Source organism: Lagopus muta (genome assembly GCF_023343835.1).
Source record: "Lagopus muta isolate bLagMut1 chromosome 35 unlocalized genomic scaffold, bLagMut1 primary SUPER_35_unloc_2, whole genome shotgun sequence".
NCBI classification, from domain to species: domain Eukaryota; kingdom Metazoa; phylum Chordata; class Aves; order Galliformes; family Phasianidae; genus Lagopus; species Lagopus muta.
The window spans coordinates 14,250-86,338 of NW_026040159.1; the positions used below are offsets into that span (position 1 = coordinate 14,250).

Below are 72,089 nucleotides of genomic sequence, written 5' to 3' on the forward strand. Positions count from 1 at the left end.
CTCTGGGGATGAAATTGAACCACAGTTGATGAAGATTTGGTTTCTGTGGATGAAATTGAAACAGGGTGGATGGAAATTTGGTCTCTGTGGATGAAATTAAAACTCAACTGATGGAAATTTGGTCTCTGGGGATGAAATTGAACCTCAGTTGATGGAAATTTGGTCTCTGGGTATGAAATTGAAACAGGGTTGATAAAGATTTGGTCTCTGTGGGTGAAATTGAAACAGGGTTGATGAAGATTTGATTTCTGTCAATGAAATTGAACCTCAGCTGATGCAAATTTGGCCTATGGGGATGAAATTGAACCACAGTTGATGAAGATTTGGTTTCTGTGGATGAAATTGAAACAGGGTTGATGCAAATTTGGCCTCTGTGGATGAAATTGAAACAGGGTTGATGAGGATTTGGTCTCTGTGGATGAAATTAAAACTCAACTGATGAAAACCCGGTCTCTGTGGGTGAAATTGAACCTCAGTTGATGTAAATTTGGCCTCTGGGGATGAAATTGAACCACAGCTGGTGAAAATTTGGTCTCTGGGGATGAAACTGAAACAGGGTTGATGAAGATGTGGCTTCTGTGGATGAAATTGAACCTTAGCTGATGAAAATTTGGTCTCTGGGGATGAAACTGAACCTCAGTTGATGAAGATTCAGTTTCTGTGGATGAAATTGAACCTCAGCTGATGCAAATTCGGTCTCTGTGGATGAAATTGAACCTCAGCTGATGAAGATTTGGTCTCTGGGGATGAAATTGAAACAGTTGATGAAGATTTGGTCTCTGTGGGTGAAATTGAAACAGGGTTGATGAAGATTTGATTTCTGTCGATGAAATTGAACCTCAGCTGATGGAAATTTGGTCTCTGTGGATGAAACTGAAACTCAGTTGATGAAGATTTGGTTTCTGAGGGTGAAATTGAACCACAGTTGATGAAGATTTGGTTTCTGAGGGTGAAATTGAACCTCAGTTGATGCAAATTTGGTCTCTGGGGATGAAATTGAACCAGAGTTGATAAAGATTTGGTCTCTGTGGATGGAATTGAACCTCAATTGATGCAAATTTGGCCTATGGGGATGAAATTGAACCACAGCTGATGGAAATTTGGTCTCTGTGGATGAAATTGAAACAGGGTTGATAAAGATTTGGTTTCTGAGGGTGAAATTGAACCTCAGTTGATGGAAATTTGGTCTCTGGGGATGAAATTGAAACAGGGGGGTTGATGAAGATTTGGTTTCTGAGGGTGAAACTGAAACAGGGTTGATAAATGTTTGGTTTCTGAGGGTGAAATTGAACCTCAACTGATGAAGATTTGGTCTCTGGGGATGAAACTGAACCTCAGTTGATAAAGATTTGGTCTCTGTGGATGGAATTCAACCTCAGTTGATGGAGATTTGGTTTCTGTGGATGAAATTGAAACAGGGTTGATAAAGGTTTGGTTTGTGTGGATGAAATTGAACCACAGCTGGTGAAGATTTGGTGTCTGGGGATGAAATTGAACCTCCGTTGATGGAAATTTGGTCTCTGGGGATGAAACTGAAACTCAGTTGATGAAGATTCAGTTTCTGTGGATGAAATCGAACCACAGTTGATGTAAATTCGGTCTCTGTGGATGAAATTGAACCACAGCTGGTGAAAATTTGGCCACGGTTGACAAAATTCACCCACAACAGACGAGGTTTCACTTCCCAGAGGTGAAATTTTTACCCGCAGTCGACAGCACTGAACCGCAGCTGACCAAAATTCGGTCATGGTCGACAAAATCCTCCCCAAATCTCATTGCTTCCAGGCACAAAAAGAGGGAGAATCACCCCCAAAACCCTTCAGATCGAAGCTGCCTCGATGGACCACGAAGCTGGGGGTTGTTTGGTGTTTCTCTGTTTATTTCCAAGCTCTCAGGTGCTGAATCCTCCCAAAACCCTTCAGATCGAAGCTGCCTTGATGAACCTCGAAGCTGGGGGTTGTTTGGTGTTTCTCTGTTGGTTTCCAAGCTCTCAGGTGCCGAATCACAAACCTTCACCCCTCCTCTCGGTCGCGTTTCACCACCCCGTGTTGAACCGTTGGGTTTTGTGCCAGCGGCGCCGTGGTTGGGAGTCACCGTGACCAGCAGCTTTCGCGCAGTAATAGGTGGCGGTGTCGTCGGTCGTCAGGGTGTTCAGCTGCAGGCTCACCGTGCTCTGATCGTTGTTCCTCGAGATGGTGGCACGGCCCTTCACCGCCGACCCGTATCCTGTGCTACCACCAGTGCTGCTAATACCTGCGAGCCATTCCGGCCCCTCGCCGGGCGCCTGTCGCACCCAATTCATGCCATAACTGCTGAAGGTGAATCCGGAGGCCTGGCAGTTGAGGGTCAGCGTCCCTCCGGGCGCGTAGAGGCCGCCTCCGGATTCGGTCAATGTCGCGTCCACCATCAGGCCTGTGGGGAAAGGACAGACGGCGTTGACGGAGGCGCCGACGCACGGACACGCGCAGGCGGGCCTTATTGACCCCCATAGACCCCTATTGACCCCCATAGACCCCCATAGACCCCTATTGACGCCCATAGACCCCCATTGACCCCCATTGACCCCCACTGACCCCTATTGATGCCCATAGACTCCCATTGACCCCCACAGACCCCCATTGACTTCCATAGACCCCCATAGACCCTCATAGACCTCCATTGGCCTCCATTGGCCTCCATAGACCCTCATTGACCCCTATAGACCCCTATAGACCCCCATTGACCCCCATTGACCCCCATAGACCCCTATTGACGCCCATAGACCCCCATTGACCCCCATAGACCCCTATTGACGCCCATAGACCCCCATTGACCCCCATTGGCCTCCATTGACGCCCATAGACCCCCATTGACCCCTATTGACCGTCATAGACCCCCATTGACGCCCATTGACCCCCATAGACCCCCATTGACCCTCACAGACCCCCATAGACCCCCATTGACCCCCATAGACCCCCATAGACCCCCATTGGCCTCCATTGACCTCCATTGACCCTCATTGACCTCCATTGACCCCCATTGACCCTCATTGGCCCCCATAGACCCCCATTGACCCCCATTGGCCTCCATTGACCCTCATTGACCCCTATAGACCCCTATAGACCCCCATTGGCCTCCATTGACCTCCATTGACCCTCATTGACCTCCATTGACCCCTATTGACCCTCATTGACCCCTATAGACCCCCATTGGCCTCCATTGACCTCCATTGACCCTCATTGACCTCCATTGACCCCTATTGACCCTCATTGACCCCTATAGACCCCTATTGGCCTCCATTGACCCCTATTGGCGCCCATGGACGCCAATAGAGGCCCCACAGCGCCCCACAGAGGCCCCACAGCGCCCTCACCTGGCAGGGCGGCCAGGAGCAGGAGGGAGGTGACGCTTGGGCTCATGGTTGCGGAGCCGACTGCTGCTCCTCCGTCGGCAAGCTGGCGTTTTTATGGCCGTCAGCAGGGCTAATTTGCATAATGGGGGGGGGGGAGGGGAGAGGCTCGGCTTCGTTAGCGCGCTAATTGCGGGCCGGTCGCTTTGCTTCGTTACGCCGGGCGTCGTCACAGCTTAATGAGTTTTGTTTGTTGTTTACGCCGACTCGCAGAACCATGGAGGCCATTTAATTGCGGTTTCTCGTCAGGCCTGGCTTAATTATTGAGTAATTTAATGACTAATTAGGCGCCTGTCTGTTCGATTAATGATTTAATTGCGATCTAGGCCCAAACTCGTGCTTCCTCGTTAATTATCTAATTAATTATCGTTACCTGCTCTGCACTGAATTCTTTGATCCCGATGTTGACATCCCACCTCCTCCCCCATCAGGCCTTAATGAAGCATGCCTAATTAACAATTTTACTTAATTAACGCCATGAAGTAACCTGACAAAATCATTTCTATGTGAGCCCTTCGTCTGCAATTAACTCCCAATCAGGAGTTAATTGATTGCAATTAATTATTTAATCTCCGCTCGGTGCTTCTTCCCAAAGTTCCGTCCCTGTGACCCCCAGCGTATGTTAATTAGCTGTGATTATTAATTATTATTGCCAATTAGCCATCAGCTCGCCATTCCTCATCGATTCACACCATTCTCAGCCCCGCCATCCGTTCGTTAGCCCTAATTAATCATTTAATATCAATTTAATCACGAGCTCATCGCGTCTCTTCGTTGAGTTACGCCACTGTCAGCCTCCCCATTTATTAATTAGCTCTAATTAATCATTTAATTTCAACTTAGCCACAAGCTCGTTACGTTTCTTCATTAAGTTATTCCCTTCTTACTCCCGTCATCCATTAATTAGCTGTAATTAATCACTTAATTTCAGTTCAGCCGTGGACACTCTGTGTGTCTTCCTTGACTTATTCCATTCTCGCCCCCCATCATCCACTAATTAGCTCTAATTAATCATTTAATTCCAACTTAGCCACAAGCTCGTTACGTTTCTTCATTAAGTTATTCCCTTCTTACTCCCGACATCCATTAATTAGCTGTAATTAATTACTTAATTGCGATTTAGATATGAACTCGTGCTTCCTCACTCAGTTGTCCCATTGTTACCCCCCCCCCACCGTGCATTAATTGGGTGCCACTAATTAGTTAATTAATTGACATCTGAAGCTGAGTTCTCATTGCTTATTGAATGATCCCATCACACTCCCAATTAAGCACTAATTAGGCACGTGGAATTAATTAATGTCAATCTCTTCAGTGCCTTACTTAGCATTTAATTAGTTGTGATCTTCGTGCAATTAAACCGTTAATTAGGGATTAAATGAAACATTTAATTGTGATTGTCTCATAATTAAGCCATTAATGAGGGACTGTTCATCAAATTGCTATCTTTCAATTAAATCATTAATTAGGGACTTCTAATTGCACCACACTCCACACAACCGTTAATTAGGGGTAATGAAGTATTCAATTAATAGCAATCTCCTCTCAATTAAACCACTAATTAGGGATAATGAAGCACTTAATCGCAGTCTTCTCTCAATCAAGCCATTAATTAGGGATAATGAAGCACTTAATCACAGTCTCCTCTTAATGAAACCTCTAATTAGGGATAATGAAGCACTTAATCGCAGTCTCCTCTCAATCAAGCCATTAATTAGGGATAATGAAGCACTTAATCGCAGTCTTCTCTCAATCAAGCCATTAATTAGGGATAATGAAGCACTTAATGGCAGTCTCCTCGCAATTAAATCCCTAATTAGGGATAATGACGCACTTAATCACAGTCTTCTCTCAATCAAGCCATTAATTAGGGATAATGAAGCACTTAATTGCAGTCTCCTCACAATGAATCCCCTAATTAGGGATAATGAAGCACTTAATCGCAGTCTCCTCGCAATTAAATCCATAATTAGGGATAATGAAGCACTTAATCGCAGTCTCCTCTTAATGAAACCTCTAATGAGGGATAATAAAGCACTTAATCACAGTTTTCTCTCAATCAAGCCATTAATTAGGGATAATGAAGCACTTAATCGCAGTCTCCTCTCAATCAAGCCATTAATTAGGGATAATGAAGCACTTAATCGCAGTCTTCTCTCAATCAAGCCATTAATTAGGGATAATGAAGCACTTAATGGCAGTCTCCTCGCAATTAAATCCCTAATTAGGGATAATGAAGCACTTAATTGCAGTCTCCTCACAATGAACCCCCTAATTAGGGATAATGAAGCACTTAATCGCAGTTTTCTCTCAATCAAGCCATTAATTAGGGATAATGAAGCACTTAATTGCAGTCTCCTCGCAATTAAATCCCTAATTAGGGATAATGAAGCACTTAATCGCAGTCTCCTCGCAATTAAATCCCTAATTAGGGATAATGAAGCACTTAATTGCAGTCTCCTCACAATGAACCCCCTAATTAGGGCTAATGAAGCACTTAATCTCAGTTTTCTCTCAATCAAACCATTAATTAGGCACTTAATTGCAATCTCCTCCCAATCAAACCCCTAATTAGCAATCATTACACACCCTTCCCCACAGCCATTAATGAAGATCCTTTAATCCCCCCCCACCGCAACCCTTTCCCTGCTCACCCCTTCATCAAACCAACCCCCCCGTTAATTAAACCACTAATTAATTACACTTTAATTAATCCACTAATTAACGACGGCTCCATTGCCGCCCCACGCAGCGCAGCCCCACCTGGGGAGGCCCCAAAATGGGCCGAAAAACCACAAAAAGGGCAAAAAAAAGCCACGAAAAAAAACAGCGTTTCCCGCCACCGCACCCAAAGCTTCCCGGTTTCGCCCCAAAAATGCCTTTTTTCACCCCAAAAATCGCTTTTTTCGACCCAAAAATATCCCCCCCCCCCCCCCCTTCCCCCCTTGGGAAGGGACACCTGGAGGCCGCAGCTGCGTAAAATTGATCGAATCGGGGCTTTCCGGCCCAAAAATAGGACGGCTTTTGGGGCTTGGATGGGGTGGAGGAGCCCACAGGACCCCATAGGACCCCATAGGACCCCATAGAACCAATAGGGTCGTGCTGAACCCCATAGGACCCCATAGGATCCCACAGGACCCCATAGGACCCCATAGAAACCTATAGGACCCCATAGGACCCCATTGGAACCTATAGGACCCCATAGGACCCCATAGGACCCCATAGGAACCTATAGGACCCCATAGGACCCCACAGGACCCCATTGGAACCTATAGGACCCCATAGGACCCCATAGGACCCCATTGGAACCTATAGGACCCCATAGAAATCCATATGACCCCATAGGATCCATAGGAACCTATAGGACCCCATAGGACCCATAGAAACCTATAGGACCCCACAAGACCCTATAGGACCCCACAGGACCCCATAGAAATCCATATGACCCCATAGGAACCTATAGGATCCCATAGGAACCCACAGGACCCCATAGGACCCCATAGAACCTATAGGACCCCATAGGACTCCATAGGACCCCATAGAATCTATAGGACCCCATAGGACCCCATAGAAACCTATAGGACCCCATAGGAACCCACAGGACCCCATAGGACCCCATAGAAACCTAAAGGACCTCATAGGAACCCATAGGAACCCATAGGACTCCATAGCACCCCATATGAGTCCATAGGACCCCACAGAACCCCATAGAACCCCATAAGAACCCCATAGGACCCCATAGGACCCCATAGGAACCTGTAGGACCCATAGGACCCCATAGGGTCTTATTGAACCCCATAGGACCCTGTAGAAACCTATAGGAACCCATAAGGACCCAATAGAACCCCATAGGAAACATAGGAACCCATAGGAACCCATAGGACCCCATAGGACCCCATAGGACCCCTTCCCCCCTTGGGAAGGGACACCTGGAGGCCGCAGCTGCGTAAAATTGATCGAATCGGGGCTTTCCGGCCCAAAAATAGGACGGCTTTTGGGGCTTGGATGCCGTGGAGGAACCCACAGGACCCCATAGGACCCCACAGGACCCCATAGAAATCCATATGACCCCATAGGACCCATAGGAACCTATAGGACCCCATAGGACCCCATAGGAACCTATAAGACCCCATAGGACCCCACAGGACCCCATTGGAACCTATAGGACCCCATAGAAATCCATATGACCCCATAGGATCCATAGGACCACATAGGACCCCATAGGACCCCATAGAAACCCATATGACCCCATAGGACCCCATAGAACCTATAGGGTCTTATTGAACCCCATAGAACCCCATAGGGCACCATAGGACCCCATATGACTCCATAGGGCCCCACAGGACCCCATAGGAACCTATAGGAACCCATAGGACCCCACAGGACCCCATAGAAACCTATAGGACCCCATAGGAACCCACAGAACCGCATAGGAACCTATAGGAACCCATAGAACCCCACAGGACCCCATAGAAACCTATAGGACCCCATAGGAACCCACAGGACCCCATAGGACCCCATAGAACCTATAGGACCCCATAGGACTCCATAGGACCCCATAGAACCTATAGGACCCCATAGGACCCCATAGAAACCTATAGGACCCCATAGGACCCCATAGGAACCCATAGGACCCCATAGCACCCCATATGACTCCATAGGACCCCACAGAACCCCATAGGACCCCATAGGACCCCATAGGAACCTATAGGACCCCATAGGACCCCATAGGAACCCATAAGAACCATAGGACCCATAGGGTCTTATTGAACCCCATAGGACCCTGTAGAAACCTATAGGAACCCATAAGGACCCAATAGAACCCAATAGGAAACATAGGAACCCATAGGACTCCATAGGACCCCATAGGACCCCATAGGACCCCCTTCCCCCCTTGGAAAGGGACACCTGGAGGCCGCAGCTGTGTAAAATTGATCGAATCGGGGCTTTCCGGCCCAAAAATAAGACGGCTTTTGGGGTTTGGATGGGGTGGAGGAACCCACAGGACCCCATAGGACCCCATAGGACCTATAGGGTCTTATTGAACCCCATAGGACCCCATAGAACCTATAGGGTCTTGCTGAACCCCATAGGACCCCATAGGATCCCATAGGACCCCATAGGACCCCATAGAAACCTATAGGACCCCATTGGACCCCATAGAAATCCATAGGACCCACTGGACTCCATAGGACCCCATAGGACCCCATAGAAATCCATAGGACCCCATAGGACCCCATAGAAACCCATAGGACCCCATAGGACTCCATAGGAACCCATAGAACCTATAGGGTCTTACTGAACCCCATAGGACCCCATAGGACCCCATAGAAATCCATAGGACCTCATAGGACCCCATAGAACCTATAGGACCCCATAGGACTCCATAGGACCCCATAGAAACCTATAGAACCCCATAGGACCCATAGAAACCTATAGGACCCTATAGGACCCCATAGAAATCCATATGACTCCATAGGAACCTATAGGACCCCATAGGACCCCACAGGACCCCATAGAAACCTATAGGACCCCATAGGAACCCACAGGACCCCATAGGACCCCATAGGACCCCATAGGACCCCTTCCCCCCTTGGGAAGGGACACCTGGAGGCCACAGCTGCGTAAAATTGATCGAATCGGGGCTTTCCGGCCCAAAAATAAGACGGCTTTTGGGGCTTGGATGCCGTGGAGGAACCCACAGGACCCCATAGGACCCCATAGGAACCTATAGGACCCCATAGGACCCCATAGGACCTATAGGACCCCATAGGACCCTATAGGAACCCTTAAGACTCCATAGGACCCCATTGGAACCTAGAAGACCCCATAGAAACCTATAGGACCCCATAGGACCCCATAGCAACCTATAGGACCCCATAGGACCCATAGAACCTATAGGGTCTTGCTGAACCCCATAGGACCCCATAGGATCCCATAGGACCCCATAGGACCCCATAGAAACCTATAGGACTCCATAGGACCCCATAGGACCCCATAGAACCTATAGGACCCCATAGGACCCCATAGGAACCTATAGGACCCCACAGGACCCCATAGAAACCTATAGGACCGCATAGGGCACCATAGGAACCTATAGGACCCCATAGGACCCCATAGGACCCCAAAGGACCCCACAGGAACCCGTAAGACCCATAGGAACCCATAGGATCCCATAGGAACCCATAGGAACCCCAATAGCTGTAACCATAACCATAACCATGACCATAATCATATCCATATTCATAACCGTTATCATCAGCATCACCATATTGATAACCATAACCATGACCATAATCATATCCATATTCATAACCGTTATCATCAGCATCACCATATTGATAACCATAACCATAACCATGACCATAACCATGACCATAATCATATCCATATTCATAACCATTATCATCAGCATCACCATATTGATAACCATAACCATGACCATAATCATATCCATATTCATAACCGTTATCATCAGCATCACCATATTGATAACCATAACCATGACCATGACCATAATCATATCCATATTCATAACCATCACCATCAGCATCACCATATTGATAACCATAACCATAACCATGACCATAATCCTATCCATATTCATAACCATCACCATCAGCATCACCATATTGATAACCATAACCATAACCATGACCATAATCATATCCATATTCATAACCATCACCATCAGCATCACCATATTGATAACCATAACCATAACCATAACCATAATCATATCCATATTCATAACCGTTATCATCAGCATCGCCATATTGATAACCATAACCATAACCATGACCATAATCATATCCATATTCATAACCATCATCATCAGCATCACCATATTGATAACCATAACCATAACCATGACCATAATCCTATCCATATTCATAACCATCATCATCAGCATCACCATATTGATAACCATAACCATAACCATGACCATAATCATATCCATATCCATAACCATCACCATCAGCATCACCATATTGATAACCATAACCATGACCATGACCATAATCATATCCATATTCATAACCATTATCATCAGCATCACCATATTGATAACCATAACCATGACCATAATCATATCCATATTCATAACCGTTATCATCAGCATCACCATATTGATAACCATAACCATGACCATGACCATAATCATATCCATATTCATAACCATCACCATCAGCATCACCATATTGATAACCATAACCATAACCATGACCATAATCCTATCCATATTCATAACCATCACCATCAGCATCACCATATTGATAACCATAACCATAACCATGACCATAATCATATCCATATTCATAACCATCATCATCAGCATCACCATATTGATAACCATAACCATAACCATGACCATAATCATATCCATATCCATAACCATCACCATCAGCATCACCATATTGATAACCATAACCATAACCATGACCATAATCATATCCATATTCATAACCATCATCATCAGCATCACCATATTGATAACCATAACCATAACCATGACCATAATCCTATCCATATTCATAACCATCATCATCAGCATCACCATATTGATAACCATAACCATAACCATGACCATAATCATATCCATATTCATAACCATCACCATCAGCATCACCATATTGATAACCATAACCATAACCATGACCATAATCATATCCATATTCATAACCGTTATCATCAGCATCACCATATTGATAACCATAACCATAACCATGACCATAATCATATCCATATCCATAACCATCATCATCAGCATCGCCATATTGATAACCATAACCATAACCATGACCATAATCATATCCATATTCATAACCATCATCATCAGCATCACCATATTGATAACCATAACCATAACCATGACCATAACGACATCCATATCCATGACCATCATCTGTATGGGGTCTCTATGGGGTCTGTATGGGATCTGTATGGAGTCTCTATGGGGTCTCTATAGGATATGTATGGAGTCTCTATGAGGTCTCTATGGGATCTGTATGGATTCTCTACGGGGTCTGTATGGGATCTCTATGGAGTCTCTATGGGGTCTCTATGGGATCTGTATGGAGTCTCTATGGGGTCTCTATGGGATCTGTATGGAGTCTCTATGGGGTCTCTATAGGATATGTATGGAGTCTCTATGAGGTCTCTATGGGATCTGTATGGAGTCTCTATGGGGTTTGTATGGGATCTCTATGGAGTCTCTATGGGGTCTCTATGGGATCTCTATGGAGTCTCTATGGGGTCTCTATAGGATCTGTATGGAGTCTCTACGGGGTCTCTATGGGATCTGTATGGAGTCTCTATGGGATCTGTATGGAGTCTCTATGGGGTCTCTATAGGATCTGTATGGAGTCTCTATGGGGTCTGTATGGGATCTCTATGGAGTCTCTATGGGGTCTCTATGGGATCTGTATGGAGTCTCTATGGGGTCTGTATGGGATCTGTATGGAGTCTCTATGGGGTTTGTATGGGATCTCTATGGAGTCTCTATGGGGTCTCTATAGGATCTGTATGGAGTCTCTATGGGGTCTCTATAGGATCTGTATGGAGTCTCTATGGGGTCTCTATAGGATCTCTATGGAGTCTCTATGGGGTCTCTATATGCCTGAGTGGGGTTTCAGTGGGTCTCAATATGACCTCATTGCAGCCCAGCTGCACCAGGCCGTGTGTCAGCAGCTCCGTCAGCGCCGTCTGTCCCTCCCCACAGGCCTGATGGCGGCCTCCAGACACCCAAAGGGGGGACTGAGCCTCGTCGGCAAGGCCTCAGGGTCCACCATCAGCAGTTATTCCATGTATTGGGTGCGACAGGCGCCCGGCGAGGGGCTGGGATACGTCGCCACTATTAGCTACACTGGTAGTACCACATACTACGGGTCGGCGGTGCAGGGCCGTGCCACCATCTCGAGGGACAACGATCAGAGCACGGTGACCCTGCAGCTGGAAGACCTGACGACCGACGACACCGCCACCTATTACTGCGCGAGATATTATAGCAGTGGCTGCGACGCTGCTGCTCAAGATATCGACGCCGACCTTGATTTGGTGCCCACTGAGGCATGGCGGTGTCCAGGCGCGGTGCTGTGATGCGGAGGCAAAAGTGGGGACGTCCTGGGTGCGGACGTGGGCTTCTGTCCCCTCTGCCACCACTGCTATTGTCACCATCACCACCAAATCCATTTCCACGTCTTCCTGTCCAGACCCATAACCATAACCATGACCATGACCATGACCATAACCATGACCATGACCATGACCATGACCATGACTATGACCATAACCATGTCCATGACCATAACCATGACCATGACCATGACCATAACCATGACCATGACCATGACCATGACCATGACCATGACCATGACCATAACCATGTCCATGACCATAACCATGACCATGACCATGACCATGACCATGACCATGACCATGACCATAACCATGTCCATGACCATGACCATGACCATGACCATGACCATAACCATGACCATGACCATGACCATAACAATGGCCATAACCATGACCATGACCATGACCATAACCATGTCCATGACCATAACCATGACCATGACAATGACCATGACAATGACCATGATCATGACCATCCACGTCACTGTGGGTCCTGGTTGCAGCAGGCCGTGTGTCGGCGGCTCCGTCAGCACCATCTGCCCTTTCCCATAGGCCTGATGGCAGCCATGACATTGGACGAGTCTGGGGGCGGCCTGTAGACACCCGGAGGGGGGCTGAGCCTCGTCTACAAGGCCTCCAGATTCACCCTCAGCAGTTATACCATGCAGTGGGTCCGACAGGCGCCCGGCGAGGGGCTGGAATACCTCGCAGGTATCAGCTACAGTGGTGGTAGTTACACATACTACGGGTCGGCGGTGAAGGACCGTGCCACCATCTCGAGGGACAACGATCAGAGCACGGTGACCCTGCAGCTGAACAGCCTGACGACCGACGACACCGCCACCTATTACTGCGCGAAAAGTGCTTACGGTTGTAGTTGGGCTGGTAGCGTTAATTACACCGGCGTCACTCCTGGATTTGGTGGCATCGCCCACGGCCCTGGTTGAGAGATCGGAGGCCAGGCGATGGAGCTGGGCTCAGAACGGGCAGAACTTGGCCCAAATCTGCAGCAGGGAGCAAACAGGGATGGAGCTGGGGAGAGAAATTTGCTTAGAAGGGGTGGGGATGGATGTGACGATCCCAATGAGACCCCATAGAGACCCCATAGACACCCCATAGACATCCCATAGAGACCCCATAGACACCCCATACCCACCTCATAGACATCCCATAGTGATCCCATACAGACCCCACTGAGACACCATAGAGACCCCATAGAGACCCCATAGACACCCCATACCCACCCATAGAAACCCCATAGAGATCCCATACAGAACCCACTGAGACCCCATAGAGAACCCATAAAGACACCATAGACATCCCACTGAGACCCCATACAGACCCCATAGAGATCCCATACAGACCCCACTGAGACCCCATACAGTCCCCATAGAGACCCCATAGATATCCCATAGGTACCACACTGAGACCCCATAGAGAACCCATAGAGACCCCATAGAGATGCCATTGAGACCCCATAGAGACCCCATAGACACCTCATACCCACCCCATAGAAACCCCATAGACACCCCATACCCACCCCACAGACACCCCATAGACACCCCATAAAGACCCCATAGAAATCCCACTGAGACCCCATAGAGTCCCCTTAGAGACCCCATAGTCATCCCATAGGTACCACACCGAGACCCCATAGAGAACCCATAGAGACCCCATAGACACCCCATAGACCCCCCACTGAGACCCCATAGACACCCCATAGAGAACCCATAGAGACCCCATAAAGACCCCATAGACATCCCACACAGACCCCATAGAGACCCCATAGACACCCCACTGAGACCCCATAGACACCCCATAGACACCCCACTGACACCCCATAGAGACCCCATAGAGACCCCATAGACGTCTCAAAGACACCCCATACCCACCCCATAGACACCCCATAGACACCCCATAGAGAACCCATAGAGATCCCACTGAGACCCCATACAGACCCCATAGAGACCCCATAAAGACCCCATAGAGACCCCATAGAGACCCCATAAAGACTCCATAGAGACCCCATAGACACCCCATAGTGAGAAATCTATGGGGCCTCTTTGGATCTGTGGCACCAGGGTGAGCACCGCAACCAGCACCCCAACCACTACCAGATTCTTTCTCACACCAGCAGGGGGCGCTGTGCTCAGCCCTGTGTGTTCAGCTGCAGGCTCACCGTGCTCTGCTCGTTGTCCCTCGAGATGGGGGCACGGCCCTGCACCGCTGCCCCATAGCTTGTGGGGCTGCTAATATAGGCGACCCATTCCAGCCCCTCGCCGGGCGCCTGTCAGACCCACAGCATCTCATAACTGCTGAGGGTGAATCTATGGGTCTCTATGGGGTTTCAATGGTATCTCTATGGGTCACAGTGCGGTTTCTCCCTATGGGGTCTCCATGGTGCCTCTATGGGGTGACTATGGGGTCTCTATGGGCCTCTATGGGTTTTAATGGCATCTCTATGGGTCTCTATGGGGGCTCAGTGGGGTCCCTATGCAATGTCTATGGGTCTCTATGGGGTCTCTATGGGATCTCTATGGGGTCTCTGTGGGATGTCTATGGGGTCTCAGTAGGATCTGTATATGATGTCTATGGGGTCTGTATGGGGTGTATATGGGGTGTCTATGGGGTCTCTATGGGTCTCTATGGGGTTTCAATGGCATCTCTATGGGTCTCTATGGGGTCTTCATGGGATCTCTATGGGGTCTCTATGAGATCTATATGGGATGACTATGAGATGTCTATGGGGTCTCTATGGGGTCTCTATGGGGTCTCTATGGGATGACTATGAGATGTCTATGGGGTCTCAGTGGGGGCTCAGTGGGGTCTCACTGGGATCTGTATATGATGTCTATGGGGTCTGTATGGGGTGTATATGGGGTATCTATGCGGTCTCTACGGGATATCTATGGGGTGTCTATGGGGTCTCTATGGGTCTCTAAGGGGTTTCAATGGCATCTCTATGGGTCTCTATGGGGTCTCTAATGGGATCTCTATGGGGTCTCTATGAGATCTATATGGGATGACTATGAGATGTGTATGGGGTCTCTATGGGGTCTCTATGGGATCTCTATGGGATGTCTATGGGGTCTCAGTGGGGACTCAGTGGGGTCTCAGTGGGATCTGTATATGATGTCTATGGGGTCTCTATGGGGTGTATATGGGGTGTCTATGGGGTCTCTATGGGGTCTCTATGCGGTCTCTACGGGATATCTATGGGGTGTCTATGGGGTCTCTATGGAATGTCTATGAGGTCTCTATGAGCTCTCTATGGGATGTCTATGGGTTCTCTATGGGGTCGCTATGGGGTCGTCGATCTCACCAGCGCGGTGACCACAACCACTACAAGCAGCACCACCACTACCACTAGTAGCACGTTTCGCGCACCAGCAGGGGGCGCTGTGCTCAGCCCTGTGTGTTCAGCTGCAGGCTCACCGTGCTCTGATCGTTGTCCCTCGAGATGGTGGCACGGCCCTGCACCGCTGCCCCATAGCCTGTGCTACCAGCAGCGTTAATACCTGCGACGAATTCCAGCCCCTTGCTGGGCGCCTGTCGCACCCAATCCATCCCATAATCGCTGAAGGTGAATCCGGAGGCCTTGCAGACGAGGCTCAGCCCCCCTCCGGGCGTCTGCAGGCCGCCCCCAGACTCGTCCAACGTCTCGGCCGCCATCCGGCCTGTGGGGAAGGACAGACGGCGCTGACGGAGCCGCCGACACACGGCCTGGTGCAGCCAGGACCCATTGAGACCCCATAGAGACCCCATAGAGACCCCATAGAGACCCCACAGACACCCCACTGAGACCCCATATGGACCCCATAGAGTCCCAATAGAGATCCCATACAGTCCCCATAAAGGCCCCATAGACACCATTCTGAGACCCCATAGAGACCCCATAGAAACCCTATGGAGGCACCATAGAGGTCCCATAGAGACCCCATAGACATTCCATAGAGGCCCCACTGAGACCCCATAGAGACCCCATGGGGACCCCACTGAGACCCCATAGAGACCCCATAGTCATCCCATACAGACACCGCATAGAGAGCTCGTAGAGACCCCAGTGAGACCTCATGGAGACCCCAGAGAGACCCCACAGACATCCCTTAGACACCCCATAGAGACCCCATTGAGACCCCATAGAGACCTCATAGAGAACCCATAGAGACCCCATAGGGACCCATAGAGACCCCACAGGGACCCATAGAGACCCCCATACAGACCCTATAGGGACCTCATAGAGACTACATAGAGAGCTCATGGAGACCCCAGAGAGACCCCATAGAGACCCCATAGATACCCCATATAGACTTCATAGACACCCCTCTGATATTCCTTAGGGACTCCATAGATACCCCATAGAGACCCCTTAGAGACCCCATAGAGATCCCACTGAGACTCCTTAGGGACCCCGTAGACATCCTGTAGAGACCCCATACTGACCTCATAGAGACCCCATGGAGACCCCATAGAGACCCCCAAAAGAACCACAGAAGCCCCATAGATTTCTCACTATGGGGTCTCAGTGGGGTCTCTATGGGGTGTCTATGAGCTCTCTATGGGGTCTCTATGGGGTCTCTATGTGTCTCTATGGGGTCCATATGAGGTTTCAGGGGGGTCTCTATGAGATGTCTATGGGGTCTTTATAGGGCCTCTATGGGGAGTCTATGGGGTGTCTATGAGGTCTCTATGGGGTCCGTATGGGATGTCTATGAGCTCTTTATGGGGTCTCTATGGGGTCTCTATGGGGACTCTATGGGGTCCATTGGGGTCTCAGTGGGATCTCTATGGGGTCTCTATGGGGTCCATTGGGGTCTCAGTGGGGTGTCTGTGGGGTCCATATGGGGTCTCTATGGGATTTCTATGGGGTCCATATGGGGTCTCAGTGGGATCTCTATGGGGTCTCTATGGCATCTCTATTGGGTCTCTATGGGGTCTCTATGGGGTCCATATGGGGTCTCAGTGGGCTGTCTGTGGGGTCCATATGGGGACTCTATGGGATCTCTATGGGGTCTCTATGGGGTCTCTATGGGGTCCGTTGGGGTCTCAGTGGGGTGTCTGTGGGGTCCATATGGGGACTCTATGGGATCTCTATGGGGTCCATATGGGGTCTTAGTGGGGTGTCTGTGGGGTCTCTATGGGGACTCTATGGGATCTCTATGGGGTCCATATGGGGTCTCAGTGGGATCTCTATTGGGTCTCTATGGGGTCTCTATGGGATCTCTATTGGGTCTCTATGGGGTCTCTATGGGGTCCATATGGGGTCTCAGTGGGATCTCTATTGGGTCTCTATGGGGTCTCTATGGGTTCCATATGGGGTCTCAGTGGGGTGTCTGTGGTGTCTCTATGGGGTCTCTATGGGATCTCTGTGGGATCTCTATGGGGTCTCAATGGGTCCTGGCTGCACCAGGCCGTGTGTCGGCGGCTCCATCAGCGCCGTCTGTCCTTCCCCACAGGCCTGATGGCGGCCGTGACGTTGGACGAGTCTGGGGGCGGCCTGCAGACGCCCGGAGGGGGGCTGAGCCTCGTCTGCAAGGCCTCCGGATTCACCATCAGCAGTTATGGCATGCTGTGGGTCCGACAGGCGCCCGGCGAGGGGCTGGAGTGGCTCGCAGGTATTGAGTATGATGGTAGTGACCCAGTCTATGGGGCAGCAGTGCAGGGCTGTGCCCCCATCTTGAGGGACAACGATCAGAGCACGGTGAGCCTGCAGCTGAACACACAGGGCTGAGCACAGCGCCCCCTGCTGGTGCGCGAAACATGCTGGTAGTGATGCTTGGTGTGGTGGTTGGGGTTGTGCTGGTGGTGACATGGCCGTCACCGGGCCACGTCTTCATCTGCAGCTGGGAAGCTTCCAGCTGGGGTGCAGAGCTGCATGCTGGGAGCGAAGAATTTCTGTCCCCAACAAGGCTGTGTGCATCACCATCCCCATAACCATGACCATAACCTTGACCATGACCATAACCATGACCATAATGATGACCATAACCATAACCATAACCATAACCATGACCATAACCATGACCACAACCACGACCATCCTCACCACCCTCCCCACCTCCACCTCCTTCTCCCTCACATTTTCTCCCATCCCTGCTCTCAGTTCCATCCCTGTTTGCTCCCTGCTGCAGATTTGAGCTGAGTTCTGTCTGTTCTCAGCTCAGCTCCGTCCCTTGGGCTCCGATCTCTCCATCCTGGCTGCCCACCGGCACAACGCCTCCAGCTGTCCCCACATCATCTCTATTTTGTGGCAGGAAACACTGAGTTATTTCGGTCGTGCCTGAACCCCGTGCTGAAGCAGCAGAAGGAGCAGCTGCGTGCCGTGTTCCCTTTTTTGGCTTTTTCAATCTATTTTTTTCCTTTCTTTCCCCCCCTGTTTCACCCTATTTTTGGTTTGTTTTCCCCCCACCAGCGCAGCTGTGTGCTGACATCACAAGAGGCCACCCGTCGTCGCACCAAGTTTGTTATGGGACTTTCAGACCCCCGTCTCGTAAACCTGTTTGGCATCAGGGATGTTTCCTTGCCCTGAGGATCTGAGTTTGTCTTTTGGGTGGTTTTTGGGGTTGAATTCAGGAAGGGACAAATGCAGGAAGGGGCAAAGGTGGTTGAAGGGGGGCGCATAGATGCACGCAAGGCCTCAGGCGGCACCTGCAAGCTGTTACCCCACGGTGTGGGTAAAGAGGGCGGCAAGGGGATCCCAGTTCATCATCACAATTAGCGCTGCCAACTGCCTCAAGAAATGAGCTTGCAGTGGTTGTGGTGATGAAGCTCACGGTGTCGACGTCGCTCCTGGGTTTGGTGGCGTCACCCAGAGCCCAGATTGAAAGATCGGAGCCCAGGTGATGGAGCTGAGCTGAGAACGGGCAGAACTCAGCTCAAATCTGCAGCAGGGAGCAAAAAGGGATGGAACTGAGAGCAGGGATGGGAGAAAATGTGATGGAGAAGGCGGTGGAGATGGGGAGGGTGGTGAGGATGGTTGTGGTCATGGTCATGGTTATGGTTATGGTCATACCCATGGTCATGGTTATGGGTATGGTCAACATTATGGTCATGGTTATGGTCATGGTTATCGTTATGCTCATGGTTATGGCCATGGTTATGGTCATGGTCATGGTTATGGTCATGGTCATGGTCATCATTATGGTCATGGTCATGGTTATGGTCATGGTTATCGTTATGGCCATGGTCATGGTCATGGTTATGGTCATGGTCATCATTATGGTCATGGTTATGGCCATGGTCATGGTTATGGTCACGGTTATGATCATGGTTATGGATATGGTCAGGGTTATGGTCATGGTTATGGATATGGATATGGCCGTGTTCACGACCATTGGACGAGTCTGGGGGTGGCCTGCAGACGCTTGAAGGGGGGCTGAGCCTCGTCTGCAAGGCCTCCGGATTCACCCTCAGCAGTTATGGCATGATGTGGGTCCGAGAGGCACCCGGCAAGGGGCTGGAATACGTCGCAGGTATTAGGAGTACTGGTGGTAGCACATACTACGGGTCGGCGGTGCAGGGCCGTGCCACCATCTCGAGGGACAATGATCAGAGCACAGCCAGCCTGCAGCTGAACACACAGGGCTGAGCACAGCGCCCCCTGCTGGTGCGCGAAATGTGCTACTAGTGGTAGTTGTGGTGCTTATTATGCTGGTGGTGACATGGCCGTCACAGGGCCACGTCTTCATCTGCAGCTGGGAAGCTTCCAGCTGGGGTGCAGAGCTGCATGCTGGGAGCGAAGAATTTCTGTCCCCAACAAGGCTGTGTCCATCACCATCCCCATTTCCATCCCCATTTCCATACCCATTTCCATACCCATGACCATAACCATGACCATAACCATGACCATAACCATAACCATGAGCATAATGATGACCATGACCATGACCATGACCATAATGATGACCATAACCTTGACCATGACCATAACCATGACCATAACCATGACCATATCCATAACCATATCCATGACCATAACCATGACCATATCCATATCCATAACCATGACCATAACCATGACCGCCTCCATCATCACATCCATCCCCACCCCTCCTAAGCAAAATTCTCTCCCCAGCTCCATCCCTGTTTGCTCCCTGCTGCAGATTTGGGCCGAGTTCTGCCCGTTCTGAGCCCAGCTCCATCGCCTGGCCTCCGATCTCTCAACCAGGGCCGTGGGCGATGCCATCAAATCCAGGAGTGACGCCGGTGTGATTATCGCTACCAGCCCAACTACAACTGTAAGCACTTTTCGCGCAGTAATAGGTGGCGGTGTCGTCGGTCGTCAGGTTGTCCAGCTGCAGGGTCACCGTGCTCTGATCGTTGTCCCTCGAGATGGTGGCACGGTCCTTCACCGCCGACCCGTAGTATGTGTAACTACCAGTGTAGCTAATAGTGGCGACGTATTCCAGCCCCTCGCCGGGCGCCTGTCGGACCCACAGCATGTTGTAACTGCTGATGGTGGACCCTGAGGCCTTGCAGACGAGGCTCAGTCCCCCCTCCGGGTGAATGGAGGCCGCCATCAGGCCTGTGGGGAAGGACAGACGGCGCTGATGGAGCCGCCAACACACGGCCTGGTGCAGCCAGGACCCATTGAGAGCCCATAGAGACCCCATAAACACCCCATAGAGACCTCATAGAGCCCCCACTGAGACCCCATAGAAACCCCATACAGACCCCATAAATACCCCATAGACACCCCATAGAGACCCTATAAATTCCCCATAGACATCTCATAGAGACCCCACTGAAACCCCATATGTACCACCACCACTGCTAATACTTGCGACCCATTCCAGCCCCTCGCCGGGCGCCTGTCGGACCCACATCATGTTGTAACTGCTGATGGTGAATCCAGAGGCCTTGCAGACGAGGCTCAGCCCCCCTCCGGGCGTCTGCAGGCCGCCCCCAGACTCGTCCAACGTCATGGCTGCCATCAGGCCTGTGGGGAAGGACAGACGGCGCTGACGGAGCCGCTGACACACGGCCTGGTGCAGCCAGAACCCATTGAGACCCCATAGAAACCCCATAAACACCCCATAGACATCCCATAGAGACCCCACTGAGACCCCATAGAAACCCCATACAGACCTCATAGAGTCCCCATAGAGACCCCACTGAGACCCTATAAAGACCCCATAGACATCTCATAGAGACCACACTGAAACCCCATATGGACCCCATAGAGACACATAGAGACCCCATAGAGACCCCATAGAGAGCTCATAGACACCCCATAGAGACCCCATAGAAACCCCATAGACACCCCATAGAGACCCCACTGAGACCCCATAGTGAGAAATATATGGGGCTTCTTTGATTCTTTTGGGGGTCTCTATGGGGTCTGTATGGGGTCTCTATGAGGTCTCTACGGGATGTCTATGGGGTCCCAAAGGAGTCTCAGTGGGGTATCTATGGGGTCTCTTTGGGGTCCCAAAGGAGCATCAATGGGGTCTCTATGGGGTCTCCCTAGGGTCTCTATAGAGTCACTAATGAGTATAAGTGGGGTCTCTATGAGGTCTCTATGGGGTCTCTATGGGGTCTCTACGGGGAGTCTATGGGGTCCCTAAGGAGTCTCAGTGGGGTCTCTATGAGGTCTCAATGGGGTCTCTATGGGGTCTCTACGGGGAGTCTATGGAGTCCCCAAGGAGTCTCAGTGGGGTCTCTATGGGGTCTCAGTGGGGTCTTATGGGGTCTCTATGCAGTCCCTAAGGAGTATCAATGGGGTCTCTATGGAGTCCCTAAGGAGTCTCAGTGGGGTCTCTATGGGGTCTCTATGAGGTCTCTATGGGGTCTCTACGGGGTCTCCATGGGGTCTCTATGGAGTCCCTAAGGAGTATCAGTGGGGTCTCTATGAGGTCTCTATGGGGTCTCTATGGGGTCTGAATGAGGCCTGGCTGCACCAGGCCGTGTGTCAGCGGCTCCATCAGCGCCGTCTGTCCTTCCCCACAGGCCTGATGGCGGCCGTGACGTTGGACGAGTCTGGGGGCGGCCTGCAGACGCCCGGAGGGGGGCTGAGCCTCGTCTGCAAGGCCTCTGGATTCACCTTCAGCAGTTACCCCATGTTTTGGGTGCGACAGGCGCCCGGCGAGGGGCTGGAATTCGTCGCAGCTATTAGTGGTACTGGTAGTGGCACAGGCTATGGGGCAGCGGTGCAGGACCGTGCCCCCATCTTGAGGGACAACGAGCAGAGCACAGCCAGCCTGCAGCTGAACACACAGGGCTGAGCACAGCGCCCCCTGCTGGTGCGTTAAAGATGGTGCTGGTTGTGCTGGTGCTCGTGCTGGTCGCATCGATGTCGCTCCTGGGTTTTTTGTTTTCACCCAGAGCCCAGGTTGGGAGATCAGAGACCACTGGATGGAGCTGAGCTGAGAACAGACAGAACTCAGCTCGAATCTGCAGCAGGGAGCAAACAAGGATGGAACTGAGCACAGGGATGGGAGAAAATGTGATGGAGAAGGTGGTGGAGATGGGGAGGGTGGTGAGGATGGCCGTGGTCATGGTTATGCTTATGGTTATGGTCATATCCATGGTCATGGTTATGGTCATGGTCATCGTTATGGTCATGGTTATGGTTATGGTTATGGTCATGGTTATGGTCATGGTCATGGTTATGGTCATGGTCATGGTTATGGTCATGGTTATGGCCATGGTTATGGATATGGATATGGTCAGGGTTATGGTCATGGTTATGGATATGGATATGGTCGTGTTCACGATCATTGGAGGAGTCTGGGGGCGGCCTGCAGACACCCGAAGGGGGGCTGAGCCTCGTCTGCAAGGCCTCCGGATTCACCCTCAGCGATTATGCCATGCATTGGGTCCGACAGGCGCCCGGCAAGGGGCTGGAATACGTTGCAGGTATTAGGAGTACTGGTGGTAGCACATACTATGGGTCGGCGGTGCAGGACCGTGCCCCCATCTCGAGGGACAACGATCAGAGCACGGTGAGCCTGCAGCTGAACACACAGGGCTGAGCACAGCGCCCCCTGGTGCCACGTGAAAAATGCTGGTAGTTGTGCTGGTTACTGTGGTTATGCTTATGGTGACACGGCCGTCACAGGGCCACGTCTTCATCTGCAGCTGGGAAGCTTCCAGCTGGGGTGCAGAGCTGCATGCTGGGAGCAAAGAATTTCTGTCCCCAACAAGGCTGTGTCCATCACCATCCCCATTTCCATCCCCATAACCATAACCATGATCATAACCATGACCATAACCATGACCATAACCGTAACCATGACCATAATGATGACCATGACCATGACCATGACCATAATGATGACCATAACCTTGACCACGACCATAACCATGACCATATCCATATCCATAACCATGACCATAACCATGACCATAACCATGACCATGACCATAACCATGACCATATCCATATCCATATCCATAACCATGACCATAACCATGACCGCCTCCATCATCACATCCATCCCCACCCCTCCTAAGCAAAATTCTCTCCCCAGCTCCATCCCTGTTTGCTCCCTGCTGCAGATTTGGGCCGAGTTCTGCCCGTTCTGAGCCCAGCTCCATCGCCTGGCCTCCGATCTCTCAACCAGGGCCGTGGGCGATGCCACCAAATCCAGGAGTGACGCCGGTGTGATTATCGCTACCAGCCCAACTACAACTGTAAGCACTTTTCGCGCAGTAATAGGTGGCGGTGTCGTCGGTCGTCAGGCTGTTCAGCTGCAGGGTCACCGTGCTCTGATCGTTGTCCCTCGAGATGGTGGCACGGTCCTTCACCGCCGACCCGTAGTATGTGTAACTACCAGCACTGTAGCTGATACCTGCGACGTATTCCAGCCCCTCGCCGGGCGCCTGTCGGACCCACTGCATGGTATAACTGCTGAGGGTGAATCTGGAGGCCTTGCAGACGAGGCTCAGCCCCCCTCCGGGCGTCTGCAGGCCGCCCCCAGACTCGTCCAACGTCACGGCCGCCATCAGGCCTGTGGGGAAGGACAGACGGCGCTGATGGAGCCGCCAACACACGGCCTGGTGCAGCCAGGACCCATTCAGACCCCATAGAGACCCCATAAACACCCCATAGACATCCCATAGAGACCTCACTGAGAGCCCATAGAGACCAGACTGAAACCCCATACAGACCCCATAAAAACCCCATAGACACCCCATAGAGACCCTATAAAGACCCCATAGACATCTCATAGACACCTCACTGAAACCCTATATGGACCCCATAGAGACACATAGAGACCCCATAGAGACCCCACAGAGAGCTCATAGACACCCCATAGAGACCCCACTGAGACCCCATAGTGAGAAATCTATGGGGCTTCTTAGGTTCTTTTGGGGGTCTCTATGGGGTCTCTATGAGGTCTCTACGGGATGTCTATTGGGTCCCAAAGGAGTCTCAGTGGGGTATCTATGGGGTCTCTTTGGGGTCCCAAAGGAGCATCAATGGGGTCTCTATGGGGTCTCCCTGGGGTCTCTATAGAGTCACTAACGAGTATAAGTGGGGTCTCTATGAGGTCTCTATGGGGTCTCTATGGGGTCTCTACGGGGAGTCTATTTGGTCCCCAAGGAGTCTCAGTGGGGTCTCTATGGGGTCTCTATGGGGTCTCTATGAGGTCACTATGGGGTCTCTACGGGATGTCTATAGGGTCCCTAAGGAGTCTCAGTGGGGTCTCTATGGGGTCTCTATGGGGTCTCTATGGGGTATCTATGGAGTCCCTAAGGAATATCAGAGGGGTCTCTATGATGTCTATATGGGATATCTATGGGGTCTCTATGGGGTCTCAATGGGTCCTGGCTGCACCAGGCCGTGTGTCAGCGGCTCCGTCAGCGCCGTCTGTCCTTCCCCACAGGCCTGATGGCGGCCGTGACGTTGGACGAGTCTGGGGGCGGCCTGCAGACGCCCGGAGGGGGGCTGAGCCTCGTCTGCAAGGCCTCTGGATTCACCCTCAGCAGTTACACCATGTTTTGGGTGCGACAGGCGCCCGGCGAGGGGCTGGAATCCATCTCAGCTATTAACAGTGCTGGTAGTAGCACAGCATACGCGTCGGCGGTGCAGGGCCGTGCCACCATCTCGAGGGACAACGATCAGAGCACGGTGAGCCTGCAGCTGAACACACAGGGCTGAGCACAGCGCCCCCTGCTGGTGCGCGAAATGTTATGGCAGTGCTGCTGGTTGTTGTGCTGCTTTTGAGATCGATGAGCGCAGATCAGGACATCAGCACCCAGGTGACATCAGTCGAGCTCTGATCTCTCAATCCGGGCTGTGGGTGACACAACTTAAATGCAGGGGCGACGTCGATCCAACCAGCACAACCATAACAACAACCACTAGTAGCACCTTTCACACACCAGCAGGGGGCGCTGTGCTCAGCCCTGTGTTCAGCTGCAGGCTGGCTGTGCTCTGATCGTTGTCCCTCGAGATGGGGGCACGGCCCTGCACCGCTGCCCCATAGCTTGTGCTACTACCAGTACTGTAAATACCTGCGAGCCACTCCAGCCCCTCGCTGGGCGCCTGTCGGACCCACATCATGCAATAACTGCTGAAGGTGAATCCGGAGGCCTTGCAGACGAGGCTCAGCCCCCCTCCGGGCGTCTGCAGGCCGCCCCCAGACTCGTCCAACGTCTCGGCCGCCATCAGCCCTGTGGGGAAGGACAGACGGCGCTGACGGAGCCGCCGACACACGGCCTGGTGCAGCCAGGACCCATTGAGACCCCATAGAGACCCCATAGAGACCTCATAGAGACTCCATAGACATCGCATAGACGCCCCTTAGAGACCCCATAGACATCCCATAGGGACCCCATAGAGACCCCACTGAGACCCCACTGAGACCCCACTGAGCACCCATAAAGACCCATAGAGACCCCACAGACATCCCATAGATACCCCATGGAGACCCATAAAGACCCCATACAGACCCCATAGACAGCCCATGGAAAGCCGAATGAGACCCCAATGAGACCCCAATGAGACCCTGTAGAGACCCCATAGACACCCCACTGAGACCCCATAGAAACCCCATAGAGACCCATAGAGATGCCATTGAAACCCCATAGAGACCCTTAGAGACCTCATAGGGACCCCCTAAAGGCCCCATAGACATTCCATAGACACCCTATAAGCACCTCATAGAGACCCCATGCAGACCCCATAGAAACCCCATAGAAACCCCACTGAAACCCCATAGACACGCCATAGACATCCCATAGAGACCCCATAGAGACCCCTTAGAGACCCCATAGAGACCCTATAGAGACCCTATAGAGACCCCATAGACATTGCACTGAGACCCGATAGACACCCAATAGTGAGAAATCTATGGGGCCTCTTTGGGTCTTTAGGGGGTCCCTATGGGGTCTGTAAGGGTCTCTATGGGGTTTCAATGGCATCTCTATGGGTCTCTATGGGGTGTCTATGGGGTCTGTATGGGGTCTGTATGGGGTCTGTATGGGGTCTCATTTGGCTTTCTATGGGGTGTCTATGGGGTCTGTATGGGTCTCTATGGGGTATCTATGGGATCTCTATGCGGTCTCAGTGGGGTCTCTATGGGATGTCTATGGGTCTCAGTGGGGTGTCTATGGGGTCTCTATGGGATCTCTATGGGGTCTCTATGGGGTCTCTATGGGGTCTCAGTGGGGTGTCTATGGGGTCTCTAAGGGGTCTCTATGGGATCTCTATGGGGTCTCTATGGGATGTCTATGGGGTCTCAATGGGTCCTGCCTGCACCAGGCCGTGTGTCGGCGGCTCTGTCAGCGCCGTCTGTCCTTCCCCACAGGCCTGATGGCGGCCGTGACGTTGGACGAGTCTGGGGGCGGCCTGCAGACGCCTGGAGGGGGGCTGAGCCTCGTCTGCAAGGCCTCCGGATTCACCTTCAGCAGTTATGACATGAATTGGGTCCGACAGGCGCCCAGCAAGGGGCTGGAATACGTTGCAGCTATTAGCAAAACTGGTAGTAGCACAGGCTATGGGTCGGCGGTGCAGGGCCGTGCCCCCATCTCGAGGGACAACGATCAGAGCACAGTGAGCCTGCAGCTGAACACACAGGGCTGAGCACAGCGCCCCCTGGTGCCGCGCAAAGGAAGCTTATGGTTGTCCCGGTGCTTGTTGTGGTTACAATGCTGGTGCCATGGACGTCACAGTGCCCAATTCCACGTGGGGAGCTTCCAGCTTGGAGGCAGAGCAAAAACAGTCAATAAAGAGTTGGAGCTGTGCTGGAATCACAGAATGGAGCCGTTCTGCAGGGGCCCTACGTCCCCTCATCCCCCCCCTGTTTCCCCCCATGGGGCTGAGAGAGGGGCTGGGCTCCGTGGGGACGCCGGGGCTCGGCTGCACGGTGGTGCTGTGTGGAGCTGTGGGGTGTGGGGATGTGCTGGGCACGGACACGGCTCTGTCACTGTCACCACCACCATCAGCGTGTCAATAAACTGCCCCATATCTGTACCCATAACCATGACCATAACCATGACCATAACCATGACCATAACCATGACCATAACCATGACCATAACCATATCCATAACCATGACCATAACCATGATCGTAACCATGACCATATCCATAACCATGATCATAACCATGACCATAACCATGACCATAACCTTGATCGTAACCATGATTGTAACCATGATCATAACCATGATCATAACCATGATCATAACCATATCCATAACCATGATCGTAACCATGACCATAACCATGACCATGTCCGTATCCATAACCATCATCATAACCATGATCATAACCTTGATCATAACCATGACCATAACCATGACCATAACCATGATCGTAACCATGACCATAACCATGACCATAACCATGACCATATCCATATCCATAACCCTGACCATAACCATGAGCGCCTCCATCGTCACATCCATCCCCACCCCTTCTAAGCAAAATTCTCTCCCCAGCTCCATCCCTGTTTGCTCCCTGCTGCAGATTTGGGCCGAGTTCTGCCCGTTCTGAGCCCAGCTCCATCGCCTGGCCTCCGATCTCTTGGTCTGGGCTCAAGGTGACACCACCAAACCCAGGAGCGGCGTCGATACCATAAGCATTAGAACCATCACCAGCAACACCAACCACCCAGCAGAAGTAGGTTGCCGTGTCCTCAGCCTTCAGGCCGTTCAGCTGCAGGCTCACCGTGCTCTGATCGTTGTCCCTCGAGATGGTGGCACGGCCCTGCACCGCCGACCCATAGCTTGTGCTACTACCAGTGCTGCCAATACTTGCGACCCATTCCAGCCCCTCGCCGGGCGCCTGTCGCACCCAAAACATGGGGTAACTGCTGAGGGTGAATCCAGAGGCCTTGCAGACGAGGCTCAGCCCCCCTCCGGGCGTCTGCAGGCCGCCCCCAGACTCGTCCAACGTCACGGCCGCCATCAGGCCTGTGGGGAAGGACAGACGGCGCTGACGGAGCCGCTGACACACGGCCTGGTGCAGCCAGGACCCATAGAGACCCCATAGAGACCATGTAGAGACCTCCTAGAGACCTCATAGACATCCCTTAGAGACCTCATAGAGACCCCACTGAGACCCCATAGAAACCCCATAGACATCCCCACTCAGACCCCAGACAGACCCCAGAGAGACCCTAAATAGATCCCATAGATTTCCCAATATGGGGTCTCTCTGGGGTCTGTATGGGATCTGTATGGGGTGTCTCTAGGGTCTCTATGGGACGTCTATGGGGTCTCTGTGGGGTCTGGATGGGGTCTCTATGGGGTCTCTATGGGGTCTCAGTGGAGTCTCTATGGGTCTCTTAGGGTCTCTATGGGATGTCTATGGGGTCTCCATGGGGTCTCTATGGGGTCTCTATGGGTCTCTATAGGGTCTGCATTGGGTCTCTATGGGGTCTCTCTGGGGTCTCAATGGGATGTCTATGGGGTCTCCATGGGGTCTCTATGGGGTCTCTATGGGGTGTCTATGAGATGTCTATGGGGTCTCTCTGGGGTCTCCATGGGGTCTCTCTGGGGTCTGTATGAGCTCTCTATGGGGTGTCTGTATGGGATCACTATGGGGTCTCTATGGGGTCTCTATGGGATGTCTATGGGGTCTCTATGTGGTCCCAGTGGGGTCTCTATTAGATCTTTAGGGGGTCTGTATGGGGTCACTATGGGATGTCTATGGGGTCTCCATGGGGTCTCTATGGGATGACTATGTGATGTCTATGGGGTCTCAGTGGGGTCTCTGTGGGGTGTCTACGGGGTCGCTATGGGGTCATCAATGTAACCAGCACGGTGAACAGCATCACAATTAGCACCACTACCACTAGCAGCAGCTTTCGCGCACCAGCAGGGGGCGCTGTGCTCAGCCCTGTGTGTTCAGCTGCAGGCTCACCGTGCTCTGATCGTTGTCCCTCGAGATGGTGGCACGGCCCTGCACCGCCGACCCGTATCTTGTGGTACCACCAGTGCTGCTGATACTTGCGACCCACTCCAGCTCCTTGCCGGGCGCCTGTCGGACCCACAGCATCCCATAACTGCTGAGGGTGAATCTATGGGTCTCTATGGGGTTTCAACGGCATGTCTATGGGTCTCATTGGGGTCTCTCCCTATGGCATCTCTATGGTGCCCCTATGGGGTGTCTATGTGGTCTCTATGGGGTCTCAGCGGGGTCTCTGTGTAGTCTGTATGGGGTTGCAATGGGGTCCTTACGGGGTCTCTATGGGTCTCTATGGGGTTTCAATGGCATTTCTATGGGTCTCAGTGGGGTCTCTCCCTATGGGGTCTCTATGGTGCCCCTATGGGGCATCTCTGGGGTCTCTATGGGGTCTCAGTGGGGTGTCTGTGAGGTCTGTATGGGGTCACAATGGGGTCCCTACAGGGTCTCTATGGGTCTCTATGGGGTTTCAACGGCATCTCTATGGGTCTCAGTGGGGTCTCTCCCTATGGCGTCTCTATGGTGCCCCTATGGGGCATCTACGGGGTCTGTATGGGGTCTCAGCGGGGTCTCTGTGGGGTCTGTATGGGGTCACAATGGGGTCCCTACGGGGACTCTATGAGCTCTCTATGGGGTCTCCATGGGGTCTCCATTGGGTCTCTATGGGGTCTGTATGGGGTCTGTATGGGGTCTCTATTGGGTCTCTATGGGGTTTCAGTGGGGTCTCTTTGAGATGTCTATGGGGTCTCTATAGGGTCTCTATGGGGTGTCTATGGGGTATTTATGGGGTCTCTATGTGGTCCCAGTGGGGTCTCTATGAGGTCTCTACGGGGTCTCTTTAGGGTCTCTATGCGGTCTCAATGGGTCCTGGCTGCACCAGGCCGTGTGTCGGCGGCTCCGTCAGCGCCGTCTGTCCTTCCCCACAGGCCTGATGGCGGCCGTGACGTTGGACGAGTCTGGGGGCGGCCTGCAGACGCCCGGAGGGGGGCTGAGCCTCGTCTGCAAGGCCTCCGGATTCACCTTCAGCAGTTATGGCATGCAGTGGGTCCGACAGGCGCCCGGCGAGGGGCTGGAATCTGTGGCCTGTATTACCAGCACTGGTAGTACCACAAGCTATGGGGCAGCGGTGGAGGGTCGTGCCCCCATCTCGAGGGACAACGAACAGAGCACAGCCAGCCTGCAGCTGAACACACAGGGCTGAGCACAGCGCCCCCTGCTGGTGTGCAAAAGCTGCTGCTAGTGGTAGTTGTGCTTATTGTGATGCTGTTCACCGTGCTGGTTACATTGATGACCCCATAGCGACCCCGTAGACACCCCACAGAGATCCCACTGAGACCCCATTGACACCCCACAGAGACGTTGACGTTGGACGAGTCTGGGGGCGGCCTGCAGACGCCCGGAGGGGGGCTGAGCCTCGTCTGCAAGGCCTCCGGATTCACCTTCAGCAGTTACAACATGCAGTGGGTCCGACAGGCGCCCAGCAAGGAGCTGGAGTGGGTCGCAGGTATTGAGGATGATGGTAGTTACACATACTACGCGTCGGCGGTGGAGGGCCGTGCAACCATCTCGAGGGACAACGATCAGAGCACGGTGACCCTGCAGCTGGACGACCTGACGACCGACGACACCGCCACCTATTACTGCGCGAGAGGTTATGGCGGTGGCTGCGACGCTGCTGCTCAAGATATCGACGCCGACCTTGATTTGGTGCCCACTGAGGCATGGCGGTGTCCAGGCGCGGTGCTGTGATGCGGAGGCAAAAGTGGGGACGTCCTGGGTGCGGACGTGGGCTTCTGTCCCCTCTGCCACCACTGCTATTGTCACCATCACCTCCAAATCCATTTCCACGTCTTCCTGTCCAGACCCATAACCATGACCATAACCATGACCATAACCATGACCATAACCATGACCATGACCATAACCACGACCATGACCATGATCATGACCATCCACGTCTTTGTGGGTCCTGGCTGCACCAGGCCGTGCGTCGGCGGCTCCGTCAGCGCCGTCTGTCCTTCCCCACAGGCCTGATGGCGGCCGTGACGTTGGACGAGTCTGGGGGCGGCCTGCAGACGCCCGGAGGGGGGCTGAGCCTCGTCTGCAAGGCCTCTGGATTCACCTTCAGCAGTTACAACATGATGTGGGTGCGACAGGCGCCCGGCGAGGGGCCGGAATGGGTCGCATGTATTAGCAGCACTGGTAGTGGCACAAGCTATGGGGCAGCGGTGCAGGGCCGTGCCCCCATCTCGAGGGACAACGATCAGAGCACGGTGAGCCTGCAGCTGAACACACAGGGCTGAGCACAGCGCCCCCTGCTGGTGCGCGAAACGTGCTACTAGTGGTTGTGGTGCTGCTTGTAGTGCTTGTGGTCACCACGCTGGTGAGATCGACGACCCCATAGCGACCGCCTAGACACCCCATAGAGACCCCACTTAGTCTCCTTAGAGACCCCATAGACACCCCATAGAGACCCCATAGACACCCCATAGAGACCTCATAGAGACTCCATAGACATCCCATAGACACCCCTTAGAGACCCCATAGACATCCCATAGAGACCCCTCTGAGACCCCACCGAGCACCCATAAAGACCCATAGAGACCCCATAGTCATCCCTGAGAGACCCCATAGAAACCCCATAGACATCCCAGAGAGGCCCCATAAACATCCCATAGATACCCCATAGAGGCCCACAAAGACCCCATTCAGACCCCATAGACACCCCATAGAAACCCGAATGAGACCCCAATGAGACCCCATACAGACCCCATAGACACCCCACTGAGACCCCATAGAAACCCCATAGAGACCCATAGAGATGCCATTGAAACCCCATAGAGACCCTTAGAGACCTCATAGGGACCCCCTAAAGGCCCCATAGACATTCCATAGACACCCTATAAGCACGTCACAGAGACCCCATACAGACCCCATAGAAACCCCATAGAAACCCCACTGAAACCCCATAGACACCCCATAGACATCCCATAGAGACCCCATAGAGACCCCATAGAGACCCCATAGAGACCCCATAGAGACCCTATAGAGACCCCATAGACATTGCACTGAGACCCGATAGACACCCAATAGTGAGAAATCTATGGGGCCTCTTTGGGTCTTTAGGGGGTCCCTATGGGGTCTGTAAGGGTCTCTATGGGGTTTCAATGGCATCTCTATGGGTCTCTATGGGGTGTCTATGGGGTCTGTATGGGGTCTGTATGGGGTCTCATTGGGGTCTCATTCGGGTTTCTATGGGGTGTCTATGGGGTCTGTATGGGGTCTGTATGGGGTCTGTATGGGGTCTCATTTGGCTTTCTATGGGGTGTCTATGGGGTCTGTATGGGTCTCTATGGGGTATCTATGGGATGTCTATGGGGTTTCTATGTGGTCTCTATGGGATATCTATGGGATCTCTATGCGGTCTCAGTGGGGTCTCTATGGGATGTCTATGGGTCTCAGTGGGGTGTCTATGGGGTCTCAATGGGATCTCTATGGGGTCTCTATGGGGTCTCTATGGGGTCTCAGTGGGGTGTCTATGGGGTCTCTATGGGGTCTCAATGGGATCTCTATGGGGTCTCTATGGGATGTCTATGGGGTCTCAAAGGGATCTCTATGGGGCCTCTATGGTGTCTCTACGGGGTCCATATGGGGTCTCAGTGGGGTCTCTATGGGATGTCTATGGGGTCTGAATGGGGTCTCAGTGGGGTCTCTATGGGGTCTCAATGGGTCCTGGCTGCACCAGGCCGTGTGTCGGCGGCTCCATCAGCGCCGTCTGTCCTTCCCCACAGGCCTGATGGCAGCCGAGACGTTGGACGAGTCTGGGGGCGGCCTGCAGACGCCCGGAGGGGGGCTGAGCCTCGTCTGCAAGGCCTCCGGATTCACCTTCAGCAGTTACCCCATGTTTTGGGTGCGACAGGCGCCCGGCGAGGGGCTGGAATACGTCGCAAGTATTGGCAGCACTGGTAGTACCACAGGCTATGGGGCAGTGGTGCAGGGCCGTGCCCCCATCTCGAGGGACAACGATCAGAGCACAGTGAGCCTGCAGCTGAACACACAGGGCTGAGCACAGCGCCCCCTGCTGGTGCGCGAGATGTTATGGCAGTGCTGCTGGTTGTTGCGCTGCTTTTGAGATCGATGAGCGCAGATCAGGACATCAGCGCCCAGGTGACAGCAGTCGAGCTCCGATCTCTCGATCCGGGCTGCGGGTGGCACAACTTAAATGCAGGAGCGACGTCGATACACCCAGCACAACCATAACAACCACCACTAGTAGCACCTTTTGAGCACCAGCAGGGGGCGCTGTGCTCAGCCCTGTGTTCAGCTGCAGGCTGGCTGTGCTCTGATCGTTGTCCCTCAAGATGGGGGCACGGTCCTCCACTGCTGCCCCATAGCCTGTGTCACTACCATAGCTGCTAATACATGCGACCCATTCCAGACCCTTGCCAGGTGCCTGTAGCATCCAATCCATCCCATAATCGCTGAAGGTGAATCCGGAGGCCTTGCAGCCGAGGCTCAGCCCCCCTCTGGGCGTCTGCAGGCCGCCCCCAGACTCGTCCAACGTCACGGCCGCCATCAGGCCTGTGGGGAAGGACAGACGGCGCTGACGGAGCCGCTGACACACGGCCTGGTGCAGCCAGGACCCATTCAGACCCCATAGACATCGCATAGAGACCCCACTGAGACCCCATATGGACCCCGTAGAGACACCATAGAGGCCCCATAGAGATCCCATTGAGACCCCATAGACATCCCATAGAGACCCCATAGAGATCCCACAGAGACCCCATAGAGATCCCATTGAGACCCCATAGAGACCCCATAGACACCCCACTGAGACCCCATAGAGACCCCATAGAGACCCCATAGAGATCCCATTGAGACCCCATAGACACCCCACTGAGACCCCATAGACACCCCACTGAGACCCCATAGACATCCCATAGAGACCCCACTGAGACCGCATAGAGATCCCATAGATACCCCATAGAGACCCATACAGACCCCATAGACACCCCATAGAAAGCCAAATGAGACCCCATACAGACCCCATACAGACCCCATACAGACCCCATAGACACCCCATAGAGACCCATAGAGATTCCATTGAAACCCCATAGAGACCCTTAGAGACCCCATAGGGACCCCAACGAGACCCAAAGAGGCCCCATAGATTTCTCACTATTGGGTGTCTATCGGGTCTCAGTGCGATGTCTATCGGGTCTCTATGGGGTCTCTATGGGATCTCTATGGGGTCTCTATGGGGTCTCTATGGGGTCTCTATGGGGTCTCTATGGGATATCTATGGTGTGTCTATGGGGTTTCAGTGGGGTTTCTATGGAGTTTCTATGGGGTCTGTATGGGGTCTCTATGAGGTGCTTATAGGGTGTCTATGGAATGTCTATGGGGCCTTTAGGGGGTCCCTATGAGGTCTCTAAGGGTCTCTATGGGGTTTCAATGGCATCTCTATGGGTCTCTATGGGGTTTCTATGGGGTTTCAGTGGGGTGTCTATGGGGTCTCTATGGGGTCTCTATGGGTCTTTATGGGTGCTCAGTGGGGTCTCAGTGGGGTCTCTGAGGTCCCTATGGGATGTCTATGGGGTCTCTAAGGGGCGTCTATGGGATGTCTATGGAGTCTCTATGAGGTCTTTATGGGATCTCTATGGGGTCACTATGGGGTGTCTATGTGGTCTCTATGGGGTCTCAGCGGGGTCTGTATGGGGTCTGTATGGGGTCACAATGGGGTCCCTATGGGGTGTCTATGGGTCTCTATGGGGTTTCAACGGCATCTCTATGGGTCTCAGTGGGGTCTCTCCCTATGGCGTCTCTATGGTGCCCCTATGGGGCGTCTATGTGGTCTCTATGGGGTCTCAGTGGGGTCTCTGTTCTGTCTGTATGGTTTCACAATGGGGTCCCTTGGTGGTGTCTATGGGTCCCTGTGGGGTTTCAATGGCATCTCTATGGGGCCTCTATGGTGTCTCAGTGGGGTATCTATGGAATGTCTATGGGAACTCTATGAGCTCTCTATGGGGTCTCTATGGGGTCTGTATGGGGTCTGTATGGGGTCTCTATGGGGGTTCAGTGGGGTCTCTTTGAGATGCATATGGGGTCTTTATAGGGTCTCTATGGGGTGTCTATGGGGTATTTATGGGGTCTGTATGGAGTCCCAGTGGGGTCTCTATGAGGTCTCTATGGGGTCTCTCTAGGGTCTCTATTGGATGCCTATGGGGTCTCTACGGGGTCTCTTTGGGGTCTCTATGGGCTCTCAATGGGTCCTGGCTGCACCAGGCCGTGTGTCGGCAGCTCCGTCAGCGCCGTCTGTCCTTCCCCACAGGCCTGATGGCGGCCGTGACGTTGGACGAGTCTGGGGGCGGCCTGCAGACGCCCGGAGGGGGGCTGAGCCTCATCTGCAAGGCCTCCGGATTCACCCTCAGCAGTTACCCCATGTTTTGGGTGCGACAGGCGCCTGGCGAGGGGCCGGAATTCGTCGCAGGTATTAGCAGCACTGGTAGTGGCACAAGCTATGGGGCAGCAGTGCAGGGCCGTGCCCCCATCTCGAGGGACAACGATCAGAGCACGGTGAGCCTGCAGCTGAACACACAGGGCTGAGCACAGCGCCCCCTGCTGGTGCGCGAAACGTGCTACTAGTGGTAGTGGTGCTGCTTGTAGTGGTTGTGGTCACCGCGCTGGTGAGATCGACGACCCCATAGCGACCCCATAGAGAACCCATAGACATCCCATAGAGAGCTCATAGAGACCTCATAGACATCCCATAGAGACCCCAAAGACACCCCATAGACACCCCATAGATATCCCGTACAGACCGCATAGAGACCCCATAGAGACCCCATAGACACCCCATATACACCCCATACAGACCCCATAGACATCATATACAGATCCCACTGAGACCCCACTGAGCCCCCACTGAGACCCCATAGACATCCCATAGAGATCCCATAGAGACCCCATAGACATCTCATAGTCATCCCATAGAGACTCCATAGAGACCCCATAGAGACCCCATAGACATCTCATAGTCATCCCATATAGATCTCATAGAGACCCCATAGAGATCCCACAGAGACCCCATAGAGACCCATAGAGATGCCATTGAAACCCCATAGAGACCCATAGAGACCCCATAGACACCCCATTTTTCCTCTACCCCAGATTTGTCCTCTATCTGTAGCCATAACCATAACCATGACCATAACCATGACTATGACCATGACCATGACCATAACCATAACCATGACCATAACCATAACCATAACCATGACCATCCACGTCACCATCTCTGGGATGTCCACCAGGTCTCTATGGGGTCTGGAGGGGACTTGGCTATGAGAGGCCATTTGACAGCGGCTCTGTCTGTCCTTCCCTACAGGCCTGATGGCGGGCAAGATGTTGGATGAGTCTGGGGGCGGCCTGCAGATGCCTGGAGGGGGGCTGAGCCTCGTCTGCAAGGCCTCCGGATTCACCTTCAGCAGTTATGGGATGGAATGGGTCCGACAGGCGCCCAGCAAGGGGCTGGAATGGGTCGCATGTATTAACGCTGCTGGTAGCACAGGCTATGGGGCAGCGGTGCAGGGCCGTGCCCCCATCTCGAGGGACAACGATCAGAGCACAGTGAGCCTGCAGCTGAACACACAGGGCTGAGCACAGCGCCCCCTGCTGGTGCACGAAAACCACTTGTGGTGGTTCTGGTTCTTATGGTTATGCTGGTGGTGACCCGGCCGTCACAGGGCCACGTCTTCATCTGCAGCTGGGAAGCTTCCAGCTGGGGTGCAGAGCTGCATGCTGGGAGCGAAGAATTTCTGTCCCCAACAAGGCTGTGTCCATCACCATCCCCATTTCCATCCCCATTTCCATCCCCATAACCATGACCATGACCATAATGATGACCATGACCATAACCATGACCATAATGATGACCGTAACCATGACCATGACCATAACCATAACCATAACCATAACCATGACCATGACCATAACCATAACCATGACCATAACCATGACCATGACCATAACCATGACCATAACCATAACCATGACCATGACCACGACCATCCTCACCACCCTCCCCATCTCCACCTCCTTCTCCATCACATTTTCTCCCATCCCTGCTCTCAGTTCCATCCCTGTTTGCTCCCTGCTGCAGATTTGAGCTGAGTTCTGTCCGTTCTCAGCTCAGCTCCATCCATTGGGCTCCGATCTCCCAACCTGGGCTCTGGTGACAACAAAAAACCCAGGAGCGACGTTGTTGCGACCAGCACGAGCACCAGCACAACCAGCACCAGCTTTTGCACGGCACCAGGGGGCGCTGTGCTCAGCCCTGTGTGTTCAGCTGCAGGCTGGCTGTGCTCTGATCGTTGTCCCTCGAGATGGGGGCACGGCCCTGCACCGCTGCCCCATAGCTTGTACCACTACCAGTGCTGCTAATACTTGCAACGTATTCCAGCCCCTTGCCGGGCGCCTGTCGCACCCAAAACATGGGGTAACTGCTGATGGTGAATCCAGAGGCCTTGCAGACGAGGCTCAGCCCCCCTCCGGGCGTCTGCAGGCCGCCCCCAGACTCGTCCAATGTCATGGCTGCCATCAGGCCTGTGGGGAAGGACAGACGGCGCTGACGGAGCCGCCGACACACAGCCTGGTGCAGTCAGGACCCATTGAGACCCCATAGAGACCCCATAGAAACCCCATTGAGACCCCATAGAGAGCTCATAGACATCCCATACAGACGCCATAGTGACCCCACTGAGACCCCATAGACGCCCCATGGCCATCCCATAGAGACCCCATAGAGACCCCATAGGGACCCCATTGGCATCCCGTAGAGACCCCATAGAGGCCCCATAGAGACCCCATAGACACCTCATAAACATACCATAGAGACTCAATGACATCCCATAGAGACCCCATGGAGACCCCATAGAGACCCCATAGACACCCTATAGACACCCCATATTGAGAAATGTATGGGGCCTCTTTGGGTCTTTAGTGGGATTCAATATGATCTCTATGGGGTGTCCATGGGGTGTCTATGGGGACTCTATGGGATGTCTACGGGGTCTGTATGAGCTCTCTATGGGGTCTCTCTTAGCTCTCTATGAGGTCTCTATGGGATCTCCATGGACTGTTTATGGGATCTTTTTGAGCTCTCTATGGGATGTCTATAAGGGTCTCTATTAGGTCCCTATGGGGTCCCTATGGTGCCTCTGTGGGGTCCCTATGGGGTCTCTATGGGGTCTCAGTGGGGCCTCTATGGGATGAATACGTGGTGTCTATGGGGTCACAGTGGGGTCTCAGTGGAGTCTCTATGGGATGTCTATGGGGTGTCAGTGGGGCCTCTATGGGATGTCTATGGGGTCCCTATGGGGCCTCTATGGTGCCTCCATAGGGTCTCTAAGGGGTCTGTATGGCATCTCTATGGGGTCTCTGTGGGGCCTCTATGGGATGTCTATGGGGTCTCTATGGGATCTCTATTGGGTCTCTATGGGGTCTCTATGGGGTCTCAATGGGTCCTGGCTGCACCAGGCCGTGTGTCGGCGGCTCCGTCAGCGCCGTCTGTCCTTCCCCACAGGCCTGATGGCGGCCGTGACGTTGGATGAGTCTGGGGGCGGCCTGCAGACACCCGGAGGGGGGCTGAGCCTCGTCTGCAAGGCCTCTGGATTCACCATCAGCAGTTACACCATGCAGTGGGTCCGACAGGCGCCCGGCGAGGGGCTGGAATCCATCTCAGCTATTAACAGTGCTGGTAGTAGCACAGCATACGCGTCGGCGGTGCAGGGCCGTGCCCCCATCTCGAGGGACAACGATCAGAGCACGGTGAGCCTGCAGCTGAACACACAGGGCTGAGCACAGCGCCCCCTGCTGGTGCGCAAAGGAAGCTTATGGTTGTCCCAGTGCTTGTTGTGGTTACAATGCTGGTGCCATGGACGTCACAGTGCCCAATTCCACGTGGGGAGCTTCCAGCTTGGAGGCAGAGCAAAAAAGTCAATAAAGAGTTGGAGCTGTGCTGGAATCACAGAATGGAGCCGTTCTGCAGGGGCCCTACGTCCCCTCATCCCCCCTCTGTTTCCCCCCATGGGGCTGAGAGAGGGGCTGGGCTCCGTGGGGACGCCGGGGTTCGGCTGCATGGTGGTGCTGTGTGGAGCTGTGGGGTGTGGGGATGTGCTGGGCACGGACACGGCTCTGTCACTGTCACCACCACCATCAGCGTGTCAATAAACTGCCCCATATCTGTACCCATAACCATGACCATAACCATGACCATAACCATGACCATAACCATGACCATAACCAGGATCATAACCATGATCGTAACCATGATCGTAGCCATGATCGTAACCATGATCATAACCATGACCATAACCATGAACATAACCAGGATCATAACCATGACCATAACCATGATCATAACCATGACCATAACCATGACCATAACCATGATCGTAGCCATGATCATAACCATGATTGTAACCATGATCATAACCATGACCATAACCATGATCATAACCATGATGATAACCATGATCGTAACCATGATCGTAACCATGACCATAACCATGATCATAACCATGATCATAACCATGATTGTAACCATGACCATAACCATGACCATAACCATGACCATATCCATATCCATAACCCTGACCATAACCATGACCGCCTCCATCATCACATCCATCCCCACCCCTTCTAAGCAAAATTCTCTCACCAGCTCCATCCCTGTTTGCTCCCTGCTGCAGATTTGGGCTGAGTTCTGCCCGTTCTGAGCCCAGCTCCATCACCTGGCCTCCGATCTCTCAACCTGGGCTCAAGGTGACACCACCAAACCCAGGAGCGGCGTCGATACCATAAGCATTAGAACCATCACCAGCAACACCAACCACCCAGCAGAAGTAGGTTGCCGTGTCCTCAGGCTTCAGGCCGTTCAGCTGCAGGCTCACCGTGCTCTGATCGTTGTCCAGCGAGATGGTGGCACGGCCCTGCACCGCCGACCCATAGCTTGTGCTACTACCAGTGCTGCCAATACTTGCGACCCATTCCAGCCCCTCGCCGGGCGCCTGTCGGACCCAGCTCATGGTATAACTGCTGAAGGTGAATCCGGAGGCCTTGCAGACGAGGCTCAGCCCCCCTCCGGGCGTCTGCAGGCCGCCCCCAGACTCGTCCAACGTCACGGCTGCCATCAGGCCTGTGGGGAAGGACAGACGGCGCTGATGGAGCTGCTGACACACGGCCTGGTGCAGCCAGGACCCATTGAGACCCCATAGAGACCCCATAGAGACCCCATAGAGACCCCATAGAGACCTCCTAGAGACCTCATAGACACCCCATTGAGACCTCATAGAGACCCCATAGAGACCCCATAGAAACACCATAGACATCCCATAGACACCACACTGAGACCCCATAGAGACCCCTTAGAGACCCCATACAGACCCCACTGAGACCCCATAGAGACCCCGTAGACATCCCCACTGAGACCCCATAGAGACCCCATACAGACCCCATAGAGACCCCATAGATTTCGCACTATGGGGTCTCTCTGGGGTCTGTATGGGTTCTGTATGGAGTCGCTATGGAGTCTCTATGGGGTGTCTATGGGGTCTCTATGGGGTGTCTATGGGGTCCCTATGGGGTGTCTATGGGGTCTCTACGGGACGTCTGTGGGGTCTCTGTGGGGTCTGGATGGGGTCTGTATGGGGTCTGTATGGGGTCCCAGTGGAGTCTCTATGGGTCTCTATAGGGTCTCCATTGCGTCTCTATGGGGTCTCTATGGGTTCTCTATGGGATGTTTATGAGGTCCCTATGTGGTGTCTCTGGGGTCCATATGGGACGTCTGTGGGGTCTCTGTGGGGTCTGGATGGGGTCTCTATGGGGTCTCTATGGGATGTCAGTGGAGTCTCTATGGGTCTCTATAGGGTCTCTATGGGATGTCTATGGGGTCTCTCTGGGGTCTCTATGGGACGTCTGTGGGGTCTCTGTGGGGTCTGGATGGGGTCTCTATGGGGTGTCTATGGGGTCTCTATGGGGTCTCTATGGGGTGTCTATGAGATTTCTATGGGGTCTCTCAGGGGTCTCCATGGGGTCTCTCTGGGGTCTGTATGAGCTCTCTATGGGGTGTCTGTATGGGATGACTATGGGGTCTCTATGGGGTCTCTATGGGATGTCTATGGGGTCTCTATGTGGTCCCAGTGGGGTCTCTATTAGCTCTTTAGGGGGTCTGTATGGGGTCACTATGGGATGTCTATGGGGTCTCCATGGGGTCTCTATGGGATGACTATGGGATGTCTATGGGGTCTCAGTGGGGTCTCTGTGGGGTGTCTACGGGGTCGCTATGGGGTCATCAATGTAACCAGCACGGTGAACAGCATCACAATTAGCACCACTACCACTAGCAGCAGCTTTCGCGCTCCAGCAGGGGGCGCTGTGCTCAGCCCTGTGCGTTCAGCTGCAGGCTCACCGTGCTCTGATCGTTGTCCCTCGAGATGGGGGCACGGCCCTGCACCGCTGCCCCATAGCTTGTACCACTACCAGTTCTGCTAATATAGGCGACGAATTCCAGCCCCTCGCCGGGCGCCTGTCGGACCCACTGCATCCAATAACTGCTGATGGTGAATCCGGAGGCCTTGCAGACGAGGCTCAGCCCCCCTCCGGGCGTCTGCAGGCCGCCCCCAGACTCGTCCAACGTCACGGCCGCCATCAGGCCTGTGGGGAAGGACAGACGGCGCTGACGGAGCCGCCGACACACGGCCTGGTGCAGCCAGGACCCATTGAGACCACATAGAGACCCTCACCCTCAGCTATTATGGGATGGATTGGGTCCAACAGGCGCCCGGCAAGGGGCTGGAATGGGTCGCCTGTATTAGCAGCTATGGTAGTGACACAGGCTATGGGGCAGCGGTGCAGGGCCGTGCCACCATCTTGAGGGACAACGAGCAGAGCACAGCCAGCCTGCAGCTGAACACACAGGGCTGAGCACAGCGCCCCCTGCTGGAGCGCGAAAGCTGCTACTAGTGGTGGTTGTTATGGTTGTGCTGGGTGTATCGACGTCGCTCCTGCATTTAAGTTGTGTCACCTGCAGCCTGGATCGAGAGATCGGAGCTCGACTGATGTCACCTGGGCGCTGCTGTCCCGATCTGCGCTCATCGATTTCAAAAGCAGCACAACAACCAGCAGCACTGCCATAACATCTCGCGCACCAGCAGGGGTTGAGTCTGGGGGCGGCCTGCAGACGCCCGGAGGGGGGCTGAGCCTCGTCTGCAAGGCCTCCGGATTCACCATCAGCAGTTATTACATGATGTGGGTCCGACAGGCACCCAGCATGGGGCTGGAGTGGCTCGCAGTTATTAGTAGTGGTGCTGGTACCACATACTACGGGTCAGCGGTGCAGGGCCGTGCCACCATCTCGAGGGACAACGATCAGAGCACGGTGAGCCTGCAGCTGAACACACAGGGCTGAGCACAGCGCCCCCTGGTGCCACGTGAAAAATGCTGGTAGTTGTGCTGGTTACTGTGCTTATGCTTATGGTGACACGGCCGTCACAGGGCCACGTCTTCATCTGCAGCTGGGAAGCTTCCAGCTGGGGTGCAGAGCTGCATGCTGGGACCGAAGAATTTCTGTCCCCAACAAGGCTGTGTCCATCACCATCCCCATTTCCATCCCCATTTCCATCCCCATAACCATGACCATGACCATAACCATGACCATAACCATAACCATGACCATGACCATGACCATAACCATGACCATAATGATGACCATAACCATAACCATGACCATAACCATGACCATAATGATGACCATAACCATGACCATGACCATAACCATGACCATAACCATGACCATAACCATGACCATAACCATGACCATAACCATGACCATGACCATAACCATAACCATAACCATGACCATGACCATAACCACGACCATCCTCACCACCCTCCCCACCTCCACCTCCTTCTCCCTCACATTTTCTCCCATCCCTGCTCTCAGTTCCATCCCTGTTTGCTCCCTGCTGCAGATTTGAGCTGAGTTCTGTCCATTCTCAGCTCAGCTCCGTCCCTTGGGCTCTGATCTCTCAATCCTGGCTGCCCACCGGCACAACGCCTCCAGCTGTCCCCACATCATCGCTATTTTGTGGCAGGAAACACTGAGTTATTTCGGTCGTGCCTGAACCCCGCGCTGAACCAGCAGAAGGAGCAGCTGCGTGCCGTGTTCCCTTTTTTGGCTTTTTCAATCTATTTTTTTCCTTTCTTTCCCCCCCCGTTTCACCCTATTTTTGGTTTGTTTTCCCCCCACCAGCGCAGCTGTGTGCTGACATCACAAGAGGCCACCCGTCGTCGCGCCAAGTTTGTTATGGGACTTTCAGACCCCCGTCTCGTAAACCTGTTTGGCATCAGGGATATTTCTTTGTCCTGAGGATCTGAGTTTGTCTTTTGAGTGGTTTTTCGGGTTGAATTCGGGAAGGGACAAATGCAGGAAGGGGCAAAGGTGGTTGGAGGGGGGCGCATAGATGCATGCAAGGCCTATGGCGGCACATGCAAGCTGTTGCCCCACGGTGTGGGTAAAGAGGGCGGCAAGGGGATCCCAGTTCATCATCACAATTAGCGCTGCCAACTGCCTCAAGAAATGAGCTTGCAGTGGTTGTGGTGATGAAGCTCATGGCGTCGACGTCGCTCCTGGGTTTGGTGGCGTCACCCAGAGCCCAGATTGAAAGATCGGAGCCCAGGCGACGGAGCTGAGCTGAGAATGGACTGAACTCAGCTCAAATCTGCAGCAGGGAGCAAACAGGGATGGAACTGAGCACAGGGATGGGAGAAAATGTGATGGAGAAGGCGGTGGAGATGGGGAGGGTGGTGAGGATGGTTATGGCCATGGTTATGGTTATGGTTATGGTCATACCCATGGTCATGGTTATGGGTATGGTCATCATTATGGTCATGGTTATGGTTATGGTTATGGTTATGGTCATGGTCATGGTCATGGTTATGGTCATGGTTATGGCCATGGTCATGGTTATGGTCACGGTTATGATCATGGTTATGGATATGGATATGGTCAGGGTTATGGTCATGGTTATGGATATGGATATGGTCGTGTTCACGATCATTGGAGGAGTCTGGGGGCGGCCTGCAGACACCCGAGGGGGGGCTGAGCCTCGTCTGCAAGGCCTCTGGATTCACCCTCAGCAGTTATGCCATGCTGTGGGTCCGACAGGCGCCCGGCGAGGGGCTGGAGTGGGTCGCAGGTATTGAGGATGATGGTAGTAACCCAGTCTATGGGGCAGCAGTGGAGGGCCGTGCCACCATCTCGAGGGACAACGATCAGAGCACGGTGAGCCTGCAGCTGAACACACAGGGCTGAGCACAGCGCCCCCAGCTGGTGCGTGAAAGGTGCTACTAGTGGTAGTTGTGGTGCTTATTATGCTGGTGGTGACATGGCCGTCACAGGGCCACGTCTTCATCTGCAGCTGGGAAGCTTCCAGCTGGGGTGCAGAGCTGCATGCTGGGGACAAAGAATTTCTGTCCCCAACAAGGCTGTGTCCATCACCATCCCCATTTCCATCCCCATAACCATGACCATAACCATGACCATGACCATGACCATGACCATAATGATGACCATAACCTTGACCATGACCATAACCATGACCATAACCATGACCGCCTCCATCATCACATCCATCCCCACCCCTTCTAAGCAAAATTCTCTCACCAGCTCCATCCCTGTTTGCTCCCTGCTGCAGATTTGGGCTGAGTTCTGCCCGTTCTGAGCCCAGCTCCATCACCTGGCCTCCGATCTCTTGGTCTGGGCTCAAGGTGACACCACCAAACCCAGGAGCGGCGTCGATACCATAAGCATCAGAACCATCACCAGCAACTCCAACCACCCAGCAGAAGTAGGTTGCCGTGTCCTCAGCATTCAGGCCGTTCAGCTGCAGGCTGGCTGTGCTCTGATCGTTGTCCAGTGAGATGGTGGCACGGCCCTGCACCGCCGACCCGTAGTTTGTGCTACTACCAGTGCTGCCAATACTTGCGACCCATTCCAGCCCCTCGCCGGGCGCCTGTCGCACCCAGCTCATGGCATAACTGCTGAAGGTGAATCCAGAGGCCTTGCAGACGAGGCTCAGCCCCCCTCCGGGCGTCTGCAGGCCGCCCCCAGACTCGTCCAACGTCACGGCCGCCATCAGGCCTGTGGGGAAGGACAGACGGCGCTGATGGAGCCGCTGACACACGGCCTGGTGCAGCCAGGACCCATTGAGACCCCATAGAGACCCCATAGAGACCCCATAGAGACCCTCACCCTCAGCTATTATGGGATGGAATGGGTCCGACAGGCGCCCGGCAAGGGGCTGGAATGGGTTGCCTATATTAGCAGCTATGGTAGTGACACAGACTATGGGGCAGCGGTGCAGGGCCGTGCCCCCATCTCGAGGGACAACGATCAGAGCACAGCCAGCCTGCAGCTGAACGCACAGGGCTGAGCACAGCGCCCCCTGCTGGTGTGCGAAAGCTGCTACTAGTGGTGGTTGTTATGGTTGTGCTGGTTGCATCGACGTCGCTCCTGCATTTAAGTTGTGTCACCCGCAGCCCGGATCGAGAGATCGGAGCTCGACTGATGTCACCTGGGCGCTGATGTCCTGATCTGCGCTCATCGATCTCAAAAGCAGCACAACAACCAGCAGCACTGCCATAACATTTCGCGCACCAGCAGGGGGCGCTGTGCTCAGCCCTGTGTGTTCAGCTGCAGGCTCACCGTGCTCTGATCGTTGTCCCTCGAGATGGGGGCACGGCCCTGCACCGCTGCCCCATAGCTTGTGGTACTACCAGTGCTGCCAATACTTGCGACGAATTCCAGCCCCTCGCCGGGCGCCTGTCGCACCCAAAACATGGTGTAACTGCTGAAGGTGAATCCGGAGGCCTTGCAGACGAGGCTCAGCCCCCTCTGGGAGTCTGCAGGCTGCCCCCAGACTCGTCCAACGTCACGGCCGCCATCAGGCCTGTGGGGAAGGACAGACGGCGCTGACGGAGCCGCCGACACACGGCCTGGTGCAGCCAGGACCCATTGAGACCCCATAGAGACCCCATAGAGACCCCATAGAGACCCCATAGACATCCCATAGGCATACCGTACAGACCCCATAGGGATCACTTAGAGACCCCATAGGCGCTCCATGGCCATCCCATAGAGTCCCCATAGAGACCCCATAGAGACCCCACAGACTCCCCATATACACCCCAAAAACACCCCATAGATATCCTGTAGAGACCCCATAGACATCCCATCGAGACCCCATAGACACCTCACAAACATACCATAGAGACTCAATGACACCCCATAGAGACCCCATGGAGACCCCATAGAGACCTCACAGACACCCTATAGACACCCCATATTGAGAAATGTATGGGGCCTCTTTGGGTCTTTAGTGGGATTCAATATGATCTCTATGGGGTGTCCATGGGGTGTCTATGGGGTGTCTATGGGGTGTCTATGGGGACTCTATGGGATGTCTACGGGGTCTGTATGAGCTCTCTATGGGGTCTCTCTTAGCTCTCTATGAGGTCTCTATGGGATCTCCATGGAATGTTTATGGGGTCTTTTTGAGCTCTCTATGGGATGTCTATAAGGGTCTCTATTAGGTCCCTATGGGGTCTCTATGGGGTCTCAGTGGGGCCTCTATGGGATGTCTACGTGGTGTCTATGGGGTCACAGTGGGGTCTCAGTGGAGTCTCTATGGGATGTCTATGGGGAGTCAGTGGGGCCTCTATGGGATGTCTATGGGGTCCCTATGGGGCCTCTATGGTGCCTCCATAGGGTCTCTAAGGGGTCTGTATGGCATCTCTATGGGGTCTCTGTGGGGCCTCTATGGGATGTCTATGGGGTCTCTATGGGATCTCTATTGGGTCTCTATGGGGTCTCTATGGGGTCCAAATGGGGTCTCAGTGGGGTGTCTGTGGGGTCTGTATCGGGTCTCTATGGGATCTCTATTGGGTCTCTATGGGGTCTCTATGGGGTCTCAATGGGTCCTGGCTGCACCAGGCCGTGTGTCGGCGGCTCCGTCAGCGCCGTCTGTCCTTCCCCACAGGCCTGATGGCGGCCGTGACGTTGGACGAGTCTGGGGGCGGCCTGCAGACGCCCGGAGGGGGGCTGAGCCTCGTCTGCAAGGCCTCTGGATTCACCTTCAGCAGTTACAACATGATGTGGGTCCGACAGGCGCCCAGCGAGGGGCTGGAGTGGGTCGCAGGTATTGAGTATGATGGTAGTGACCCAGTCTATGGGGCAGCGGTGCAGGGCTGTGCCCCCATCTCGAGGGACAACGATCAGAGCACGGTGAGCCTGCAGCTGAACACACAGGGCTGAGCACAGCGCCCCCTGCTGGTGCGCGAAATATGCTGGTAGTGATGCTTGGTGTGGTGGTTGGGGTTGTGCTGCTGGTGACATGGCCGTCACAGGGCCACGTCTTCATCTGCAGCTGGGAAGCTTCAAGCTGGGGTGCAGAGCTGCATGCTGGGAGCGAAGAATTTCTGTCCCCAACAAGGCTGTTTCCATCACCATCCCCATAACCATGACCATGACCATAACCATGACCATGACCATGACCATAACCTTGACCATAACCTTGACCATAATCATGACCATAACCATGACCATAACCATGACCATGACCATAACCATGACCATAATGATGACCATAACCATGACCATGACCATAACCATGACCATAACCATGACCACAACCACGACCATCCTCACCACCCTCCCCACCTCCACCTCCTTCTCCCTCACATTTTCTCCCATCCCTGCTCTCAGTTCCATCCCTGTTTGCTCCCTGCTGCAGATTCGAGCTGAGTTCTGTCTGTTCTCAGCTCAGCTCCATGCATTGGTCTCCGATCTCCCAACCTGGGCTCTGGGTGACAACAAAAAACCCAGGAGCGACGTCGATGCGACCAGCACGAGCACCAGCACAACCAGCACCAGCTTTCACACACCAGCAGGGGGCGCTGTGCTCAGCCCTGTGTGTTCAGCTGCAGGCTGGCTGTGCTCTGCTCGCTGTCCCTCGAGATGGGGGCACGGCCCTGCACCGCTGCCCCATAGCTTGTGCCACTACCAGTACCACTAATAGCTGCGACGAATTCCAGCCCCTCGCCGGGCGCCTGTCGCACCCAAAACATGGGGTAACTGCTGAGGGTGAATCCGGAGGCCTTGCAGACGAGGCTCAGCCCCCCTCCGGGTGTCTGCAGGCCGCCCCCAGACTCGTCCAACGTCACGGCCGCCATCAGGCCTGTGGGGAAGGACAGACGGCGCTGATGGAGCCGCTGACACACGGCCTGGTGCAGCCAGGACCCATTGAGACCCCATAGAGACCTCATAGAGACTCCATAGACACCCCATAGAGACCCCTTAGAGACCTCATAGACATCCCATAGAGACCCCATAGACACCCCGTAGAGACCCCTTAGAGACCCCATAGACATCCCATAGACACCCCATAGAAACCCCATAGACATCCCATAGAGACCCCAGAGAGACCCTACAGACATCCCATAGAAACCCAATAGACACCCCATAGATACCTAATAGTCACCCCATAGACATCCCATAGAGACCCCACTGAGACCCCACAGAGCCCGTATAAAGACCCATAGAGATACAATTGAGACCCCATAGAGACCCATAGATACCCCATAGACACCCCATACAGGCCCTATCGAGGCACCATAGAGGCACCATAGAGACCCCATAGACAACCCATAGAGACCCCATGGAGACCCATAGAGACCCCATAGAGACCTCATAGAGACCCCATAGGGACCCCATAGGGACCCCGTAGGGACCCCATAGAGACCCATAGAGACCCCATAGAGACCCGATAGAGACCCCATACAGACCCCATAGACACCCCACAGAAACCTGAATGAGACCCCAATGATACCCCATAGAGACCCATGCAGACCCCATAGACATCCCATAGAGACCCATGGAGACCCATAGAGACCCCATAGGGACCCATAGACACCCCATAGAGACCCATAGGGACCCCATAGAGACTCCACCGAGGCCCCACTGAGACCCCATAGACATCCCATAGAGACCCCATAGAGACCCCATCGAGACCCCATACAGACCCCATAGACACCCCATAGAAACCTGAATGAGACCCCAATGATACCCCATACAGACCCATAGAGACCCCATAGAAACCCCATAGAGACCCCACAGAGACCCCATAGGGACCCCGTGGGGACCCCATAGAGACCCCATAGGGACCCCACAGGGACCCCATAGGGACCCCATAGACATCCCATAGAGACCCATAGACGCCCCATAGAGTCCCATAGAGACTCCATAGAGACCCATAGAGACCCCATAGAGACCCCACAGAGACCCATAGAGACAGAAGGGAGGTCCATGCTTTTATTTTGCCCTTTTTTGCCCCTTTTTGCCCCAAAATCGGCGCCGTTTTCCCTCTTCCCCCCCCCAAAATCAGCATTTTCTGTTTCCAGGGGTTTTTTTTTTGCCCCAAATTTGCCTTTTTTTGCCTTTTTTTTCGCCTTTTTTTCCTCCTTTTTGCAGCTTTTTCGGCCTTGGAGGACCGCAATCAGCGCCCCCTGCCGGCTGGAGGACCGCATTGCAGCCCCCTTTCATTCTCATAAGCAGAAGGCATTTTTTGCCGCTCCCCTCCCTTATTTGCATATGCAAATCGAGGCCACGCCTCTGCCGCCCTCAAAGCTTTATTGGGTTCGCTCGTTAGCGCTTAATTAGAGCAGCAATCATTTAATTGGAGGCCGGTTAATTACTAGGTTCTTCATTAGTATGTGAAGATGTAGGAAGGATTAATATGCATTAATGAAATGTTAATTAAACAAAGCAGGGAAAGCTTTAACGAGCGCAGTGGTGAGAAAGGGGTAAATTAATGCTTAATTAATGTTTAATTAGCGCTTAATTAATGTTTAATTGAACATCAAGTCCAGCCAACAATTAGCTGTCGTCAATCATCAGATAATTAACAGCGAAGCTTTATTATTTTATTATTTTGTTATTATTTCGTCATTTATTCTTTTATTAATTTTTATTATTTATTATTTTATCATTTTATTGCTTTATTAGTCATTATTTTATTATTGTTTCATTATTTCATTATTTTATTATTTTATTATTTCGTTATTATTTCCTCATTTTTTCTTTTATTAATTTCATTATTTATTATTTTATCATTTTATTATTTTATTCTTTATTATTTTATTATTTTATTGCTTTATTAGTCATTATTATTGTTTTATTATTTTATTGTTTTATTATTCTATTATTTTATTATTATTTCATCATTTTTTCTTTTATTAATTTTATTCTTTATTATTTTATCAATTTATTGCTTTATTCGTCATTATTTTATTATTCTCTCATTATTTTATTATTTTATTATTTCATTATTTCATTATTTCGTTATTATTTTCATTATTTTATTATTTTACCATTTTATTGATTTTTTATTCATTATTTTATTATTGTTTAATTATTTTATTATTTTATTATTTTATTATTTCATTATTTCATTATTTTATTATTTTATTATTTTATTATTTTATTAATTTCATTATTTATTATTTTACCATTTAATTGATTTTTTATTCATTATTTTATTATTGCTTCATTATTTCATTATTTTATTATTTTATTATTATTTCATCATTTTTCTATTAATTTTATTATGTATTATTTTTATCATTTTGTTGCTTTATTAGTCATTATTTTGTTATTTTATTATTTTATTATTTTTTGATTTTTTTCATCATTTTTTCTTTTATTAATTTTATTTTTTATTGTTTTACCATTTTATTGCTTTATTAATCATTATTATTGCTTTATTATTTTATTGTTTTATTATTCTATTATTTTGTTATTATTTCATCATTTTTTCTTTTATTAATTTTATTCTTTATTATTTTATTATTTATTAGTCATTATTTTTTTATTATTTTGTGATTATTTCATCATTTATTCTTTCATTAATTTTATTATTGATTATTTTATCATTTTATTGCTTTATTAGTCATTATTTTATCATTGTTCCATTATTTTATTATTTTATTATTTTATTATTTTATTATTTTATTATTTTGTTATTATTTCACCATTTATTCTTTTATTAATTTCATTATTTATTATTTTACCATTTCATTGATTTTTTATTCATTATTTTATTATTGCTTTATTATTTTATTGTTTTATCCTGTTATTAATTGTATTATTTATAACTTTTATCATTTTATTGCTTTATTAGTCATTATTTTATCATTTTTCCATTATTTTATTGTTCTATTGCTTTATTATTTCGTTATTATTTCATCATTTATTCTTTTATTAATTTCATTATTTATTGCTTATTTTATATTTTATAATGTTTATTTATTTATAATTAATCATAAAATTATTATTATTATTAATTATATAATTATTCTTTATAATAATATTTTGTTATTCTATTGTAATCATTATTTCATTCTTTATCATTTTATATTGATATTATTTCATTATTATCATTAATTATCGCATTATTTATCATTTTATATTGACAATTTATTGTTATTCATTAATTCATTATTTATTATTTCCTATTATTTCATTGATATTATTTCATTATTTATTATTTTATTATATTATGGCATTATTGATATTATTGATATTATTTTATGTGTTAATAAAATTCCCATTACTTTATTACTAATTACCGCGTTGATTTTTATACGTTTTATTACCATTAATTAATGCCATCAATGTTATTTCATTAGTTTTGATTTCATTTCATTAGTTTTAATTAATTACTGCTGATTCATTATTTCTATTTCTTATTATTTCGTTTATTATTTATTTATTATTTATTGTATTATTTTATTATTATTTTATTACTATTTATTCTGTTTATTTATCTTATCTATTTATTATTATTATTATTATTATTATTATTATTATTATTATTATTATTTTATTTATTATTATTATTTTATTTATTTTTTAATTATTTTTTATTTTTTATTTTTTATTTTATTTTATTATTAATTATATATTAATATAATTATATATTAGTTATATATTATTTATTTATCTATTTATTTCATCATTTATTCTATTTATTATTTTATTTATTGTTTTATTTGAAAAGAAAGGAGAAATCAAATAAAAATTAATGAGAACAAAAGCAGAAATTAATGTGAATAAAACAATAGTAATAATAATATTAATAACATTGATATAATAATAATAATAATAGTAATAATAATAGTAATAATGTAAAATGACAGTAATAAAATAACTGTAATAAAATAATAATAATAATAAAATAATAAGGAAATAAAAAATAAAGGAAAATAAAATAAAGGAAAATAAAATGAAATTAATAAAATTCATAAAATAAAATAATAATAATGATGATAATAATAATGATAATAATAATAAAATACTGATAAGGAAATAAAATAAAATAATAAAATAAAAATGAAATTAATGAAATAAAGTAAAATAAAGTAAAATAAAATAAAATAAAATAAAATAAAATAAAATAAAATAAAATAAAATAAAATAAAATAAAGAAAAATAAAATAAAATTAATAAAATAAAATAAAATAAAGGAAAATAAAATTAATAAAATTAATAAAATAAAATGAAACGAAATAAAGGAAAATAAAATAGAATTAATAAAATCAATAAAATAAAATAAATTGAAATAACGGAAAATAAAATAAAGGAAAATAAAAAATAAAATGAAAGTAATAAAAGTAATAAAATAAAATAAAATTAATAAAATAAAATTAATAAAATTAATGAAATAAAATAAAATAAAATAAAATAAAATAAAATAAAATAAAGGAAAATAAAATAAAGGAAAATAAAATAAAATTAATGAAATTAATAAAATAAAATGAAATGAAATAAAGGAAAATAAAATAGAATTAATAAAATCAATAAAATAAAATAAATTGAAATAACGGAAAATAAAATAAAGGAAAATAAAAAATAAAATGAAAGTAATAAAAGTAATAAAATAAAATAAAATAAAATAAAATAAAATAAAATAAAGGAAAATAAAATAAAGGAAAATAAAATGGAATTAATAAAATTAATAAAAAAGTAAAACGAAGCCAAATAAAATAATGGGACATAAAAGGAAATAAAAGGAAACAGGAAAGGAAATGAAAGGCAATAAATAAAAGGGAGCAGGATGAATAAAATAGAATTAATAAAAATTAATGAATGAATTAATTAATTGAAATAAAATTAATAACAATTTATGAAATCAAATAAAGAAAATAAAATTAAAATAAAGCATAATAAAATTAATGAAACTAATAAAAAATAAATAAAATGAAGGAAAATAAAAGGAAGTAAAATAAATAAAAGGAAATAATATAATATAATATAATATAATATAATATAATATAATATAATATAATATAATATAATATAATATATAATAATTAATAACGGCAAGTAATAAAAATAATAATAAATAAAATAAAGGAAAATAAAAAGAAAATGAAGTGATGAAATGAAGTCAATGAATCAGAGGAAAATGAAAGAAAATTAATATTAAAATTAAATGAATTAATTAAAATTAATAATAAAATTAAAAATTAATAAAATTAATGAATAGAAGAAAATAAAGTGAATAAAAACAATCAAAGGAAATGAAATCAAACAATGGAAATGAAACCAATAAAATGAAACAAATAAAAAATAAAGGAAATGAAAAATAAAATGAAAAATAAAAGAAATGGAAAAATAAATGAAAAATAAAAGGAAATTAAAAAATAAAATGAAAAATAATAGAATAATAAAAATAAAATAAAATAAATAAATAAATAAATAAATAAATAAAAATAAAATAAATGAAAAAATAAAATAAACGAAAAACAAAATAAATGAAAAAATAAAACAAAAGAAAAATAAAAGGAATGAAAAATAAAAGGAAATAAAAAATAAAAGAAATGAAAAATAAAATAAATAAAAAATAAAATAAATAAAAATAAAAATAAATGGAAAAATAAAAGAAATGAAAAAATAAAAGAAATGAAAAAATAAAACAAAAGAAAAATAAAACAAAAGAAAAATAAAAGCAATGAAAAGTAAAAGGAAATAAAAAATAAAATAAATAAAAATAAATGGAAAAATAAAAAATGAAAATTAAAAGGAAATAAAAAATAAAATGAAAAATAAAAGAAATGAAAAAATAAAACAAAAGAAAAATAAATGGAATGAAAAATAAAAGAAATGAAAAACAAAATAAACGATAAATAAAAGAAATGAAAAATAAAAGGATATAAAAAATAAATGAAAAATAAAATAAACGAAAAATAAAAGGAAATAAAAAATAAAATGAATGAAAAATAAAATAAAGGGAAAATAAAATAAATGAAAAGTAAAAGAAATGAAAACATAAAAGAAATGAAAAATAAAATAAACGAAAAATAGAAGGAAATTTAAAATAAAATGAAAAATAAAATGCAAAATAATGGAATTGAAAAATAAAATAAATGAAATAAATAAAAATAAATGAAAAATAAAATAAACGAAAAATAAAAGAAATGAAAAAATAAAACAAAAGAAAAATAAATGGAATGAAAAATAAAAGGAAATAAAAAATAAAATAAATAAAAAATAAAATAAATAAAAATAAACGAAAAATGAAAGAAATGAAAAAATAAAAGAAATAAAAAATAAAAGAAATAAAAATAAACGAAAAATGAAAGAAATGAAAAAATAAAAGAAATAAAACAGAAAAAATGAAAAATAAAAGAAATGAAAAATAAAAGGAATGAAAAAATAAAAGGAATGAAAAATAAAATTCATAAAAATAAAATAAACGAAAAATAGAAGGAAATTAAAAATAAAATGAAAAATAAAAGAAATGAAAAATAAAAAGAAAAAGAAAATGAAAAATAAAAGAAATAAAAAATAAAAGAAATGAAAAATAAACGAAAAATAAACGAAAATTAAAAGAAATGAAAAATAAAAGGAAATAAGAAATAAAATAAATGAAAAATGAAATAAACGAAAAATAAAATGTGATAATAAATACAATATATATTATATAAATAATATAATGAATTAATTATTAAAATGAGGTAAATGAAAAGAAATTGCAGCAAAATGGCGGGAATTTGGGGCCGTTGGGGAAAGAGGGGGGGAAAAGGATCGAAGCCCCGCGTTAAAACCGAGGCAATTAATTAAATGCAATTCAATTAAGTGCGGGACAGAAAAAGCGAGGTTTTGCTCGCTCTGTTTTTAACCAAAATCGCCCTTTTTCACCCCAAAACGCCTCATTGCCCTCCTCAGTGAAACGCGCGGCTGCTTCTGTGCAAAACAGCCGTTTTCAGCCCCCTCTGTGTGGGGGGGAAAACCCTTCGGGCGGAAACAGCGCTCAAAAATAGCAAAAAAATCGCCAATTTCCCCTTTTTTGCCCCAATTTGGCGCGGAGCGTTCGCGTCCTGAGGCCTCTTGTCCGCCCTGCGCCGCCGTAGCGTTGCCGAGGGGGCGGGATCTGCCTGGCAACGCGCTGTGATTGGCTGCGGCCCTTAGCAACGGCGTGGAGGCCCTTAGCAACGGCGCCATTTTGCTTAGCAACCGCGCTGCCATTCATTGAGGCCTACGGGGGGAAAAGTGTTCGGGCGGAAAGGGCGCCGAATCGTAGCCAAAATCGCAGATTCGCCCTTTTTCGCCCCAATTTTACGTGTCTTCGGTGCGGAACTTTGCCCTTTAATTTTGCCCTACTTTTACACGCCCTTGATGCGGAGCGTTCGCGTTCTGAAGTCTCTTGTGCGCCCTGCGCCGCCGTAGCGTTGCCGAGGGGGCGGGATCTGCCTGGCAACGCGCTGTGATTGGCTGCGGCCCTTAGCAACGGCGTGGAGGCCCTTAGCAACGGCGCCATTTTGCTTAGCAACCGCGCTGCCCTTCATTGAGGCCTACGGGGGAAAAAGCGTTCGGGCGGAAAGGGCGCCGAATCGTAGCCAAAATCGCAGATTCGCCCTTTTTCGCCCCGATTTTACTTGTCTTCGGTACGGAACTTTGCCCTTTCTTGCCCCAATTTTACACGCCCTTGGTGCGGAGCGTTCGCGTTCTGAAGTCTCTTGTGCGCCCTGCGCTGCCGTAGCGTTGCCGAGGAGGCGGGATCTGCCTGGCAACGCGCTGTGATTGGCTGCGGCCCTTAGCAACGGCGTGGAGGCCCTTAGCAACGGCGCCATTTTGCTTAGCAACCGCGTTGCCCTTCATTGAGGCCTACGGGGGGGAATGCGTTCGGGCGGAAAGGGCGCCGAATCGTAGCCAAAATCGCAGATTCGCCCTTTTTCGCCCCAATTTTACGTGTCTTCGGTACGGAACTTTGCCCTTTAACTTTGCCCTTATTTGCCCTACTTTTACACGCCTTTGGTGCAGAACGTTCGCGTTCTGAAGTCTCTTGTGCGCCCTGCGCCGCCGTAGCGTTGCCGAGGGGGCGGGATCTGCCTGGCAACGCGCTGTGATTGGCTGCGACCCTTAGCAACGGCGTGGAGGCCCTTAGCAACGGCGCCATTTTGCTTAGCAACCGCGCTGCCCTTCATTGAGGCCTACGGGGGGAAAAGCGTTCGGGCGGAAAGGGCGCCGAATCGTAGCCAAAATCGCAGATTCGCCCTTTTTCGCCCCAATTTTACTTGTCTTCGGTACGGAACTTTGCCCTTTCTTGCCCCAATTTTACACGCCCTTGGTGCGGAGCGTTCGCGTTCTGAAGTCTCTTGTGCGCCCTGCGCTGCCGTAGCGTTGCCGAGGAGGCGGGATCTGCCTGGCAACGCGCTGTGATTGGCTGCGGCCCTTAGCAACGGCGTGGAGGCCCTTAGCAACGGCGCCATTTTGCTTAGCAACCGCGCTGCCATTCATTCAGGCCTACGGGGGAAAAAGCGTTCGGGCGGAAAGGGCGCCGAATCGTAGCCAAAATCGCAGATTCGCCCTTTTTCGCCCCAATTTTACGTGTCTTCGGTGCGGAACTTTGCCCTTTCTTGCCCTAATTTTACACGCCTTTGATGCGGAGCGTTCGCGTCCTGAGGTCCCTTGTCCACCCTGCGCCGCCGTAGCGTTGCCGAGGGGGCGGGATCTGCCTGGCAACGCGCTGTGATTGGCTGCGGCCCTTAGCAACGGCGTGGAGGCCCTTAGCAACGGCGCCATTTTGCTTAGCAACCGCGCTGCCATTGAGGCCTACGGAGTGGAAAAAGGAAGGGGGGGGGGGGGGGGTTAAGGGAAGGAAAGGGTTAAAAGAAACAAAAGAAAGGATAAAAAAAAAAAAAAAAGGAAAAGAAAAGAAAAGAAAAAAGAGGAAAATAAAGGAGTTTTTTGAAAGGGAAAGGCGAGAAAAAAAAGGAAAAGAAGGAATCGGGGCGGGTCGCTGAGGGGCCCCATCCGGGGCTCCGTCGATGCCGAGGTTGAAGCAGCGCCGGCCGCAGCAGCTCCGATACGGTGCGTTTATTTTTGGGGGGGGGGGGTTCATGAGATTTTGAGGGTATTTTGGTGAGAAAATGGTGGGGTTTGGGGGTTGAGGGGGGGGGGGAAATGGGGGGAAAATGGGGAAAATGAGCCAAAAATGGGGAAAATGAGCCAAAAATGAGGTGGGAAAAGCGGATTGGGGGGGGGGATAGGGGGGGCAGGGGGGGAAGTGTCCCAAAATTGCTTGGAATGGACCCAAAATGGGGTTTGTGGAAGGCAGGGTCCCCTAAAAGGCATTTGGGTTTTGGGGGGGGGGGGGGTTTGGGGGGGGGAGATGGGGGGGGGATGGGGGGGGGGGATGGGGGGGGATGGGGAGGGGGGGGGTTGAAAACGGTTTGAAATTGATTAAAATGCCCTGAGGAAAATAATAATAATAATAATAATAATAATAATAATAATAATAATAATAATAATAATAATAATGTGTTCGATTGACCTGAAATTGATTCAAAAGAGGCGCTGGGATGCAATAAAATGTCTGAAATATGGAAGATTTTGGATGGAAATCCCTCAAATTGATACAGAATCGGGCCTAAAACCCCTCAGAATGACCCAAAATGGACCGAAATCCTTCAAATCACCTGCAAATTGACCATAAAACACCTCAGAATGACTCAAAATTGCCCTAAATTTCTCAAATCTCCTCAAAATTATCCCCCAAATCACCTCAGAATGGCCCAAAATGGACCAAAATCCCTCATTTTAGGGACAATATCCCTCAATTTTGGGCCAATATCCCTCATTTTTTGGGTCAGTATCCTTCATTTTTGGCCAACATCCCTTATTTTTGTCCAATATCCTCATTTTTGGGCCAACATCCCTCATTTTTTGCCAATATCCCTCATTTTTGGCCAACATCCCTCAATTTTGGGCCAATATCCCTCATTTTTGGGCCAACATCCCTCATTTTTGTCCAATATCCCTCATTTTTGTCCAATATCCCTCATTTTTGGGCCAACATCCCTCATTTTTGTCCAATATCCTCATTTTTTGTCCAACATCCCTCATTTTTGGGTCAATATCCCTCATTTTTGGGCCAACATCCCTCAATTTTGGGACAATATCCCTCTTTTTTGGCCAACATCCCTCATTTTTTGGGTCAATATCCCTCATTTTTGTCCAATATCCTCATTTTTTGTCCAATATCCCTCATTTTTGGGCCAACATCCCTCAATTTTGGCCAATATCCCTCAGTTTTGACCAACATCCCTCATTTCTTGACCAATATCCCTCATTTTTGGCCAATATCCCTCATTTTTGGCCAACATCCCTCATTTTTTGGGTCAAATATCCCTCAATTTTGGGCCAACATCCCTCATTTTTTACCAATATCCCTCAATTTTTGTCCAATATCCCCCATTTTTGGCCAGTATCCCCTCATTTTTGGGCCAAGATCTCTCATTTTTGTCCAATATCCTCATTTTTTGGCCAACATCCCTCATTTTTGGGCCAATATCCCTCATTTTTGGCCAACATCCCTCATTTTTGTCCAATATCCTCATTTTTTGTCCAACATCCCTCATTTTTTGTCCAACATCCCTCATTTTGGCCAACCTCCCTCAATTTTGGGACAACATCCCTCATTTTTGGGCCAACATCCCTCATTTTTGGGCCAATATCCCTCATTTTTGTCCAATATCCCTCAATTTTGGGCCAACGATCCCTCATTTTTGACCAATATCCCTCAATTTTTGTCCAATATCCCCCATTTTTGGCCAACATCTCTCATTTTTGGGCCAACATCCCTCATTTTTCGGTCAATATCCTTCATTTTTGGGCCAACATCCCTCATTTTTAACCAATATCCCTCATTTTTGGCCAACATCCCTCATTTTTGGGTCAATATCCTTCATTTTTGGCCAACATCCCTTATTTTTGGGCCAACATCCCTCATTTTTGTGGCCAATATCCCTCATTTTTTGGCCAACATCCCTCATTTTTGGGCCAATATCCCTCATTTTTGGGCCAACATCCCTCATTTTTGTCCAATATCCTCATTTTTTGGCCAACATCCCTCATTTTTGGCCAACATCCCTCATTTTTGGCCAATATCCCTCATTTTTGACCAACATCCCTCATTTCTTGACCAATATCCCTCATTTTTGGCCAATATCCCTCAATTTTGGGCCAATATCCCTCAATTTTGGGCCAATATCCCTCATTTTTGACCAATATCCCTCAATTTTGGGCCAACATCCCTCTTTTTTGGGCCAACATCCCTCATTTTTTGGGTCAATATCCCTCAATTTTGGGCCAACATCCCTCATTTTTGACCAATATCCCTCAATTTTGGGCCAATATCCCCCATTTTTGGCCAACATCCCTCATTTTTGGCCAATATCCCTCATTTTTGACCAACATCCCTCATTTCTTGACCAATATCCCTCATTTTTGGCCAGTATCCCTCAATTTTTGGCCACTATCCCTCATTTTTGGCCAACATCCCTCATTTTTTGGGTCAATATCCCTCAATTTTGGGCCAACATCCCTCATTTTTGACCAATATCCCTCAATTTTTGTCCAATATCCCTCATTTTTGGCCAATATCTCTCATTTTTGGGCCAACATCCCTCATTTTTGGCCAGTATCCCTCATTTCTTGACCAATATCCTCATTTTTGGCCAACATCCCTCAGTTTTGGCCAGTATTCCTCATTTTTTACCAATATCCCTCAATTTTGGGTCAACATCCCTCAATTTCTGGGGCCAACCTCCCTCAATTTTGGGCCAACCTCCCTCAATTTTGGGCCAACCTCCCTCAATTTTGGGCCGACATCCCTCATTTTTGGGCCAATATCTCTCATTTTAGGACCCCTTTTTAGGGCCCAAAACCACTCATTTTGGGGGGCCGTTTTCACTCCTTTTTACCAGATCACCCAAACAACGACCCCCCCCCCTCCCCCTCCCCCCCCCCAAACCCCCCTCCCCATTTTGGGAACAATTCACCCTAATTTTCACCCCCTCTTTTTTTTTTTTGTCTCCCCCCAGGTTCCCCCGGCGCCTCCCCAGCCCCCCGCCGTCCTCCCAAGGACCCTTCCTCCTCCTCTTCCTCTTCCTCTTCCTCTTCCTCTTCCTCTTCCTCTTCCTCTTCCTCTTCCTCCTCTTCCTCTTCCTCTTCCTCCTCTTCCTCTTCCTCTTCCTCTTCCTCTTCCTCCTCCTCCTCCTCTTCCTCCTCTTCCTCTTCCTCTTCCTCTTCCTCTTCCTCCTCTTCCTCTTCCTCTTCCTCTTCCTCTTCCTCTTCCTCTTCCTCTTCCTCTTCCTCTTCCTCTTCCTCTTCCTCTTCCTCTTCCTCTTCCTCTTCCTCTTCTTCCTCCTCTTCCTCTTCCTCTTCCTCCTCCCCGTGGACCCCTCCAGCCATGCCATCAGAACCAGAACCCCCCCATCCCGCCGTCGCCCCCCACCACCCCAAAACCCCCCCAATTCTGGCGCTTGCCCCCTTGACATCCCCCTGTTGCTGGAGGAGCTCCGGGTGTTACAACAACGTCAGCTCCGCCAAATGCAGCTGACCGAAGACATCTGTCGCCAGGTCCCTCCTCTTGGGGGCCCTGAGCACCCCAAAATCCCGCTCCCCCCCCTTCCCCCACCTCCCCCCCCCTCGCAAAAAGCCGCATTTCATCGCTGGGAAACCTTTTTTCCCTCTTTTCCCCCCTAAAAACCAACCTCATGCCACCGCCGCCGCGGCCGCTTTCTTCTTGGCGGCCCCCTACCGCGGTGGGGGGTTGGGGTGATGCCGGTGGTCTCGGCCCACCCCCCAAATTTGCCCACCCCCCAAATTTGGCAGCGGGGGACGCGGTGGGGACGCGACACGAGTGCGGCTTTTGCGGGAAGGGATTCGGGAGCGAAAGCGCCCGCCAGATCCACCTCAGGTCCCACACGGGCGAACGGCCCTACGGCTGTAACGTCTGCGGCAACCGCTTCACCACGCGCGGCAACCTGAAGGTTCACTACCACCGGCACAGGCAGAAGGTTCACCGCATGGCCGGGAGCCCCCAGGCCACCAACGGGGGTCAGTTGGCCTCCAGCAACACCCAGTTGGCCTCCAGCAACAACCAGTTGGCCTCCAGCTACAAACAGTTGGCCTCCAACAGCACCCAGTTGGCCTCCAGCAACACCCACTTGGCCTCCAGCAACACCCAGTTGGCCTCCAGCTACAACCAGTTGGGCCTCCAACAGCACCCAGTTGGCCTCCAGCAACACCCAGTTGGCCTCCAACAGCACCCAGTTGGCCTCCAGCAACACCCAGTTGGCCTCCAACAACAACCAGTTGGCCTCCAGCAACACCCAGTTGGCCTCCAACAGCACCCAGTTGGCCTCCAGCAACACCCAGTTGGCCTCCAGCTACAACCAGATGGCATCCAACAGCGTGCAGGCCACTTGTCAACACTCAACTGGCCTCCAGCAACACCCAGTTGGCCTCCAGCAACACCCAGTTGGCCTCCAGCAACAACCAGTTGGCCTCCAACAACACCCAGTTGGCCTCCAGCAACACCCAGTTGGCCTCCAACAACAACCAGTTGGCCTCCAACAACAACCAGTTGGCCTCCGACAGCGTGCAGCCACTTGTCAACACCCAGTTGGCCTCCAGCAATACCCAGTTGGCCTCCAACAACACCCAGTTGGCCTCCAGCAACACCCAGTTGGCCTCCAGCAACACCCAGTTGGCCTCCAACAGTGTGCAGCCACTTGTCAACGCTCAACTGGCCTCCAGCAACACCCAGTTGGCCTCCAGCAACACCCAGTTGGCCTCCAACAGCGTGCGGCCACTTGTCGACAACCAGTTGGCCTCCAACAGCACCCAGTTGGCCTCCAACAGCACCCAGTTGGCCTCCAGCAACACCCAGTTGGCCTCCAGCAACACCCAGTTGGCCTCCAACAGCACCCAGTTGGCCTCCAGCAACACCCAGTTGGCCACCAACAGCAACCAGTTGGCCTCCAACAGCGTGCAGCCACTTGTCATCACTCAATTGGCCTCCAGCAACAACCAGTTGGCCTCCAACAGCACCCAGTTGGCCTCCAGCTACAACCAGTTGGCCTACAGCAACACCCAGTTGGCCTCCAGCTACAACCAGTTGGCATCTGACAGCTTGCAGCCACTTGTCAATACTCAGCTGGCGTCCAGCAACACCCAGATGGCCTCCAAGAACACCCAGTTGGCCTCCAACAGCATGCAACCGCTTGTCATCACTCAACTGGCCTCCAACAGCACCCAGTTGGCCTCCAACAGCACCCAGTTGGCCTCCAGCAACAACCAGTTGGCCTCCAACAACACCCACTCGGCCTCCAGCAACACCCAGTTGGCCTCCAACAGCACCCAGTTGTCCTCCAGCAACACCCAGTTGGCCTCCAGCAACACCCAGTTGGCCTCCAACAGCACCCCAGTTGGCCTCCAGCAACACCCAGTTGGCCTCCAACAGCGTGCAGCCACTTGTCAACACCCAGTTGGCCTCCAGCAACACCCAGTTGGCCTCCAACAGCACCCAGTTGGCCTCCAGCAACACCCAGTTGGCCTCCAACAGCACCCAGTTGGCCTCCAACGGCACCCAGTTGGCCTCCGACAGCGTGCAGCCACTTGTCAACATTCAACTGGCCTCCAACAACACCCAGTTGGCCTCCAACAGTGTGCAGCCACTTGTCAACACTCAGCTGGCCTCCAGCAACAACCAGTTGGCCTCCAACAGCACCCAGTTGGCCTCCAACAACACCCAGTTGGCCTCCAGCAACACCCAGTTGGCCTCCAGCAACACCCAGTTGGCCTCCAGCAACACCCAGTTGGCCTCCAACAGCACCCAGTTGGCCTCCAAGAACACTCAGTTGGCCTCCAGCAACAACCAGTTGGCCTCCAGCAACACCCAGTTGGCCTCCAACAACACCCAGTTGGCCTCCAACAGCGTGCAGCCACTTGTCAACACCCAGTTGGCCTCCAGCAACACCCAGTTGGCCTCCAACAGCACCCAGTTGGCCTCCAGCAACACCCAGTTGGCCTCCAGCAACACACAGTTGGCCTCCAACAGCGTGCAACCGCTTGTCAACACCCAACTGGCCTCCAGCAACAACCAGTTGGCCTCCAGCAACAACCAGTTGGCCTCCAACAGTGTGCAGCCACTTGTCATCACTCAAGTGGCCTCCAGCAACACCCAGTTGGCCTCCAACAACAATCAGTTGGCCTCTGACAGCATGCAGCCACTTGTCGAGACCCAACTGGCCTCCAGCAACAACCAGATGGCCTCCAGCAACACCCAGTTGGCCTCCAGCAACACCCAGTTGGCCTCCAACAGCACCCAGTTGGCCTCCAGCAACACCCAGTTGGCATCCGACAGCGTGCAGCCACTTGTCATCACTCAACTGGCCTCCAGCAACACCCAGTTGGCCTCCAGCAACAACCAGTTGGCCTCCAACAGCGTGCAGCCACTTGTCAACACTCAAATGGCCTCCAGCAACACCCAGTTGGCCTCCAGCAACACCCAGTTGACCTCCAGCAACACCCAGTTGGCCTCCAACAACAACCAGTTTGCATCCAACAGCGTGCAGCCGCTTGTCAACACCCAACTGGCCTCCAGCAACACCCAGTTGGCCTCCAACAGCAACCAGTTGGCCTCCAGCAACACCCAGTTGGCCTCCAGCAACACCCAGTTGGCCTCCAACAGCGTGCAGCCACTTGTCATCACTCAAGTGGCCTCCAGCAACACCCAGTTGGCCTCCAACAACAATCAGTTGGCCTCCAACAGCGTGCAGCCACTTGTCAACACCCAGTTGGCCACCAGCAACACCCAGTTGGCCTCAAGAACAACCAGTTGGCCTCCAGCAACAACCAGCTTGGCCTCCAACAGCGTGCAACCGCTTCTTAACACCCAGTTGGCCTCCAGCAACAACCAGTTGGCTTCCAACAGTGTGCAGCCACTTGTCATCACCCAACTGGCCTCCAGCAACACCCAGATGGCATCCAAGAACACCCAGTTGGCCTCCAACAACAACCAGTCGCATCCAACAGCGTGCAACCGCTTGTCGACTCTCATCTGGCCTCCAGCAACACCCAGTTGGCCTCCAGCAACACCCAGTTGGCCTCCAGCAACACCCAGTTGGCTCCAACAGCGTGCAGCCACTTGTCGACACCCAACTGGCCTCCAGCAACACCCAGATTGCATCCAACAGTGTGCAACCGCTTGTCGACACTCAGTTGGACTCCAGCAACACCCAGCTGATGGCCAACAACACCCAACCAAGTTCCAGCAACACCCAACTGATCTCCAACACCCAACTGATCTCCAACACCCAACTGATGGCCAATGACACCCAACTGAAGGCCAACAACACCCAACCAACTTCTAACTACACCCAACTGATCTCCAGTACCCAACTGATGGCAACCAACACCCAGCTGATGGCCACCAACACCCAACTGATGGCCAACAACACCCAACCAGGTTCTAACACCACCCAACTGATCTCCAGTACCCAACTGATGGCAACCAACACCCAACTGATGGCCGACAACACCCAACTGACTTCTAACAACACCCAACTGATCTCCAACACCCAGCTGATGGCCACCAACACCCAACCAAGTTCCAACAACACCCAACCACCTTCTGACAGCACCCAACCGATCTCCAACACCCAGCTGATGGCCACCAACACCCAGCTGATGGCCACCAACACCCAACCAAGTTCCAACAACACCCAACCAACTTCTAACAACACCCAACTGATCTCCAACACCCAACTGATGGCCAACAACACCCAGCTGATGGCCAACAGCACCCAACCAACTTCTAACAACACCCAACTGATCTCCAACACCCAACTGATGGCCACCAACACCCAACCAACTTCTAACAACACCCAACTGATCTCCAACACCCAACTGATGGCCACCAACACCCAACCAACTTCTAACAACACCCAACTGATCTCCAACACCCAACTGATGGCCAACAACACCCAACCAACTTCTAACAACACCCAACTGATCTCCAGCACCCAGCTGATGGCCACCAACACCCAACTGATGGCCAACAGCACCCAACCAACTTCTAACAACACCCAACTGATCTCCAACACCCAACTGATGGCCAACAACACCCAGCTGATGGCCACCAACACCCAACCAAGTTCCAGCAACACCCAACTGATCTCCAACACCCAGCTGATGGCCACCAACACCCAACTGAAGGCCCACAACATCCAACTGATCTCCAACACCCAACTGAAGGCCGCCAACACCCAGCTGATGGCCAACGACACCGAACCAACTTCTAACAACACCCAACTGATCTCCAACACCCAACTGATGGCCAACAACACCCAACTGATGGCCACCAACACCCAACCAAGTTCCAGCAACACCCAACTGATCTCCAACACCCAACTGAAGGCCAACGACACCGAACCAACTTCTAACAACACCCAACTGATCTCCAACACCCAACTGATGGCCAACAACACCCAACCAACTTCCAGCAACACCCAACTGATCTCCAACACCCAACTGATGGCCAACGACACCCAACTGACTTCTAACAACACTCAACTGATCTCCAACACCCAACTGAAGGCCAACGACACCCAACCAAGTTACAACACCTCCCAACTGATGTCCAACTCCCAACTGATGGCCAACAACACCCAACTGATGGCCAACAACACCCAGCTGATGGCCAATGACACCCAACCAACTTCTAAGAACACCCAACTGATTTCCAGCACCCAACCAACTTCCAGCAACACCCAACCGATCTCCAACACCCAACTGAAGGCCACCAACACCCAGCTGATGGCCAACAGCACCCAACCAAGTTCCACCAACACCCAGCTGATCTCCAACACCCAACTGAAGGCCAACGACACCCAACTGACTTCTAACAACACCCAACTGATCTCCAACACCCAGCTGATGGCCACCAACACCCAACCAGGTTCTAACACCACCCAACCGATCTCCAACACCCAACTGATGGCCACCAACACCCAACCAAGTTCCAACAACACCCAGCTGATCTCCAACACCCAATTGAAGGCCAGTGACACCCAACCAACTTCTAACAACACCCAACTGATCTCCAACACCCAACTGAAGGCCACCAACACCCAACTGATGGCCACCAACACCCAACCAACTTCTAACAACACCAAACTGATCTCCAACACCCAACTGATGGCCAACAACACCCAACTGATCTCCAACTCCCAACTGATGGCCACCAACACCCAACTGATGGCCAACAACACCCAACCAAGTTCCAACAACACCCAACTGATCTCCAACACCCAACTGATGGCCAACAACACCCAACTGATGGCCAACAACACCCAACCAAGTTCCAACAACACCCAACTGATCTCCAACACCCAACTGATGGCCAACAACACCCAACCAACTTCTAGCAACACCCAACTGATCTCCAACACCCAACTGATGGCCACCAACACCCAGCTGATGGCCAACAGCACCCAACCAACTTCTAACAACACCCAACTGATCTCCAACACCCAACTGATGGCCAACAACACCCAACCAATTTCCAGCAACTCCCAACCGATCTCCAACACCCAACTGATGGCCACCAACACCCAGCTGATGGCCAACAACACCCAACTGGTGGCCACCAACACCCAACTGACTTCTAACAACACCCAACCGAAGGCCAACACCCAACTGATGGCCAACGACACCCAACCAAGTTCCAGCAACACCCAACTGATCTCCAACACCCAACTGAAGGCCACCAACACCCAGCTGATGGCCAACAGCACCCAACTGATGGCCAACAACACCCAACTGAAGGCCAATGACACCCAACCAACTTCCAGCAACACCCAACTGATCTCCAACACCCAACTGGTGGCCACCAACACCCAACTGATGGCCACCGACACCCAACCCAATTCTAACAACACCCAACTGATCTTCAATACCCAACTGAAGGCCAACAACACCCAACTGATGGCCAACAATGCCCAACCAAGTTCCAACAACATCCAACCAACTTCTAACAACACCCAACTGATCTCCAACACCCAACTGAAGGCCAACAACACCCAACCAGGTTCTAACAGCACCCAACCGATCTCCAGCACCCAACTGATGGCCACCAACACCCAACTGACTTCTAACAACACCCAACTGATCTCCAACACCCAACTGAAGGCCAACAACACCCAACTGATGGCCAACAGCACCCAACCAAGTTCCACCAACACCCAACTGATCTCCAACACCCAACTGAAGGCCAACGACACCCAACTGAAGGCCAACGACACCCAACTGATGGCCAACAACACCCAACCAAGTTACAACACCACCCAACTGATCTCCAACACCCAACTGATGGCAACCAACACCCAACTGATGGCCACCAACACCCAACCAACTTCTAACAACACCCAACTGATCTCCAACACCCAACTGCTGGCCAATGACACCCAACCGACTTCTAACAACACCCAACTGATCTCCAACACCCAACTGAAGGCCAACAACACCCAACTGATGGCCACCAACACCCAACCAACTTCCAGCAACACCCAACTGATGGCCACCAACACCCAACTGATGGCCAACGACACCCAACCCACTTCCAGCACCCCCCAACTGCTGCCTGCCCCCATCCAACCCCTCCCCACCACCACCCTCCTCCTGCTGAAGACATCCGACCTCCAACCGAGGCCGGGTGACGAAAACCCCCTTCCATCCCAACCCCCCAAACCCAGGACCACCGGTTGGGCTCTGTTGGGCACCCCCCCAAATCTGTGGGTCCCTTCCATTTCAGAAAGCTCCCAAGAGCCCCAGGTGGTGACAAAATCCCCCCCAACCACGACAACGACAGGCGGAGGAACCCGAATCCAATGCCCTGTGTGCCGTCGGGTGTTGAGCTGCCAACGGGGGTCCAGGTCTCATTTTGGGGGTCACGTCCCCCTTCCGGTGTCGGGTTTGTGGGAGGGGGTTCACAAGTCGGGGTCACCTGAGAGCTCATTTTGGGGGTCACCGAGGGGTCGACCCGAATGCCTGTAGTTTTGGGGATGGTTTGGGGTCGCAACAACAACAACGGGGTTATTTGGGGAGGGGGGGGCTGTTGCTGCTGCCCCAAGAGGAGGGGGAACAACGGAACCAGGAGGAAGAGGAGGAGGATGGAGAGGAAGAGGCGGAGCCCCGAGTGATGGGGGGGGGACCCCCGAAGGAGGAAGAGGAGGAAGAGGGGAGGAAGGCGGAGAGGAGGGGACGAGAGGGGAGGTATGGAAGGGGGGGGGGGGGGGGTCGTTTTTGGGGTGGTTTTGGTGGATTTTGGGGGGGGTGGGGGGTCGATTTTGGGGTGGTTTTGGTGGATTTAAAGGGTTTTGGGGGGGGATGGGGGTCGATTTTGGGGGGGTGGGGGTCGATTTTGGGGTGGTTTTGAGAGATTTAAGGGATTTTGGGGGGGGTTTTGGGGGCTGGGGGGTCGTTTTTGGGGTGGTTTTGGTGGATTTAAGGGGTTTTATTGGGGGTGGGGGTCATTTTGGGGGTGATTTTGATGCATTTAAGGGGTTTTTGGGGGGGGATGGGGGTCGTTTTTTGGGGTGGTTTTGGTGGATTTTGGGGGATGGGGGGGTCGATTTTGGGGTGGTTTTGATGCATTTAAGGGGTTTTTGGGGGGGATGGGTCGTTTTTGGGGTCATTTTGGGAGATTTTTGGGGGGTGGGGGTCGTTTTTGGGGTGGTTTTGATGCATTTAAGGGGTTTTTGGGGGGGGTGGGGGTCGTTTTTGGGTTGGTTTTGGTGGATTTTGGGGGGGTAGGGGTCGATTTTGGGGTGATTTTGATGCATTTAAGAGGTTTTGGGGGGTATTTTGGGGGTGGGGGTCGATTTTGGGGTGGTTTTGGTGGATTTTGGGGGGTGGGGGTCGATTTTGGGGATGATCTTGGGAGATTTAAGGGGATTTTGGGGGGTAGGGGGTCGATTTTGGGGTGGTTTTGATGCATTTAAGGGGTTTTGGGGTTTTTTGGGGGGGGCTCAGGGTCGATTTTGAGGTGGTTTGGGCAGATTTTGGGGGGTGGGGGTCGATTTTTGGGTGATTTTGATGCATTTAAGGGGTTTGGGGGGGGATGGGGTCATTTTTGGGGTGATTTTGGTGGATTTTGGGGGGTGGGGGGTCATTTTTGGGGAGATTTTGGGGGATTTAAGGGATTTTGGGGGGTATTTTGGGGGTGGGGGTCGTTTTTGGGGTGATTTTGGTGCATTTAAGGGGTTTTGGGGGGGGGATGGGGTCATTTTTGGGTTGGTTTTGGTGGATTTTGGGGGGGTGGGGGACGATTTTGGGGTGGTTTTGGGAGATTTAAGGGGTTTTGGGTTTTTTTGGGGGGGTGGGGGGTCGTTTTTGGGGTGGTTTTGGTGGATTTAAGGGGTTTTTGGGGGGTGGGGGGGTCGATTTTGCATGATTTTGGGGGATTTAAGAGGTTTTTGGGGGGCTGGGGTCGATTTTGGGGTGGTTTTGATGCATTTAAGGGGTTTTTGGGGGGGGATGGGGTCATTTTTGGGGTGGTTTTGGGAGATATTGGGGGGTGGGGGTCGATTTTGGGGTGGTTTTGGTGGATTTAAGGGATTTTAGGGGGGCTGGGGTCGTTTTTGGGGTGGTTTTGATGCATTTAAGGGGTTTTTGGGGGGGGATTGGGGTCGTTTTTGGGGTGGTTTTGGGGGATGTTGGGGGGTGGGGGGTCGTTTTTGGGGTGATTTTGATGCATTTAAGGGGTTTGGGGGGGGGTGGGGGTCGTTTTTGGGGTGGTTTTGGTGGATATTGGGGGTGGGGGGTCGATTTTGGGGTGATTTTGGGAGATTTAAGGGGATTTTGGGGGGTAGGGGGTCGATTTTGGGGTGGTTTTGATGCATTTAAGGGGTTTTTGGGGGGTGGGGGGTCGATTTTGGGGTCATTTTGATGCATTTTAGGTTTTTGGGGGGGGATGGGGGTCGTTTTTGGGGTGGTTTTGGTGGATTTTGGGGGGGTTGGGAGTCGTTTTTGGGGTGATTTTGATGCATTTAAGGGGGTTTTGGTTGGTGGGGGGGGTCGATTTTGGGGTGATTTTGGTGGATTTAAGGGGTTTTATTGGGGGTGGGGGTCGTTTTTGGGGTGGTTTTGATGCATTTAAGGGGTTTTTGGGGTTTTTTTGAGGGTGGGGGGTCGATTTTGGGGTGGTTTTGGTGGATTTTGGGGGGTGGGGGGGTCGATTTTGGGGTGACATTGATGCATTTAAGGGGTTTTGGGGTTTTTTTGGGGGGGTCAGGGTCGATTTTGGGGTGGTTTGGGCAGATTTTGGGGGGTGGGGGTCGATTTTTGGGTGGTTTTTGATGCATTTAAGGGGTTTTTGGGGGGGATGGGGGTCGTTTTTGGGGTGGTTTTGGTGGATTTTGGGGGATGGGGGGTCGTTTTTGGGGTGATTTTGATGCATTTAAGGGGTTTTTGGGGGGTGGGGGGTCGATTTTGGGGTGATTTTGATGCATTTAAGGGTTTTGGGGGGGATGGGGGTCGTTTTTGGGGTGATTTTGGTGGATTTAAGGGGTTTTTGGGGGGGGATGGGGGTCGATTTTGGATGATTTTGGTAGATTTTAGGATTTTTGGGGGGCTGGGGTCGTTTTTGGGGTGATTTTGATGCATTTAAGGGGTTTTAGGGGGGTGGGGGTCGTTTTGGGGTGATTTTGAGAGATATTGGGGAGTGGGGGGGT

The 72,089-nt window shown here is 50.4% G+C and overlaps 1 protein-coding gene and 12 gene segments (V, D, J or C); 9 read left to right on the forward strand and 4 right to left on the reverse strand.

The window, feature by feature from the left end:
- Positions 1–2,020: 2,020 nt before the first annotated feature.
- Positions 2,021–3,455, reverse strand: LOC125687512 (immunoglobulin heavy variable 3-23-like). The segment is given in 2 exon segments: positions 2,021–2,412; positions 3,353–3,455. Coding segments are annotated over 2 exon segments (423 nt in total).
- A 9,503-nt stretch (positions 3,456–12,958) lies between these two features.
- LOC125687506 (immunoglobulin heavy variable 3-23-like) lies at positions 12,959–13,473 on the forward strand. The segment is given in 2 exon segments: positions 12,959–13,012; positions 13,126–13,473. Coding segments are annotated over 2 exon segments (402 nt in total).
- Positions 13,474–15,931: 2,458 nt separating this feature from the next.
- Positions 15,932–16,198, reverse strand: LOC125687503 (immunoglobulin heavy variable 3-20-like). The segment is given in 1 exon segment: positions 15,932–16,198. A coding segment is annotated over 1 exon segment (267 nt).
- A 1,789-nt stretch (positions 16,199–17,987) lies between these two features.
- On the forward strand, positions 17,988–18,257 carry LOC125687501 (immunoglobulin heavy variable 3-30-like). The segment is given in 1 exon segment: positions 17,988–18,257. A coding segment is annotated over 1 exon segment (270 nt).
- Positions 18,258–20,685: 2,428 nt separating this feature from the next.
- On the reverse strand, positions 20,686–21,450 carry LOC125687507 (Ig heavy chain V region 6.96-like). The segment is given in 2 exon segments: positions 20,686–20,974; positions 21,350–21,450. Coding segments are annotated over 2 exon segments (390 nt in total).
- Positions 21,451–22,479: 1,029 nt separating this feature from the next.
- LOC125687502 (immunoglobulin heavy variable 3-23-like) lies at positions 22,480–22,749 on the forward strand. The segment is given in 1 exon segment: positions 22,480–22,749. A coding segment is annotated over 1 exon segment (270 nt).
- Positions 22,750–24,082: 1,333 nt separating this feature from the next.
- LOC125687508 (immunoglobulin heavy variable 3-23-like) lies at positions 24,083–24,565 on the reverse strand. The segment is given in 1 exon segment: positions 24,083–24,565. A coding segment is annotated over 1 exon segment (483 nt).
- A 796-nt stretch (positions 24,566–25,361) lies between these two features.
- LOC125687499 (immunoglobulin heavy variable 3-23-like) lies at positions 25,362–25,631 on the forward strand. The segment is given in 1 exon segment: positions 25,362–25,631. A coding segment is annotated over 1 exon segment (270 nt).
- A 5,185-nt stretch (positions 25,632–30,816) lies between these two features.
- LOC125687500 (immunoglobulin heavy variable 3-23-like) lies at positions 30,817–31,086 on the forward strand. The segment is given in 1 exon segment: positions 30,817–31,086. A coding segment is annotated over 1 exon segment (270 nt).
- A 59-nt stretch (positions 31,087–31,145) lies between these two features.
- LOC125687509 (Ig heavy chain V region 6.96-like) lies at positions 31,146–31,634 on the forward strand. The segment is given in 2 exon segments: positions 31,146–31,163; positions 31,242–31,634. Coding segments are annotated over 2 exon segments (411 nt in total).
- A 7,842-nt stretch (positions 31,635–39,476) lies between these two features.
- LOC125687505 (immunoglobulin heavy variable 3-23-like) lies at positions 39,477–39,746 on the forward strand. The segment is given in 1 exon segment: positions 39,477–39,746. A coding segment is annotated over 1 exon segment (270 nt).
- An 8,245-nt stretch (positions 39,747–47,991) lies between these two features.
- Positions 47,992–48,261, forward strand: LOC125687513 (immunoglobulin heavy variable 3-30-like). The segment is given in 1 exon segment: positions 47,992–48,261. A coding segment is annotated over 1 exon segment (270 nt).
- An 8,922-nt stretch (positions 48,262–57,183) lies between these two features.
- Positions 57,184–72,089, forward strand: part of LOC125687510 (mucin-2-like) — a 19,095-nt gene continuing 4,189 nt past the window's right edge. The window contains 7 exon segments of the mRNA XM_048932669.1: positions 57,184–57,212; positions 58,267–58,377; positions 61,392–62,000; positions 62,126–65,324; positions 65,326–65,975; positions 66,159–69,308; positions 69,310–69,630. Coding sequence (XP_048788626.1) covers positions 57,184–57,212; positions 58,267–58,377; positions 61,392–62,000; positions 62,126–65,324; positions 65,326–65,975; positions 66,159–69,308; positions 69,310–69,630 — 8,069 coding nt within the window.